Source organism: Rana temporaria, chromosome 3, assembly GCF_905171775.1.
Source record: "Rana temporaria chromosome 3, aRanTem1.1, whole genome shotgun sequence".
Lineage (NCBI taxonomy): Eukaryota > Metazoa > Chordata > Amphibia > Anura > Ranidae > Rana > Rana temporaria.
In genome coordinates this window covers 468,749,348-468,821,436 of record NC_053491.1, presented here as the reverse complement: position 1 = coordinate 468,821,436, position 72,089 = coordinate 468,749,348, and the positions used below count along the sequence as shown (strand labels likewise).

Sequence of the window (72,089 nt, the reverse complement as noted above, 5' to 3'; positions counted from 1 at the left end):
CTTGGCCACTGTGCTGCAACTCAGTTTCAGGGTCTTGGCAATCTTCTTATAGCATCTTTATGTAGAGCAACAATTCTTTTTTTCCGATCCTCAGAGTTCTTTACCTATGACACATCTTCTGCATTAACAGTCTGGTTGTTTTTTTACATGTAAAGTTACTGGCCCAGATTCAAGAAGCACTTGCGCCCGCGCAACCATAGGTTGCGCGGCGCAAGGGCTTACTTGCTCCGGTGTAACGAGTGCTCCTGATTCAGGAACCTCGTTACACCGAATGCAGCCTAGGATGTGACAAACATAAGCCTCCTTATGCCTTCACATCCCAGGCTGCATTCTTGCGTTGGCCGCTAGGGGGCGCGGCCATTGTGATCGGCGTATAGTATGCAAATTGCATACTACCACCGATTCACAAAAGTTGCGCGGGCCCTTCGCACGCAAGGTACGGAGTTTCCGTACGGCGCCTTTAGCATAAGGTTGCTCCTGCTAATAGCAGGCGCAGCCAATGCTAAAGTATAGCTGCGCCTCCCGCTCGCGACGTTCAAATTTCACGTCGTTTACGTAAGTGAACCGTGAATGGCGCTGGACGCCATTCACGTTCACTTACAAGCAAATGACGTCCTTGCGACGTCATTTGCCGCAATGCACGTCGGGAAAGTTTCCCGACGGAGCATGCGCTGTTCGCTCGGCGCGGGAGCGCGCCTAATTTAAATGATTCCCGCCCCCGGCGGGATCATTTACATTAGGCAGCCTTGCGCTCGGCTGCTTAGCATATTGCCCGCGCAATTTACGGAGCAACTGCTCCGTGAATCGCGGGCAAAGCGCAATATTTGCGTGGGCGCAGAGAAAAAAATTTGCTCTTTGCCCACGCAAATATTGCGCGATTCTACTTGAATCTGGGCCACTGAGTGTATATAATAGTAATAATGCACCTCAACGTCCAAAAATCTCAGTCCTGCTGCATTTTTTCAATGTACAGCAATTATGCATACTAAAGAAACTGGTGGCTGGTGGAACCCCCATCTTGGTGTCAGTGACCACAATAATAACCCCTAGTGCGGTAAAAATGAAATGTAAGCCCAAGTTCCCCTTCCCTACTGGCGCTCAGTGCAGTCGCAGTGAGGTGGTGAAATGAACCCTCTCTTAAGCCCCATACACACCATCAGATTTTCTGCAGATTTTTGTCTTCAGATTTACCAAAACCATATAATATGAGGTTAAACCTTAAGAGTTTCAATTTGTATGCAATCAGGCAGGCCCTTGCACTACATGGTTTTGGTAAATCTGAAGAAAAAAATCTGCAGATAATCTCATACTTGCCAACTGTCCCGTTTTTAAAGGGACAGTCCCGTTATTTGGGACCTAGTCCCAGCTAATTTAGCCTGCCGGGACTTGTCCCGGCTATTGGGGAAGGCAGGTGCGGCTTCTGGGTCTCAGCAGGGACCTGAACCTGCGCTGTGTGTTTGGGATGCAAAGCTCCTTTCTGTCCCCTCCCCTCCTTCCAGTCTCGTGCTGTGCGGGGTTCTTGTTATCTCTGACTCAGCCTCCCCCTCCAATCAGCAGCGCGGTGTGCTGTGAGACCTGGGAGGCGGAGCTCACTGTAGCTCCTGTCGGCTGGCCAGAGGAAGGGAGGAGGTGAGTGAGCTGAACTTTTCTGTGGGAAGTTTTCTAGGGTGGATAGTAGTACAAACTTTCAAGGAGATTTTTTCTTAGGAGAAGGATCAAAGGAGATAGTGAGGGGGAGGGGGAGGGGGCTGAGGTCTGCAGCCCAAACACATTTTGACAGATCACTTCTAAGCAGGAACACTCTGTGCAAACATCATCCAATCCAATTGCTCAGACTAGATAATGTGGGGTCATTTATAGCCATTCATGTAACCTGTGTGTGTATGTGGTGAGTTCACACCTCTGATTGTACATGTATACAGGTTCTGAGTCTGTGCAATCAGAAGTGTGAACTCACCACATACACACAGGTTACATGAATGGCTATAAATGACCCCACATTATCTAGTCTGAGCAATTGGATTGGATGCAGAGTGCTATAAACTGGATTACATAGATCTGTACTTACATCTAGTACTGTTGTATGATTCATTGTTTTAAATGTTTTTAGTGGATGAGTTTTTTTTTATTATATACATCGCTATCTGACCACTTCTCAGTCCCCCTCTCCTGTACATACTGCCCCCAGCTTGCATCACCCCCAGATCACATCATACAGACATCACTCCGAGCGAAATACCCCCCCCCCCCCGCTGAGGTCACTTACCTTCCCTTATCTTCCCAACATCACTTCCTGATTACCCCATAGACACCACAAGAAATCCCTCCCCATTATGCCACCGCCATACCCTCCAAACTCCTCTCCCGTACTAACTGTGCCCATCATACCCTCTGCACTCCTCCTCTCCTGTACATACTGCCCCAGCATACCCTCTGCACCCCTCCTCCTCTCCTGTACATACTGCCCCAGCATACCCTCTGCACTCATCCTCCTCTCCTGTACATACTGCCCCAGCATACCCTCTGCACTCCTCCTCTCCTGTACATACTGCCCCAGCATACCCTCTGCACTCCTCCTCTCCTGTACATACTGCCCCAGCATACCCTCTGCACTCCTCCTCTCCTGTACATACTGCCCCAGCATACCCTCTGCACTCCTCCTCTCCTGTACATACTGCCCCAGCATACCCTCTGCACTCCTCCTCCTCTCCTGTACACACTGCCCCATCATACCCTCTGCACTCCTCCTCCTCTCCTGTACATACTGCCCCCATCATACCCTCTGCACTCCTCCTCCTCTCCTGTACACACTGCCCCCATCATACCCTCTGCACTCCTCCTCTCCTGTACATACTGCCCCATCATACCCTCTGCACTCCTCCTCTCCTGTACACACTGCCCCCATCATACCCTCTGCACTCCTCCTCTCCTGTACACACTCCCCCCATCATACCCTCTGCACTCCTCCTCCTCTCCTGTACACACTGCCCCCATCATACCCTCTGCACTCCTCCTCCTCTCCTGTACACACTGCCCCCATCATACCCTCTGCACTCCTCCGCCTCTCCTGTACACACTGCCCCCATCATACCCTCTGCACTCCTCCTCCTCTCCTGTACACACTGCCCCCATCATACCCTCTGCACTCCTCCTCCTCTCCTGTACACACTCCCCCCATCATACCCTCTGCACTCCTCCTCCTCTCCTGTACACACTGCCCCCATCATACCCTCTGCACTCCTCCTCCTCTCCTGTACACACTGCCCCCATCATACCCTCTGCACTCCTCCGCCTCTCCTGTACACACTGCCCCATCATACCCTCTGCACTCCTCCTCCTCTCCTGTACACACTGCCCCCATCATACCCTCTGCACTCCTCCTCCTCTCCTGTACACACTGCCCCCATCATACCCTCTGCACTCCTCCTCCTCTCCTGTACACACTGCCCCCATCATACCCTCTGCACTCCTCCTCCTCTCCTGTACACACTGCCCCCATCATACCCTCTGCACTCCTCCTCCTCTCCTGTACACACTGCCCCCATCATACCCTCTGCACTCCTCCTCCTCTCCTGTACACACTGCCCCCATCATACCCTCTGCACTCCTCCTCCTCTCCTGTACACACTGCCCCCATCATACCCTCTGCACTCCTCCTCCTCTCCTGTACACACTCCCCCCATCATACCCTCTGCACTCCTCCTCTTCTGTACACACTGCCCCCATCATACCCTCTGCACTCCTCCTCCTCTCCTGTACACACTCCCCCCATCATACCCTCTGCACTCCTCCTCCTCTCCTGTACACACTCCCCCCATCATACCCTCTGCACTCCTCCTCCTCTCCTGTACACACTCCCCCCATCATACCCTCTGCACTCCTCCTCTTCTGTACATACTGCGGAGTGGGTGGAGCTTCGGGGAAGTGAGTGTGGTAATTAATTAATAGCTGTGCTGCAAAGTGTCCCTGGAATTTTTTTTCAAATGTTGGCAACTATGTAATCTGATGGTGTGTATGGGGCTTAACCCTCTGGTTAAAGAATCTAAAAGGAGATTTACAATTTCCGAAAGATTTTATGTATGAGCAGTTTAAGCAAAAATGTTTTGTAGTGTGAGAGATCAGCAAGGTGCGGGTCTGGAGCTGTGTTGCTCTTTATTGACGACAATTAAAGAATTGGCTACTGTGTTGCATTCTTTAATTCTAACACTAGATGGCCTCAGGATTTCATTTTTGCCTTTTCTTTGCACATGAGAAAGGTTAAAGCGGAGGTCCACATGTTTTTCTTTTTTTTGTGTATTAAAAGTCAGCAGCTACAAAAAGTGTAGCTGCTGACTATTTAAAGTGGAGGTTCACCCGGAAATCTTAATTTATAACATTAGATTGAGGCTCATTTTGTCAAGGGGAATCGGCTATTTTTTTTAAAATCGAAGCAGTACTTACCGTTTTAGAGATACATCTTCTCCGCCGCTTCCGGGTATTGGCTGCGGCACTGGGTGTTCCTATTTGATCGTCAGGCTTCTGACGGTCGCATCCATCGCGTCATGATTTTCTGAAAGTAGCCGAACGTCGTTGCGCATGCGCCGTATAGAGCCGCACCGACGTTCTGCTTCTTTCGGCTACTCGTGACGCGATGGATGCGACCGTCGGAAGCCTGTCGGAAGACTGTCAATCAAAATAGGAACGCCCAGTCCCGAAAAACCATACGCGGAAGCGGCGGAGAAGATCGCTCTCTAAAACGGTAAGTACTGCTTCGTTTTTAAAAAAACTACCCGATTCCCCTAGACAAAATGAACATCAATCTAAGGTTAAAAAATGTTTTTAGGGTGAACTCCCGCTTTAAGGCCTCATGCACACTGGACGTTTTTACAGCAGCTGTTTATGACAGTAGATGTTTTTTTCTACAGTTATTAACCACTAGTGTTGCTCACGAATATTCGTATTGCGAATATTCGGCTCGAATATGGCATATTCGAGTATTCGCGATATATTTCGAATTTCGCGGTGAATATTCGCAATTCCGAATATTCGCATTTTTTCAATTTTATTTTTAAAACAGATCACATCCTATCGACGTCTAAAAGCATTGCTGGTATGATTAGAGACCCTGGGCCGAGTAGCTAAGCTGAGGCGATCCTTTTATGTTGCCGAATATAAAAAAAAAAATGCGAATTTTCGCTAATGCGAATGCGAAAATGATTGCGAATTTTCGATAACTGTGGTAGGAGAACTCTGATTGTCTCTGATGCAAAAGGGGGGGGCTTTGTGTATGTGTATGTTATGAATATTTGTATGTTTGATATTATTATTTTTTGTAAGAAGGAAAAAATTGCGCATACCTTAAAAAAAGGGGAGAATACAGCAGCAACTCAAAAATGTTATACAACATAAATTAATGCAAGACAGAAAATGGAGTCGCTCTACAAGAATAAAAAATATGTCTAGTGACAAGACATGTGGGCAAATTATAAAATAAGCAAGCGCAAATAACTTGTGAAATACACAGTGAAACAAATATATAAAGAAATATAGTCCCAATAATAGAAAAATAATCTTTCATAAAAATGTCTTTGATATGTGAAGTGAAAAAAAGTCCAAAGCATGCTGCATGAACGTGTTCAATCTTCAAGGTGTTTGATTGACAAATGGCTGTGACAGATGGATAGAGTAAAGAATCACCACCAATGCAAAACACTTTTTATTTTCTATTGTAAAATATCAAGAATATTCTGAGCCAATCAGAGTGCTCCTTCCGCATTTGCCGAATATTCGCAATTATTTTCTATTGTAAAATATCAAGAATATTCTGAGCCAATCAGAGTGCTCCATCCGCATTTGCCGAATATTCGCAATTATTTTGTATTGTAAAATATCAAGAATATTCTGAGCCAATCAGAGTGCTCCTTCCGCATTTGCCGAATATTCGCAATTATTTTGTATTGTAAAATATCACGAATATTCTGAGCCAATCAGAGTGCTCCTTCCGCATTTGCCGAATATTCGCAATTATTTTGTATTGCAAAATATCACGAATATTCTGAGCCAATCAGAGTGCTCCTAGCGCTGTTGTCGAAATTTCGCCATCAATATCGCATTTGCATTTTGCGAAATTTCGATAAAATATCACGAATATTCTGAGCCAATCAGAGTGCTCCTTCCGCATTTGCCGAATATTCGCAATTATTTTGTATTGTAAAATATCAAGAATATTCTGAGCCAATCAGAGTGCTCCTACAGCATTTGTCGAAATTGCGCAGTAAATATCGCATTCGCATTTTGCGAAATTTCGAAAAAATATCAAGAATATTCTGAGCCAATCAGAGTGCTCCTACCGCAGTTATCGAAATTTCGCAATTATTTTCGCATTCGCAATAGCGAAAATTCGCAATCATTTCATTTCGATAAAATATCACGAATATTCGAATTTGGCGAATATATCTCGAATATTCGACTATATATTCGAGATATATCGCGAAATCGAATATGGCGTATTCTGCTCAACACTATTAACCACTTCAATACCGGGCATTTTCACCCCCTTCCTGCCAATTTTCAACTTCTAGCACTGTCACGCTTTGAATGACAATTGTGCGGTCATACAACATTGTACCCAAATAACATATTGATCATTTTTTCCCCCCACAAATAGAGATTTCTTTTTTTGGTATTTAATCATCTCTGCAGTTTTTTTTTTTTTTTTTTTTTGCGCTATAAACAAAAAAAAAAAGACTGTAAATTTTGAAAAAAAAATACACAATATTTTTTACTTTTTGCTATAATAAATATACAAAGGACAAAAAAATGTAGCGCTAATATTACGTGAAAAAAATAAATGAATAAGACCCTTATGAAAGGGACATAAATGTGATGTGATTCACAAAAAAACAATCTAGGTGAATAGAATGGGTAAAATGTTCAATATAAAAGTTCAATAATTGTTTCAACAAAAAAGTGACTTCATGCTGAGAAGAAGGTGCAGAAAGTTTTCGTAGAGAGTCCACCACCAAGGAAGATCAAAGGCTTACCAGATGTCGTTGACCTAAGTAGGTATACACTAGGGTTGTCCCGATACCGATACCAGTATCGGTATCGGGACCGATACCGAGTATTTGCGGCAGTACTTGTACTCCCGCAAATACCCCCGATGCCTAAATAGAATACTTGCCAATCTGTCCAATCCCGAGCAAGGGGGAGTGTCTATACGCGGCGCAGCGGGGGAACACTACAGCTATTCAAATGAAAGCTGTGATGTTCCCCGCACGCTGTTTAACCATGCGGCGGCATCTAGGTATAGGGGGACATGGCTGGATATAGGGGGGACATGGCTGCATATAGGGGGGACATGGCTGCATATAGGGGGGACATGGAATATGTGGGGGGACATTGCTGCATATGTGGGGGGACATGGCTGCATATGTGGGGGGACATGGCTGCATATGTGGGGGGACATGGCTGCATTTGTGGGGGGACATTGCTGCATATGTGGGGGGACATTGCTGCATATGTGGGGGGACATGGCTGCATATGTTTGGGGACGTGGCTGCATATGTGGGGGGACGTGGCTGCATATGTGGGGGGACGTGGCTGCATATGTGGGGGGACATTGCTGCATATGTGGGGGGACATGGCTGCATATGTTTGGGGACGTGGCTGCATATGTGGGGGGACGTGGCTGCATATGTGGGGGGACGTGGCTGCATATGTGGGGGGACGTGGCTGCATATGTGGGGGGACATTGCTGCATATGTGGGGGGACATGGCTGCATATGTGGGGGGACATGGCTGCATATGTGGGGGGACATGGCTGCATATGTGGGGGACATGGCTGCATATGTTTGGGGACGTGGCTGCATATGTTTGGGGACATGGCTGCATTTGTGGGGGGACATGGCTGCATATGTGGGGGACATGGCTGCATTTGTGGGGGGACATGGCTGCATATGGGGGGGACATGGCTGCATATATGGGGGGGACATGGCTGCATTTGTGGGGGGACATGGCTGCATTTGGGGACACATTTAAAAAAAAGTATCGGTATTTGGTATCGGCGAGTACTTGAAAAAAAGTATCGGTACTTGTACTCGGTCCTAAAAAAGTGGTATCGGGACAACCCTAGTATACACCTAATAGGTCACAAAGGCTTAAATGGTAGCAATGTGATGGATACAGGGTGACTGGAACGTCACACAGGAGGAAGATTCCCACAATGGATGTGATGAATGATGAATCATAAGGATAAAGACCAGTACTTGATGATAGTCAGCAACAATGAGCAAAACAATTCACACTCAATGATTCCAGAGTTTCAAAGCATTGCAGACCCAGGGAGGAAAAGATAAGATGGACATAGCGTAATACTGTTTAAAAGTTTTACTTGATTGAAAGAAGTAAAAATTACACTCACATATCGACAGATGTAACAAACATAAAAATCATAAGCCAGGGGTCGACAAATCCCGGGCGCCAGGTCGCCATGGCGACTAGAAATAGGGTCGTGGCGACTTGGCTTGGAAGGGGGGGCAAAAAAAAAAAACATTTTTTTTTTTTTTGTGAGCTGGCGCCATCTGGTGGTGAGCCGTTGGTATTACAAGTTAAGCATTACAAGTTAAACAGCAATTCTAATGTAATTTTTCACTATTTTCACTGCCATCTTCTTCCCTCTAATTAGAACCCCCAAACATGATATATATTTTTTATCCTAACACCCTAGAGAATAAAATGGCTATCGTTGCAATACTTTCTGTCATGCCGTATTTGCGCAGCGGTCTTGCAAGCGCACTTTTTTGGGGAAAAAATTACACTTTTTTTAATTAAAAAATAAGACAACAGTAAAATTATCCCCATTTTTTTTTAATACTATGAAAGATAATGTTACGCCGAGTAAATTGATACCCAACATGTCACGCTTCAAAATTACGTCCGCTCGTGGAATGGCGTCAAACTTTTACCCTTTAAAATCTCCTTAGGCGACGTTTAAAAAACTCTACAGGTTGCATGTTTTGAGTTACAGAGGAGGTCTAGGGCTAGAATTATTGCTCTCGCTTTACCAATCGCGGCGATACCTCACATGTGTGGTTTGAACACCGTTTACATGTGCGGGCGCTGCTCACGTATGTGCTCGCTTCTGCGCGCAAGCCCGTCGGGACGGAGCGCGTTTTCTGGCTCCTAACTTTTTTAGCTGGCTCCTAGATTCCAAGCAAATTTGTCAACCCCTGTCGTAAGCAGTGGGGTCAGCGGGTCCCGACGCGTTTCGATCAATCGATCGCCATCTGGGGTACTGACCCACTGCTACAATAGACCCAAATAAATAGAAGAAGGCCCCCATACAGGAAGGAACAGTATTGCTCTCAATGTGGTTGATCCCCCTGGTTGCTCTTCATTCTTTCAGGATATGAAGGGCTACCGTGTTTCCCCGAAAATAAGCCCGGGTCTTATATTAATTTTGGCAACAAAAGACACAGTAGGGCTTATTTTTGGGGTAGGTCTTGCCATGCAATGTGCTGTCTTCTCTTCCCCTCTCTCGACCTGCGGGTTAGGAATCCCCAGTGTGAACTTAGTTAAAATGCTTGTACAATCCTATAATCCACTCTATTACTGTAGTATATAATATACAATGTGTGTATTTCTGTAATATAATTGTGCCAAATACCTTCATTATAGCACCGCTCTGCGCTTTTGTGACCTGCCGGAGCTCTCTTCCCTGCATTTATGTTACAGAAACACACACATTGTACATTGTGTACTACTATAATAGAGTGGGTTATAGGATTTTAAACTAGGGCTTATTTTCGGGGGTAGGGCTTATATTGAAGTCCTCCTGGAAAATTACGCTAGGTCTTATTTTAGGGGTAGGTTTTATTTTCGGGGAAACAGGGTACTACCCATGCAAGAAATGCAGTGTTTGTCTCTACAACACTAATGGGAGGTTTAAAACTTTGGAATTTGGATCTCGCAGCACTGGTCGTCAATACCCGATTAAATCCGATCGGACCCCCGACCCACGTCTAGGCAGGGACGTACAGGTACGCCAATGTGCCTGTACGTGCCATTCTGCCGACGTATATCTACATGCGGCGGTCGGGAAGTGGTTAATTTGCAATGATTTCCACTTCCTGTTTGTCTATGGGGCAGGAAGTGAAGGGAAATCTCTGCAATGGGACAGGTATGGTGAAAAAATTAACTGACAGGGGCTATAACCCTCCCTTACTCTATCCAAAATGAAAGAAATAAATGTTGCCTATAGTTCTACTTTAACCACTTCCATACCGGGCACTTACGCACCTTCCTGCCCAAGCCAATTTTCAGCTTTCAGCACTGTCGCACTTTGAATGATAATTGCGCGGTCGTGCTACACTGTACCCAAACAATTTTTTTATCATTTTGTTCCCACAAATAGAGCTTTCTTTTGGTGGTATTTGATCACCTCTGCGGTTTTTATTTTTTGCGCTATAAACAAAAGAAGAGTGGCAATTTTAAAAAAAAAACACAATTTTTTTACTTTTTTATTTAATAAATATCACAATTTTTTTTAAAAAAACTTTTTTTTTCCTCAGTTTAGGCCGATACGTATTCTTCTACATATTTTTGGTAAAAAAAAATCGCAATGATCATATATTGATTGGTTTGCGCAAAAGTTAGAGCGTTTACAAAACAGGTGATAGATTTATGGCATTTTTATTTTATTAATTTTTTTACTAGTATTGGCGGCGATTTGCGATTTTTTTACTGTCACCGTGACATTGCGGCGAACACATCGGACACTTTTGACACGTTTTTGGCGCCATTCACATTTATACAGCGATTAATGCGATAAATATGCACTAATTACTGTATAAATGTGACTGGCATTCAAGGGGTTAACACTAGGGGGTGAGGGAGGGGTTAATATGTATACCTGTATTGTGTTCTAACTGTGGGGGAAGGGGGGTGACTGGGGGAGGTGACCGATCTGTGTCCCTATGTACAAGGGACACAGATCGATCTCCTCTGTCCCTGACAGGACGTGGAGCTCTGTGTTTACACACAGAGCTCCACGTCACTGCTCTTTCGTTACCGATAACTGGTACCTGGCGGACATCGCGACCGCCAGGCACGCGCATCGGCATCTCAGGGACGCCGGCCCCCAGTGGCCGGAGGAATCCAGGACATCATATGACGTCCTGTTGAGTTTTCAGAGTCACCGTGGAGCCGTCATTTGACGATGGCCCGGGGCTCTAGTGGTTAAGCACAAATTTCTGATAATGTTATGGAGAGGACTAGGAAGATATAACCATGACAATGGTGCAGGAGAAAACCTACCCTGTTTCCCCGAAAATAAAACCTACCCCTAAAATAAGACCTAGCGTAATTTTCCAGGAGGACTGCACTATAAGCCCTACCCCGAAAATAAGCCCTAGTTTAAAATCCTATAACCCACTCTATTACAGTAGTACACAATGTACAATGTGTGTGTTTCTGTAACATAAATGCAGGGAAGAGAGCTCCGGCAGGTCACAAAAGCGCAGAGCGGTGCTATAATGAAGGTATTTGGCACAATTATATTACAGAAATACACACATTGTACATTATATACTACAGTAATAGTTCACACTGGGGATTCCTAACAGGCAGGTCGAGAGAGGGGAAGAGAAGACAGCACATTACATGGTAAGACCTACCCCAAAAATAAGCCCTACTGTGTCTTTTGTTGCCAAAATTAATATAAGACCCAGGCTTATTTTTGGGGAAACACGGTATAGCACAGTGAGGAAGTTTTGTGGTCCGGGATGATAGGACAATAACAATTTAGAAGCAGCGCCCCCCCTCCCCACAGTTGTGGAATACTGGCCGCCCGCATACCGGAAGCAGTGTGGCCGCTTTATGGAGAGGCGCTAGACTAATTTGCCTCACAGCCCAGTCCACCCCAAAACAGTGAAGCGCAAGCCAGCGGGGACTCTTTCCATGCTGCCCCCCTGCAAAGTGCTGCCCTAGGCCTGGGCCTTGTTGGTCTAGACCGGGATACAGCGATGCCCCTTGCAGTCATGCCCCCTCTATTTCCTCTGTAATCACAGTGGCCCCTTTTACTCTCTGCCTCCCCTGCACAGTCCTACCTTTTGGCAGGGCAGAGGCAGGATTCAGCCTGTGTGTCCTCTACCAGCTCTCCCACCCTTCCATCTATGTCATCCTATCAGCAGTGTAGGGGGCGGGAGGAGCTGTAGATCTGGATCCTATTAACAAATGGGTGATTACGGGAGACTCCCGCTCTCTGTGCAGATCTCCAGCTCCTCCCACCCCCTACTCTGCTGATAAGAGAACATCGTTGGAGGGGTGGGAGAGCCGGTAGAGGACACACAGTCATGGCGCCATAGTATCCCCCTCTCTCAAGCACTCTGTATATCAGATCTATGTAGATCACTCTCTCAAATAATGATGGGGTTGGCTTTAAATGCTGTGATCATTCTAATTTTACCTTCCCCTGTATATATACACAGTGGCCCGGATTCAGAAAGGAGATACCACGGCGTATCTCCGGATACGCCGTCGTAACTCTGAGTTGTGTTGTCGTATCTATGCGACTGATTCATAGAATCAGTTACGCATAGATTTCCCTAAGATCCGACCGGCGTAAGTGTCTTACACCGTCGTATCTTAGGCTGCATCTTTACGCTGGCCCCTAGGTGGCGCTTCCGTATATTTACGCGATGAATATGCTAATTAGGTAGATACGCCGATTCCGAAACGTACGTCCGCCCGGCGAATTTTTTTACGTCGTTTACGTTCGGCTTTTTCCGGCATAAAGTTGCCCCTGCTATATGAGGGGTATCCTATGTTAAGTATGGCCGTCGTTACCGCGTCGAGTTTTGAAAATTTTACGTTGTTTGCGTAAGTCGTTCGCGAATAGGGCTGTACGTAAGTTACGTTCACGTCTAAAGCAATGACGATTTGCGGCGTAATTTCGAGCATGCGCACTGGGATTCTTTCACGAACGGCGCATGCGCCGTTCGTAAAATACGCGGTGTCACCATTCATTTAAATAAAACACGCCCACATCATCCCCATTTGAATTAGGCGGGCTTACGCCGGACCACAGACGTTACGCCGCCGTAACTTAGGGCGCAAGTTCTTTCTGAATACGGAACTTACGCCATATTTTCCGGCGGCGTAACGTATATGAGATACGTTACGCCTGCCAAAAGATACACCAATGTATCTGAATCCGGGCCCCTATATATTGAACCTGTATTACCATTGATTAGGTCCTTCTGCGCCCAGGCTTTGTTCTCTTCTATTTTCACCTATAATATTTTAGATTTTTCTTTTTTCCCTCTTTCCGTTTTTTTATTCTTCGTGTTCTTTCATTTTTATGCTTTATTTATTATTAGTTTTTATTTCTCTTTTTTTCCCCCTTTTCTTCTATTTTTATAATTATTTATATTTATTTTTATATATTTTTTTACACTTTATTTTTTCTTTCTTAAGTATTTTTTTTTAACTTGTTTTTTTAAGCTTATTTTCCAACATATTTCTCAGTTGCACCTTATCCTCTTAATTTGTCTCCTTTATTACACTAATTTCTTCCTTTTTTCCTATTCTCATTTCTCTATCTTTATAATTTCTTTTATTTTTCTCTTATTTTCCTCTCCTTTGTCTCATTTTTTTCTTTCTTTTTTCCCTTTAAAAATTCCCCCCTTTTTTTTATCCATTCTTCCTTCCTTCCCTCTTCTTCCCCCTTTCTTATCTCCTTTTTGCCGCCATTCATCTTTATCTATTTACACTTTCCTGTGTCCTCCATTGCTCTGTTACTTGCCTTTTCTCGTTTACCCATTTCTCTTCTGTCTCCTTTCCTTGTATTCACTCCCGATCTGATGGCTTCACTTAGTTTACTGTCTCCTTCATTCCCCTTGGTTTTTTGAAAGGAAGTAATCTGCCTAGGTGGGCGGGGGCTCCTGACGTCATACTTTTCCACGACATCAGCGGCCCCAGCCCTAGCAGCGTTCCTGTTGCCTAGCTATCGTCGGCCACAACGCGCGTGTGTGGACAGCGAACGCTCTTTTAATTGGATCCGACCTGCTGCCTAGCAACCATGGATCCCGGCACACACGCTTTTCAGTGTATGGATCTCTGGCTCCTCCCGCCCCTGGTCTGCTGATAGATACAGGCACAGCGTAAGGTGAGCGGTGTTAACCCTCTCCAGGCCGCGATCACCGCTTACCTCCCGCTGTGCGGCCCGGTCATCAACAGGCATCAGACCGCGGCACCGAGGTTGAGCCCAGTCCGGGCCTGGCTACAGATACTGTAGTTGTGGACTTGCCTCATGCTCACTGGATGTTAAAATAACGTTATAAAAACGCCAGTAGCTTTGCAGTACCGTATTTATCGGGGTATTGCGCGCACCCGCGTATAGCGCGCACCCCCAACCTAGTAGGGAAATTTCAGAAAAAAAAATACTTAGTTTGAATGCCCCTCGTCGGTGTCTTGCCCCACGTCCATCGGTGGCCTTGTCCAGTCCGGCGTCCGTCTGTGGCCTCGGTGGTGTCCTCCCGCGCTGTCTCTAAATCGAATTCCCGCACTGTGTTTGAACGCCGCCGCCGACATATACCAAGCGCAGTACACTCGGGCACGCTCGGCTTCTCACGCATAAAGGCTAGGAGGCGTCACAGAGCGTGACCGCGAGCGAAGCCGAGCCTGGCCGAATGTACCCGAGTGTACTGCGCTCGGTATATGTCGGCGGCACAGTTCAAACTCAGCGTGGGTATCGGTGTATATCGCGCACCCACGCACCCTTTCGGCAACTCGTGACGCTTAGTATGCGACGGTCGGAAGCCTGTCAATCAATTAGGAACGCCCAGTCCCGCAGAAGACATACCCGGAAGCGGCGGTGAAAATACGGTATGTACAGGGATAAAATAAAAAAAAAACAGCCGATTGTCATTCTGACAACTCGGCTGAATGTAATGTTAATTTTTTTTTTTTTGGGTGAACCCCCGCTTTAATGACGTGCGCACATGATCGGATTTTCCGTCGTAAAAACCTTGGATGGTTTTTCCGCCGTAATTCCGCTCAAGCTTGACTTGCATACATACACACGGTCACACAAAAGTTCTCTAATTTTCGACCATCAAGAACGCCGGTGACGTACAGCACTACAACAAACCGAGAAAATTAAGTGAATGAATTCTGCGCCTCAGAAGTACAGCACTACAACAAACCGAGAAAATTAAGTGAATGAATTCTGCGCCTCAGAAGTACAGCACTACAACAAACCGAGAAAATTAAGTGAATGAATTTTGCGCCCTCAGAAGTACAGCGCTACAACAAACCGAGAAAATTAAGTGAATGAATTCTGCGCCTCAGAAGTACAGCACTACAACAAACCGAGAAAATTACGTGAATGAATTCTGCGCCTCAGAAGTACAGCACTACAACAAACCGAGAAAATTAAGTGAATGAATTCTGCGCCTCAGAAGTACAGCACTACAACAAACCGAGAAAATTAAGTGAATGAATTCTGCGCCTCAGAAGTACAGCACTACAACAAACCGAGAAAATTAAGTGAATGAATTCTGCGCCTCAGAAGTACAGCACTACAACAAACCGAGAAAATTTAAGTGAATGAATTCTGCGCCTCAGAAGTACAGCACTACAACAAACCGAGAAAATTAAGTGAATGAATTCTGCGCCTCAGAAGTACAGCGCTACAACAAACCGAGAAAATTAAGTGAATGAATTCTGCGCCTCAGAAGTACAGCGCTACAACAAACCGAGAAAATTAAGTGAATGAATTTTGCGCCCTCAGAAGTACAGCACTACAACAAACCGAGAAAATTAAGTGAATGAATTCTGCGCCTCAGAAGTACAGCGCTACAACAAACCGAGAAAATTAAGTGAATGAATTTTGCGCCCTCAGAAGTACAGCACTACAACAAACCGAGAAAATTAAGTGAATGAATTTTGCGCCCTCAGAAGTACAGCACTACAACAAACCGAGAAAATTAAGTGAATGAATTCTGCGCCTCAGAAGTACAGCGCTACAACAAACCGAGAAAATTAAGTGAATGAATTTTGCGCCCTCAGAAGTACAGCACTACAACAAACCGAGAAAACTAAGTGAATGAATTTTGCGCCCTCAGAAGTACAGCACTACAACAAACCAAGAAAATTAAGTGAATGAATTTTGCGCTTCGGAATTGCTACAGACGATCGGAATTTCCGATCTGCATTTTTTCCGTCTGAAAATTTGAGAACCAGCTCTCAAATTTTTGTTGGTGGGAAATTCCAACAGGAAAAGTCAGATGGAGCCTACGCACGGTCGTAATTTCCGACCAAAAGCTCACATCGGACTTTTCTTGTCGGAAATTGCGACCGTGTGTACGGGGCACAGATGCATCCTATCACTGTACATTGTGTATCACCTATCCCTGGCTATAAGGTGTGCAGACAGATCGCTGCAGGGTAAGGAGGAGAGGGAGGAGGAGAATGACTTCACACCTTCACAATGTTCCCTGTATACCTAAAGTGAAGCAGCGCAAACATAACACACATCTCTCTGTCTACCTGGATGCCAGCAGGTAAGAGAAATCTCTAAGAAGACAATAGCACAAGTTACCAAAAGGAGATCAAAAAAGGCATTCAAGTATAGGGAATTCGGATCCACCAAAGACACGGGGGACCTGTACAGATCAACAGACCACCGGTTCTGTGGTCATCAAAAGCCCAAGAAGACTCAACAAGAAAAAAAAAAAAATCACGTTTAGAAAAGCTGGTGGAGATGATACCGTGACAGTAGACAGTAGGGTCAACGTTGCAGTACAGGGGTCATTGTCAGAAAGGTCACAGTGAACCACACTAGATAACCTCTCAGTAGAGGAGGTCGGCAGCACAATCCCGGAAATACAGTGGGAAAAACGCAACAGGAAGACCCAAAAGGACAAATGGATTGCCAACGGTGAAAAGTTGAAAGAAATACCCAACAGGACAAAAATAAAAAAAATAAACATTTTTGTTGGAGTACTGAAGAAGTAAGAAAAGTTTAAGTTGTGGGTTGTTCTTTCAACCACCCTTAAAAATGTCAATGATCGTGGAGGCGACGGGATTCTTCTTTGGGGTCATAGGCTCCATCATGTTGGGCATCGCGCTCTTCGACGCAAACTGGAGGGTGTCTTCGGATGACGGAAGCGTGATCATCACCTCCGTCCTGTTTGAGAACCTGTGGATGAGCTGTGCCACCGATTCCACCGGAGTGTACAACTGCCGAGAATTCCCGTCCTTGCTGGCTCTTTCAGGTAAGAAGGGTCTTCTACGCAGAGGTGGCAGGACAAGTCCATTATGAATCTACAGCAGGGATCTCCAAACCATAGCCCACGGAATGCTTGGGTAGGGCCATTCTCTTACGTCGTCGCTAGTCGGTTTTGCCCGTCGCAAACTTAAGCCTGCTATTTCATGGCTTAGATTTAGACCAGCCATGTTAAGGTATGGCCATCGTTCCCGCGTCGAATTTCAAATTTTTTTTTTTTTTGCGTAAGACGTCCGGGAATACGAAAGGGTGTAACGCGCGTCGCTGTTCAAAAAACACGTCGGGGCGCCGTAATTTTGCGCAAAGCACGGCGGGAAATTTCCTAATGGAGCATGCGCAGAACGTTCGCCGCGGGTACGCGCCTAATTTAAATGGTACACGCCCCATTTGAATTAGGCGGGCTTGCGCCGGACGGCTTTACGCTACGCCGCCGCAAGTTTACACGCAAGTGCTTTGTGAATCAAGCACTTGCGGCGGAGTAACGTAAAGGGGATACGTTACGCCGCCGTAATTGTTCGTGAATCTGCCCCTATAACTTCAATAAATAAACGCGTATTGCGATTTTTTTTTTTACCAAAAATATCTAGAAGAATACGTATCGGCCTAAACTGAGAAAGAAATTTCGTTTTTTTTTTTTTATATTTTTGGATATTATTTATTATAGCAAAATGTAAAAAATATATTTTTTTTTTCAAAATTGTCGCTCTTTTTTTTTTGTTTATTGCGCAAAAAATAAACGCAGAGGTGATCAAATACCACCAAAATAAATCTCTATTTGTGGGGAAAAAAGGACGTCAATTTTGTTTGGGTGCAACGTCGCACAACCGGGCAATTGTCAGTTACAGCGACTCAGTGCAAAAATGTCCCGGTCATTGGGCAGCCAATTCTTCCAGGGATGAAGTGGATAGAGCAGCAACTGTCAGGGCTAGATTCAGAAAGACTTACGACGGGCGTATCAGTAGATACGCCGTCGTAAGTCCGAATCCACGCCGTTGTATCTTTAAGCGGTATGCTCAAATTGAGATACGCTTAAATGTTGCTACGTCATTTACATATTCTCGGCGTAAATCGACGTACACGCCCCTAGCGGCCAGCGTAAATATGCAACTAAGATACGACGGCGTAGGAGAGTTACGCCGGTCGTATCTTAGTTGCATATTTACGCTGGCCGCTAGGGGCGTGTACGTCGATTTACGCCGAGAATATGTAAATGACGTAGATACGCCTATTCACGAACGTACGCTCGCCCGTCGCATGTAAGATACGCCGTTTACGTAAGGCGTTTTCAGGTGTAAAAATAAACCACCAAAAAGATGGCGCAGCCAATGTTAAGTATGGACGTCGGATCAGTGTCGAACATTCCACGTTTTACGTTGTTTGCGTAAGTCGTCCGTGAATGGGACTGGGCGTAAGTTACGTTCACGTCGAAAGCATTGAGTATTTGCGACGTAAGTTTGAGCAAGCGCACTGGGATACGTCCACGGACGGCGCATGCGGCGTTCGTTAGGCGCGTCATTTACGCGAGGTCACAATTCATTAGCATACAACATGCCCACTACCGCCTACTTTCAATTATGCGCGCTTACGCTGGCCCATTTACGCTACGCCGCCGTAACTTAGGACGCGAGTTCTTTGTGAATACTGTACTTGCCTCTCTAACTTACGGTGGCGTAGCACATATGAGATGCGCTACGCCGACCTAAAGAAGCGCCGTCGTACGTGAATCTACCTCTCAGTGTTTAGGTGCAAGTATGAGGAGGAAAATGTAGAAAACTGATCTTAAGTAACCCTACACAGTTATACCAATTCATTGAAGACCTGTACTGATGAAATACGCGGGCTGCCAACTGAAATTACTGGTTGCCCATCATTCTGATCCACTAACTTCAGCACTTTACGAGTCATTGATCCAGAGCAGGAATTCAGTTCAAGAGTTCTGGCTTCAGTCTGACTTTGATCGCTGCATGCTTGTTCTGGCATGTAACCCAGAGGGTATGGAAGTCTGGTGACCAGCCAAGGTCGGCAATGCCAGCTCCTTTGTGCTCCTCTCAGTCCAGGTTCCATTTCTTGCATAAATCCAGGTGTAACTGGTACTTTATAAGCAAGCTGTCCACTGAGCTAATGGCAGGTGGATACTTGGGTGTGCAATTCACTGAAAATGAGGTGCTACCAGGGCTGTCTTAATGAGAGGGCACACCTGGGCACTGCCCAGGGGCCCCAGCTGCATGGGGTGGGGGGCCCCTGCACTTCCCCAAAGCAGCTGGTCCTTGAGCCCACGCTGCCCCGGAATTGGGGACCTCATGATGGCACCGAGAGTAATGTATGCACAGGGGAGGCAGACTGGCAGTGCTGTGCAGAATGATACTAATTATTTCACAGCCAGCAGGGAGGGGCAGAGTCGGTGCGCCAGTGATGCTCTGACCCCGCCCCATGCAGCTTGAATGCTCAGGACTTGAAGGAATGGATGTAGAGAGGCCACAGTGTAGAGGGTATCAGGGATGTAGTGGGGTCACAATACAAGGGGTATCTTATGGTATATGGTTGCAGTTCTGGGGAGAATATCTAGGTTGTAGAGGGGTCAGAGTGCTGGGAGGGGGGGATATCTGGGGTGTAGAGGGGTCAGAGTGCTGGGAGGGGGGGATATCTAGGGTGTAGAGGGGTCAGAGTGCTGAGGGGGTTATCTGGGGTGTAGAGGGGTCAGAGTGCTGCAGGGATATCTGGGGTGTAGAGGGGTCAGAGTGCTGGGGGGATATCTGGGGTGTAGAGGGGTCAGAGTGCTGGCGGGATATCTGGGGTGTAGAGGGGGTCAGAGTGCTGGGGGGATATTTGGGGTGTAGAGAGGTCAGAGTGCTGGGGGGATATCTGGGGTGTAGAGGGGTCAGAGTGCTGGGGGGATATCTGGGGTGTAGAGGGGTCAGAGTGCTGGGGGGATATCTGGGGTGTAGAGGGGTCAGAGTGCTGGGGGGATATTTGGGGTGTAGAGAGGTCAGAGTGCTGGGGGGATATCTGGGGTGTAGAGGGGTCAGAGTGCTGGGGGATATCTGGGGTGTAGAGGGGTCAGAGTGCTGGGGGGGTATCTGGGGTGTAGCGGGGTCAGAGTACTGGGGGGGATATCTGGGGTGTAGAGGGGTCAGAGTGCTGGGGGGACATCTGGGGTGTAGAGGGGTCAGAGTGCTGGGGGGATATCTGGGGTGTAGAGGGGTCAGAGTGCTGGGGGGATATCTGGGGTGTAGAGAGGTCAGAGTGCTGGGGGGATATCTGCGGTGTAGAGGGGGTCAGAGTGCTGGGGGGATATCTGGGGTGTAGAGGGGTCAGAGTGCTGGGGTGTAGAGGGGTCGGAGTGCTGGGGGGATATCTGGGGTGTAGAGGGTCAGAGTGCTGGGGGGATATCTAGGGTGTAGAGGGTCAGAGTGCTGGGGGGATATCTGGGGTGTAGAGGGTCAGAGTTCTGGGGGGATATCTGGGGTGTAGAGGGGTCAGAGTGCTGGGGGGATATCTGGGGTGTAGAGGGGTCAGAGTGCTGGGGGATATCTGGGGTGTAGAGGGGTCAGAGTGCTGGGGGGATATCTGGGGTGTAGAGGGGTCAGAGTGCTGGGGGATATCTGGGGTGTAGAGGGGTCAGAGTGCTGGGGGGATATCTGGGGTGTAGAGGGGTCAGAGTGCTGGGGGGATATCTGGGGTGTAGAGGGGTCAGAGTGCTGGGGGGGGATATCTGGGGTGTAGAGGGGTCAGAGTGCTGGGGGGATATCTGGGGTGTAGAGGGGTCAGAGTGCTGGGGGGATATCTGGGGTGTAGAGGGGTCAGAGTGCTGGGGGGATATCTGGGGTCTAGAGGGGTCAGAGTGCTGGGGGGATATCTGGGGTGTAGAGTGGTCAGAGTGCTGGGGGGATATCTGGGGTGTAGAGGGGTCAGAGTGCTGGGAGGGATATATGGGGCGTAGAGGGGTCAGAGTGCTGGGGGGATATCTGGGGTGTAGAGGGGTCAGAGTTCTGGGGGGAAATCTAGGGTGTAGAGGGGTCAGACTGATGGGGGGATATCTGGGATGTAGAGGGGTCAGAGTGCTGGGGGGATATCTGGGGTGTAGAGTGGTCAGAGTGCTGGGGGGATATCTGGGGTTTAGAGGGGTCAGAGTGCTGGGGGGATATCTGGGGTGTAGAGGGGTCAGAGTGCTGGGGGGGATATCTGGGGTGTAGAGGGGTCAGAGTGCTGGGGGGATATCTGGGGTGTAGAGGGATCAGAGTGCTGGGGGGATATCTGGGGTGTAGAGGGGTCGGAGTGTTGGGGGGATATCTGGGGTGTAGAGGGGTCAGAGTGTTGGGGGGGATATCTGGGGTGTAGAGGGGTCAGAGTGTTGGGGGGGATATCTGGGGTGTAGAGGGGTCAGAGTGCTGGGGGGGATATCTGTGGCGTAGAGGGGTCAGAGTGCTGGGGGGATATCTGGGGTGTAGAGGGGTCAGAGTGCTGGGGGGGATATCTGTGGCGTAGAGGGGTCAGAGTGCTGGGGGGATATCTGGGGTGTAGAGGGGTCAGAGTGCTGGGAGGGATATATGGGACGTAGAGGGGGTCAGAGTGCTGGGGGGATATCTGTGGTGTAGAGGGGTCAGAGTGCTGGGGGGATATCTGGGGTGTAGAGGGGTCAGAGTGCTGGGGGGATATCTGGGGTGTAGAAAGGTCAGAGTGCTGGGGGGATATCTGGGCTGTAGAGGGGTCAGAGTACTGGGGGGATATCTGGGGTGTAGAGGGGTCAGAGTGCTGAGAGAGATATATGGAGCGTAGAGGGGGGTCAGAGTGCTGGGGGGATATCTGGGGTGTAGAGGGGTCAGAGTGCTGGGGGGATATCTGGGGTGTAGAGGGATCAGAGTGCTGGGGGGATATCTGGGGTGTAGAGGGGGTCAGAGTGCAGGGGGGATATCTGGGGTGTAGAGTGGTCAGAATGCTGGGGGGATATCTGGGGTGTAGAGGGATCAGAGTGCTGGGGGGATATCTGGGGTGTAGAGGGGGTCAGAGTGCAGGGGGGATATCTGGGGTGTAGAGGGGTCAGAGTGCTGGGGGGATATATGGGGCGTAGAGGGGTCAGAGTGCTGGGAGGGATATCTGGGGTGTAGAGGGGTCAGAGTGTTGGGGGGGATATCTGGGGTGTAGAGGGGTCTGAGTGCTGGGGGGATATCTGGGGTGTAGAGGGGTCAGAATGCTGGGGGGATATCTGGGATGTAGAGGGTCAGAGTCCTGGGAGGGATATATGGGGCGTAGAGGGGGTCAGAGTGCTGTGAGGGACATCTGTGATGTAGAGGGGTCAAAGTGCTGGGGGGATATCTGGGGCGTAGAGGGGGTCAGAGTGCTGGGAGGGATAAATGGGGTGTAGAGGAGGTCAGAGTGCTGGGGGATATCTGGGGTGTAGAGGGGTCAGAGTGCTGGGGGGATATCTGGGGTGTAGAGGGATCAGAGTGCTGGGGGGATATCTGGGGTGTAGAGGGGGTCAGAGTGCTGGGGGGATATCTGGGGCATAGAGGGGTCAGAGTTCTGGGGGGATATTTGGGGTGTAGAGGGGTCAGAGTGATGGGGGGATATCTGGGGTGTAGAGGGGTCAGAGTGCTGGGGGGATATCTGGGGTGTAGAGGGGTCAGAGTTCTGGGGGGATATCTGGGGTGTAGAGGGGTCAGAGTTCTGGGGGATATCTGGGGTGTAGAGGGGTCAGAGTTCTGGGGGGGATATCTGGGGCGTAGAGGGGTCAGAGAGCTGGGGGGATATCTGGGGTGTAGAGTGGTCAGAGTGCTGGGGGGATATCTGGGACGTAGAGGAGGTCAGAGTGCTGGGAGGAATATCTGGGATGTAGAGGGGTCAGAGTGCTGGTGGGATATCTGGGGCGTAGAGGGGGTCAGAGTGCTGGGGGGATATCTGGGGCGTAGAGGGGGTCAGAGTGCTGGGGGGATATCTGGGGTGTAGAGGGGGTCAGAGTGCTGGGTGGGATATATGGGGCATAGAGGGGTCAGAGTGCTGGGAGGAATATCTGGGATGTAGAGGGGTCAGAGTGCTGGGGGGATATCTGGGGCGTAGAGGGGTCAGAGTGCTGGGGGGATATCTGGGGTGTATAGGGGTCAGAGTGCTGGGGGGATATCTGGGGTGTAGAGGGGGTCAGAGTGCTTGGTGGATATCTGGGGTGTAGAGGGGTCAGAGTGCTGGGGGGATATCTGGGGTGTAGAGGGGTCAGAGTGCTGGGGGGATATCTGGGGTGTAGAGGGGTCAGAGTGCTGGGGGATATCTGGGGTGTAGAGGGGTCAGAGTGCTGGGGGGATATCTGGGGTGTAGAGGGGTCAGAGTGCTGGGGGGATATCTGGGGTGTAGAGGGGTCAGAGTGCTGGGGGGATATCTGGGGTGTAGAGGGGTCAGAGTGCTGGGGAGATATCTGGGGTGTAGAGGGGTCAGAGTGCTGGGGGGATATCTGGGGTGTAGAGGGGTCAGAGTGCTGGGGGGATATATGGGGTGTAGAGGGGGTCAGAGTGCTGGGGAGATATCTGGGGTGTAGAGGGGTCAGAGTGCTGGAGGGATATCTGGGGTGTAGAGGGGTCAGAGTGCTGGAGGGATATCTGGGGTGTAGAGGGGTCAGAGTGCTGGAGGGATATCTGGGGCGTAGAGAGGGTCAGAGTGCTGGGGGGATATCTGGGGTGTAGAGGGATCAGAGTGCTGGGGGGATATCTGGGGTGTAGAGGGGGTCAGAGTGCTGGGGGGATATCTGGGGTGTAGAGGGGTCAGAGTGCTGGGGAGATATCTGGGGTGTAGAGGGGTCAGAGTGCTGGGGGGATATCTGGGGTTTAGAGGGGTCAGAGTGCTGGGGGGATATCTGGGGTGTAGAGGGGTCAGAGTGCTGGGGGGGATATCTGGGGTGTAGAGGGGTCAGAGTGCTGGGGGGATATCTGGGGTGTAGAGGGATCAGAGTGCTGGGGGGATATCTGGGGTGTAGAGGGGTCGGAGTGTTGGGGGGATATCTGGGGTGTAGAGGGGTCAGAGTGTTGGGGGGGATATCTGGGGTGTAGAGGGGTCAGAGTGTTGGGGGGGATATCTGGGGTGTAGAGGGGTCAGAGTGCTGGGGGGGATATCTGTGGCGTAGAGGGGTCAGAGTGCTGGGGGGATATCTGGGGTGTAGAGGGGTCAGAGTGCTGGGGGGGATATCTGTGGCGTAGAGGGGTCAGAGTGCTGGGGGGATATCTGGGGTGTAGAGGGGTCAGAGTGCTGGGAGGGATATATGGGACGTAGAGGGGGTCAGAGTGCTGGGGGGATATCTGTGGTGTAGAGGGGTCAGAGTGCTGGGGGGATATCTGGGGTGTAGAGGGGTCAGAGTGCTGGGGGGATATCTGGGGTGTAGAAAGGTCAGAGTGCTGGGGGGATATCTGGGCTGTAGAGGGGTCAGAGTACTGGGGGGATATCTGGGGTGTAGAGGGGTCAGAGTGCTGAGAGAGATATATGGAGCGTAGAGGGGGGTCAGAGTGCTGGGGGGATATCTGGGGTGTAGAGGGGTCAGAGTGCTGGGGGGATATCTGGGGTGTAGAGGGGTCAGAGTGCTGGGGGGATATCTGGGGTGTAGAGGGGGTCAGAGTGCAGGGGGGATATCTGGGGTGTAGAGTGGTCAGAATGCTGGGGGGATATCTGGGGTGTAGAGGGATCAGAGTGCTGGGGGGATATCTGGGGTGTAGAGGGGGTCAGAGTGCAGGGGGGATATCTGGGGTGTAGAGGGGTCAGAGTGCTGGGGGGATATATGGGGCGTAGAGGGGTCAGAGTGCTGGGAGGGATATCTGGGGTGTAGAGGGGTCAGAGTGTTGGGGGGGATATCTGGGGTGTAGAGGGGTCTGAGTGCTGGGGGGATATCTGGGGTGTAGAGGGGTCAGAATGCTGGGGGGAAAGCTGGGATGTAGAGGGTCAGAGTCCTGGGAGGGATATATGGGGCGTAGAGGGGGTCAGAGTGCTGTGAGGGACATCTGTGATGTAGAGGGGTCAAAGTGCTGGGGGGATATCTGGGGCGTAGAGGGGGTCAGAGTGCTGGGAGGGATAAATGGGGTGTAGAGGAGGTCAGAGTGCTGGGGGATATCTGGGGTGTAGAGGGGTCAGAGTGCTGGGGGGATATCTGGGGTGTAGAGGGATCAGAGTGCTGGGGGGATATCTGGGGTGTAGAGGGGGTCAGAGTGCTGGGGGGATATCTGGGGCATAGAGGGGTCAGAGTTCTGGGGGGATATTTGGGGTGTAGAGGGGTCAGAGTGATGGGGGGATATCTGGGGTGTAGAGGGGTCAGAGTGCTGGGGGGATATCTGGGGTGTAGAGGGGTCAGAGTTCTGGGGGGATATCTGGGGTGTAGAGGGGTCAGAGTTCTGGGGGATATCTGGGGTGTAGAGGGGTCAGAGTTCTGGGGGGGATATCTGGGGCGTAGAGGGGTCAGAGAGCTGGGGGGATATCTGGGGTGTAGAGTGGTCAGAGTGCTGGGGGGATATCTGGGACGTAGAGGAGGTCAGAGTGCTGGGAGGAATATCTGGGATGTAGAGGGGTCAGAGTGCTGGTGGGATATCTGGGGCGTAGAGGGGGTCAGAGTGCTGGGGGGATATCTGGGGCGTAGAGGGGGTCAGAGTGCTGGGGGGATATCTGGGGTGTAGAGGGGGTCAGAGTGCTGGGTGGGATATATGGGGCATAGAGGGGTCAGAGTGCTGGGAGGAATATCTGGGATGTAGAGGGGTCAGAGTGCTGGGGGGATATCTGGGGCGTAGAGGGGTCAGAGTGCTGGGGGGATATCTGGGGTGTATAGGGGTCAGAGTGCTGGGGGGATATCTGGGGTGTAGAGGGGGTCAGAGTGCTTGGTGGATATCTGGGGTGTAGAGGGGTCAGAGTGCTGGGGGGATATCTGGGGTGTAGAGGGGTCAGAGTGCTGGGGGGATATCTGGGGTGTAGAGGGGTCAGAGTGCTGGGGGATATCTGGGGTGTAGAGGGGTCAGAGTGCTGGGGGGATATCTGGGGTGTAGAGGGGTCAGAGTGCTGGGGGGATATCTGGGGTGTAGAGGGGTCAGAGTGCTGGGGAGATATCTGGGGTGTAGAGGGGTCAGAGTGCTGGGGGGATATCTGGGGTGTAGAGGGGTCAGAGTGCTGGGGGGATATATGGGGTGTAGAGGGGGTCAGAGTGCTGGGGAGATATCTGGGGTGTAGAGGGGTCAGAGTGCTGGGGGGATATCTGGGGCGTAGAGAGGGTCAGAGTGCTGGGGGGATATCTGGGGTGTAGAGGGATCAGAGTGCTGGGGGGATATCTGGGGTGTAGAGGGGGTCAGAGTGCTGGGGGGATATCTGGGGTGTAGAGGGGTCAGAGTGCTGGGGGGATATCTGGGGTGTAGAGGGGTCAGAGTGCTGGGGGGATATCTGGGGCGTTTCAAAAAAGGGGAAGCTCTGCTTGTCTGCCTCCTACCTACTTGATGTCTGTTTACCTGCACTGTCTCTTGTAGGGGCCCCAGAGCATTACTTTGCCCATGATGCTATTAAGATGGCCCTGGGTGCTACTGGTCTTCCTTTAAAATGGATTTATCCAGACCCACCTCAAACAGTATGACATCTCTTGTAATAGAAAAAAGCATGACAGGTCCTCTTAAATATGAGATCTGGGGTCAAAAGGACCTCACATCTCATATTTACACTAAAATGCAATAAAAAAAATATGTTGTTTGAAAAAAAAAAATTGCTTTAACCACTTAAGGACCACCGCACGACGATATACGTCGACAAAATGGCACGGCTGGGCACAAGGGCGTACATGTACGTCCCATTTGATAACCCAGCCGTGGGTCGCGAGCGCGGCAGCGTGCTCGCGACGCGGTCCGAAGCTCCGTGACCGAGCCTGCGGACCCGATCGCCGCCGGTCTCCCGTGAATGGTCACAGGAGCAGAAGAACGGGGAGAGGTGAGTGTAAACAAGCCTCCCCGTTCTTCTCTGTGGCTTGTCACTGATCGTCTGTTCCCTGTCATAGGGAACGACGATCAGTGACGTCACATGTCCAGCCACGCCCCCCTATAGTAAATCACTCCCTTAGGGCACACTTAACCCCTCCAGTGCCCCCTAGTGGTTAACCCCTTCACTGCCAGTGTCATTTTCACAGTAATCAGTGCATTTTTATAGCACTTTTCGCTATATAAATGACAATAGTCCCAAAAATGTGTCAAAATTGTCCGATGTGTCCGCCATAATGTCGCAGTCACGAAAAAAATCACTGATCGCCGACATTAGTAGTAAAAAAAAAAAAATATATTAATAAAAATGCCATAAAACTATCCCCTATTTTGTAGACGCTATAACTTTTGCGCAAACCAATCGATAAACGCTTATTGTGATTTATTTTTTTCAAAAAATATGTAGAAGAATATGTATCGGCCTAAACTGAGGAAAAAAAATGTTTTTTTTTTATATCTTTTTTGGGGGATATTTATTATAGCAAAAAGTAAAAAATATTGTTTTTTTTTTTTTTCAAAATTGTCACTCTTTTTTTGTTTGTAGCGCAAAAAATGAAAACCGCAGAGGTGATCAAATACCACAAAAAGAAATCTCTATGGGAAAAAAAGGACGCCAATTTTTTTGGGGGGCCACGTCGCACGACCGCGCAATTGTCAGTTAAAGCGACGCAGTGCCGAATCGCAAAAAGGGGCCAGGTCCTTTACCTGCATAATGGTCCGGGTCTTAAGCGGTTAAAGTGGTTGTACACCCTTTTACCTACAGGTAAGCCTAGATTACGGCTTACCTGTAGGTGCTGGAAATATCTCCTAAACCTCCACGGTTTAGGAGATATTTACAATAGATCCGTGCACCCATGTCTAAAGGTGGTCATGCCATGACTGGCGGCTCCCACGCGCACTCCGACCAGTCAGAGAGCCGAAGTTCGCGGCCTCGGAAGGAAGAGGGGTGAAGCTGAACACTCGCTGCTTCCACTGCGCTCTGGTGCCCTACCGGTGGAGGGCACCAGAGCGTTGTGGGAGGGGGGCCCCCTCACTCGCCACCGATAAAAATCTTGATCTCGTGGGGAATCCGCCGCAGAGACCACTTTTATCTGAAAGCCAACAGCCTGCTAGGGTGATCACTAGGGTTGTCCCGATACCGATACCAGTATCGGTGTCGGGACCGATACAGAGTATTTGCGGGAGTACTTGTACTCCCGCAAATACCCCCGATGCCTAAATAGAATACTTGCCCGCAGCCGCATATCGCAAATCCGCCGCTGCCGCGTTAATCACCGTGCGGCGAACATTACAGGCACCTTTAGTTTGAATAGCTGTTTTGCCCGCCGCGCCGTGTATAGACACTCCCCCTTGGATGGATCTGTCCAATCCCGAGCAAGGGGGAGTGTCCTTTACACGGCGTGGCAGGGGAAACAGCTATTCATTTCAAACGAAAGCTGCCTGTAATGTTCGCCGCACGGTGATTAACGCGGCGGCGGCATCATCATTAGGTATGGGGGACATGGCTGGATATATGTGGGGGGGACATGGCTGCAATATGTGGGGGGGACATGGCTGCATATATGTGGGGGGACATGGCTGCATATATGTGGGGGGACATGGCTGCATATATGTGGGGGGACATGGCTGCATATATGTGGGGGGACATGGCTGCATTTATGTGGGGGGACATGGCTGCAATATGTTTGCGGACATGGCTGGATTTATGTGGGGGGACATGGCTGCATATATGGGGGACATGGCTGCATATATGGGGGATATGGCTGCAATATGTGGGGGGACATGGCTGGATATATGTGGGGGGACATGGCTGCATATATGGGGGACATGGCTGCATATATGTGGGGGACATGGCTGCATTTATGTGGGGGGACATGGCTGCATTTATGTGAGGGGACATGGCTGGATATATGTGGGGGTACATGGCTGGATATATGTGGGGGTACATGGCTGGATATATGTGGGACATGGCTGCATATATTGGGGACATGGCTGCAATATGTGGGGGGACATGGCTGGATATATGTGGGGGGACATGGCTGCATATATGGGGGACATGGCTGCATATATGTGGGGGACATGGCTGCATATATGTGGGGGACATGGCTGCATATATGTTTGGGGACATGGCTGGCTATATGTGGGGGGACATGGCTGGCTATATGTGGGGGACATGGCTGCATATATGGGGGACATGGCTGCATATATGTGGGGGACATGGCTGCATATATGTGGGGGACATGGCTGCATATATGTGGGGGACATGGCTACATATATGTGGGGGACATGGCTGCATATATGTGGGGACATGGCTGCATATATGTGGGGGACATGGCTGCATATGTTTGGGGACATGGCTGCATATGTTTGGGGACATGACTGCACATGTTTGGGGACATGGCTGCATATGTTTGGGGACATGACTGCACATGTTTGGGGACATGGCTGCATATGTGGGGGGACATGGCTGCATATATGGGGGACATGGCTGCATATGTGGGGGACATGGCTGCATATATGTGGGGGACATGGCTGCATATATGTGGGGGACATGGCTGCATATATGTTTGGGGACATGGCTGCATATATGTGGGGGGACATGGCTGCATATATGTTTGGGGACATGGCTGCATATGTTTGGGGACATGGCTGCATATATGTGGGGGACATGGCTGCATATATGTTTGGGGACATGGCTGCATATATGTGGGGGGACATGGCTGCATATGTTTGGGGACATGGCTGCATATGTGGGGGACATGGCTGCATATATGTTTGGGGACATGGCTGCATATGTTTGGGGACATGGCTGCATATGTTTGGGGACATGGCTGCATATGTTTGGGGACATGGCTGCATATGTTTGGGGACATGGCTGCATATGTGGGGGACATGGCTGCATATGGGGGGGACATGGCTGCATATGGGGGGGACATGGCTGCATCTGTGGGGGGACATGGCTGCATTTGGGGACACATTTAAAAAAAGTATCGGTATCGGCGAGTACATAAAAAAAAGTATCGGTACTTGTACTCGGTCCTAAAAAAGTGGTATCGGGACAACCCTAGTGATCACATTTCCAAACTACCATTCAGGGACACCCCCCCTTCCCAAAAATCAGTTTGTGCTGTAACGAATCACAGCACAGTGATTGGACACAAGAGGCGGGATTTATGATTTTTCCAATCACAAGCAGGGGGCGGGATTGTGCTGCTCCAGGCATTCCTGGTCAGGACAAGTACTGTCAGTGAGTAAAGCGGTGATGTGGCGGCTTTTTGTGGTGGGCATCAGATTGGCCCAGGGGGTGGCTGTGTCAGTTTCATTCCGGGACACTGTATTTTGCTGGAATGAAGGTTCCCGGGACAGACCTGCAAAATGCGGGACTGTCCCGGGCAATCCGGGACACGTGGTCACCCTACCACCCGCTGAAGAAGAGGATACCGGGGATATGGTAGCTAGCTGCTGTCATAACAACGATATTCCTCTTCAAAGTGCCGACTTTTAACAACGGCGGGCGGTCCGGAAGTGGTTAAACCTCATCTGCCATTTAGCTGCCCACTTGTGTATTTGTCGCTCTTTTTTTTGCTTGTAGTGCAAAACAAAAAAACCGCTGAGGTGATCAAATACCACCAAAATAAATCTCTATTTGTGGTAAAAAAGGACGTATATTTTATTTGGGTACATCGTCGAGTGACTGCGCAATTTTCAGTTAAAGCGACGCAGTGCCAAATTGTAAAAAGTGCTCTGGTCAGGAAGCGGTTAAAGTAACGCAGTGCCGTATTGCAAAAAATGGCCTGGTCATGGGGGGGTAAATCTTCCAGAGGTCACGTGGTTAACAAATTAACAAATGGTGTATTTCGGCCTGTAATTGCTCAATTTTTCAGAAAAATTGTTTGGGAAGAATCGTTTGTACTTCCAATGTTTGGCACATTGTACTGAAGGCCAGCTGATGATAAATAGCCTTCATTGTCGCAGACAGAACTCGGCGAGGAGAACGCGGAAAGCGGAGATTTCATTGGTGTTTTATGATCTTGTGTTTGGCTCGGGGCACATGGAGGATTTCTAGCTGTGCCAGGTGTTGCAGCAACGTGTCCCAGAAGACAGAGGACCATTGTGGAACTGTGAAAGTCATCCGTGCTCAGACCCGTGGGTGACACTCCGCTGGTATTACTGCTGTAGACATGCTATCATTATGGCGATTCAGTGGTTAACCAATCATTTATCACTCTGGGAACTGTCGCCATGTCACGTGGTGAGTCTGATGGATCAACCACTACAACACCGGACACTTTCACCCCCTTCCGGCCCAGGCCAATTTCCATTTTCTAGCGCTGTTGAAGTGTGAATGGCAATTGCGCGGTCATGCAAAACTGTACCCATTTGATATTTTTATCAAATGGGCTGCGCCACCTAGGGAGCAGCTTTATCTTTACGCCGGCCTATTTCTTACGTAAACGGCGTAACTAATTGCGACGGGCGCACGTACGTACGTGAATCGGCGTATCTTGCTCATTTGCATATTCTATGCTTAAATTGACCGAAGCGCCACCTAGCGGCCAGCGTAAATATGCACCCTAAGATATGACGGCGTAGGAGACTTACGCCGCTCGTATCTTAGCCTAATTTAAGCGTATTTGGTTTCCAGAATACGCTTAAATTTACGACGGCGCAGATTCAGAGTTACGATGGCGTATCTACTGATACGCTGGCGTAACTCTTTATGAATCTGGCTATCTGCCTCAGCTTGGCGGTGCTGTGAGCCCATTCTGTTGTACTGGGGTGTTCTTCCAGCCCTGGTGCTGCAGGTGGCAGCAGTAGAGTCAAGGTTTGGGTGCTCTTCCCAGCAGCCAATCACGGGTTTTGTCCTCGCTGTGCATGCTGGGAGGGGTATTTATGGGGCAGACACCATTGGTTCTGGGTTCATCTTTGTCCAGTGTGGCACCCACCTTTAGAGTGGTCACATCACGGCACCCAGGCGTTATGGCCTACCTGGCCGGGGCATGCGTGCCACGGGGTGTTCCTGGTTCCCGGGGCCATGCTGACCCGGAGCATCTGAACAGCGACAGGGACCCAGTGAGTGACTGGGTTCCCATTCTTGAGGATCCCAAGCTGTACTGCTGTTCGGTGGGGAGTCGGTCTGAGGAGCGCCATTGAGAGGCTGGCGGTCCAAAAGGGCCTGGATAAACCACCGGGGATCAAGGTAGCCGGACACCGAGGGATTGATCACCTGTCGGTCGGTACCTGGGCGAGAAGCTGAAGGAGATCCAGACGTAACTAAATCAAGGAGGCATATCTCCAATAATCCAACCCAGAGGGGACCTGTGGCAGAGGTATCTTCTGAGGCTCATAGAGAGGGGTCTGTGGCAGAGACTTCCTCCCAAGTTCAAGTTCACCAAGGAGGGTCTGTGGCAGAGACTTCATCCTATAATTGTCCGAGTGATATTCTGGCTGCCAGGTCAGTGAGAGAGGCCTGTCCGGGTACACTAAACCCACTCTGGCGGGAGTGGTGAAGAGAAGTGTTACGTTTGGGAGCAGGACTGTTTCCTATCATTACGCCTGAATCCGCTATTCTCCATTCTTCTTCAACTTTACTTTCCTCACCACAAGTTTACTGTTTTTACCCGGCTGGGTAATAAAGAGCACAGCAAAGAGCACCTGTCTGGACATTCCTTTACTTCTACTACATGCAATACGCATCATTCACCCCTAGGAATTTCAGAGGAGCCACGAGGTAACACGCCGCCCAAAAAAATCCAGCAGCTCCACTGGAGGTAATGCTACACTAAATAAACACAAAAAGGCCAACATTTTTGAATTTTTTTTTTAATAATTATTTGTTTCTGTTATAAAACTGAAAATAACACATTTTTTCTCTTCACTGATGTGCGCTGATGAGGCTGCACTGATGAAGCGGAACTGATGAGGCGGTACTGCAGGGCACTAATGAGGTGCCACTGTTGAGGCTGCACTGATGTGCACTGTTAAGGCTACACTGATGAAGCGCCACTGATGAGGCGGTACTGATGGGCACTGATGAAGCAGCACTGATGAGGCGGTACTGATGGGCACTAATGAGGCAGTACTGATAGGCACTGATAAGGCGGTACTGATGTCCACTGATAAGGCTACACTGATGAAGCGACACTGATGAGCCGGTACTGATGGGCACTGATGAAGCAGCACTGATGAGGCGGTACTGATGGGCACTGATGAGTTTGCTCTGATGGGCACTGATGAGGTTTCACTGATGAGGCTGCACTGATGAGGCAGCACTGATGGGCACTAATGAGGCTGCACTGATGAGGCGGTACTGATGGGCACTGATGAGGTGGTACTGATAGGCACTGAAGAGGCTGCACTGATGAGAATAAATTTGGGGCCAATCACACACACCCCCCGATGATATGGCATGATGGATAAGTATCTGCCTGTATTTCTCAGCATTGAGGACACCATTGATCCTGACCAAATCTCCAACTCCATTTGCAAAAATGCAGCTCCAAACTTGCAAGGAACCTCCACCATGCTTCACAGTGGCCTCATCAGCCCAGAGCACCTGCTTTCTTCTTTCCGGACCTTCTGGCGCTTGGTTCAAAATCCTGTGTCTCTGATGGTATGGAATGGGCAACTTGCACATCTGTAAAGGCACCACCAATGCTGAAAGATATACCCAGGTCTTGCATATTTCAGCATCTATGACAACAGCATGGCTTCATAGTACAAGAGTCCAGGTGCTTAACTGGCCTGCCTTTAGTCCAGACCTTTCCCCAATTGTAAATATTTTGCGCATCTTGAAACAAGAAGACCCAGGACTGTTGAGCATTTAGGATCCCATATCAGGCAAAAATGGGACAACCTTCCTCTCCCAAAACTCTAGCAACTGGACAACTCCGTTCCCAGACCTTTGAGTGTTGCTGCACTGTGCTAAACATGGCCCCACCCCAACTTTTTTGAGGCATGTTGCTGTCATCAATTTCAAAATTACCTTCTTTTTTTTCTTATAATGGTCCATTTTCTCAGTTCCGAGTTCCGAGCGGGACTTTCGTTGTTCCGGGTGGAAATCATATGACATCCTCCGGCAAGGAGCCTCGTGCGCGCCCGTGTGTCCATCGTCACAGCTGATGTCTGATCACTGCCCGCTGCTAGTACCCTGTGATCGCTGTGACTGATCACAGCAGATCACATGACAGTTGTAAACAATGGATGGCTTCTTTTCATGCCATGCATTGTTACAATTGTGTTGTTACCAGTGATTGATCACAGTGATCACATGGTACAGACAGAACCAATCACAGCCCATCTGTACCATATGATTAGTTGTGGGCAATCACAGCTAATCACAACAGAACAAACTGAATGGATCAAATTAGTTCAGTTAAATGCTTGCTTGTAGCAATCAGAATGTGTAAAAAAATTCAAATAAATCCTGATCACTTCCCCAGAGTAGTACAATGTTACTATGGTAACATTATGTTGCTCTGGTCGCAGTGTGTTAAAAAAAAATGTAAAAAGAAAGACAAATAATGTAATGAAAAATTGAAAAAAATATATATATATTTTTTTTTTTTACTGTCACCAGTGATTACTGCCACACCAGTTATATGATGACACTGTACTGCACCAGTGACAACATGTAAAAAAAAAATGTGAATTTGTTTTTTTACATTTTATTTTCCAGAAAAGTACAACTTTCAAAAAACTCACCATGCCTCCTACTGAATACCTTGGACTGTCTACTTTCCAAAAAGGGGGTCATTTGGGGGATATTTGTACTGTCCTGACGTTTTTTGGGCCTCAAGAAATGAGAAATCAGTACATCTGGATTGATCGGTTTTCACATATATCCCATAATTTATGGGGCAGATCCACAAAGAAATTACGCCGGCGTATCTCTTGATACGCCGCGTAATTTCAAATTTTGCGCGTCGTATCTTTGTTTTGTATCCACAAAACAAGATACAACGGCATCTCGGCTAGATCCGACAGGCGTACGTCTTAGTACGCCGTCGGATCTAAGCTGCAATTTTTCGGCGGCCGCTAGGTGGAGTTCCCGTCAAAATCCGCGTAGAGTATGAGAATTAGCTAGTTACGGCGATCCACGAACGTATGTCGGCCCGTCGCATTTTTTTACGTCGTTTGCGTTTGGCTTTTTCCGGCGTATAAATAAAGCTGCTGTTATGAGGCGTACTCAATGTTAAGTATGGCCGTCCTTCCCACGTATAAATTTGAAATTTTTACATCGTTTGCGTAAGTCGTTTTCGCGAATAGGGATTTGCGTAGAATGACGTCAACGTCGTAAGCATTGGCTGGTTCCGGTTTAATTTCGAGCATGCGCACTGGGATACCCCCACGGACGGCGCATGCGCAGTTAAAAAAAAACGTAGTTTACGTCGGGTCACAACGTATTTACATAAAACACGCCCCCATTACATCCATTTGAATTAGGCGCCCTTGCGCCGCCAGAGATACACTCCGTCGCTGTAACTTTCGGCGCAAATTTTTTGTGGATTTGAAAAAAAAAAGATAAGTTACGGCGGCGTAGTGTATCTTAGATACGCTGCACCTGGCGCAAAGGTACGTGGATCTGCCCCTATAACTTTCCTACATGCTAAATAATATACACAGATTTTTGTTATATTCAACAAAGAAAAGTAGCTAAATACATTTTGGGCTAAATTTATTAAGAAAATATTTTTATTTGCAAAATTGTATAACACAAACAAAGAAAATCACCTTTTTTTTCTCTGTATGTTTGCAATTATTTAGTAAATACACACGGGCACACAAATGTTGTCGGAAATTCCGATCGCCAAGAACGCGGTGACGTACAACACTATGACGAGCCGAGAAAGATCAAGTTCAATGATTCCGAGCATGCGTAGGATTTCTGTGCGTCGGAATTGGCTACAGAAGATCGGAATTTCCGAGGAGAGATTTTGTTGTCGGAAAAATTGAGAACCAGCTCTCAAACATTTGTTGTCGGAAATTTCGAGCATGCACACGGTGGGATTTTCCAACAACAAGCTGACATCAAACATTTGTTGTCGGAAAGTCCGACCGTGTGTACGCGGCATTAGTGTCAGTGGGTGTAAACAATGCTTCATATTTGGTATCGATAGGAGGAAATGCGACCTAATGTTGGTGTCAGTGGGAGGAATCGTGCCCCATAATTGGTGTCATTGGGAGGAATAGTATGTCATCACTGGTGTCAGTGGGAGGAATAGTGGCTCATTGTTGGTGTCAGTGGGAGGAATAGTGGCTCATTGTTGGTGTCAGTGGGAGGAATGCTGGCTCATTGTTGGTGTCAGTGGGAGGAATAGTGGCTCATTGTTGGTGTCAGTGGGAGGAATAGTGGCTCATTGTTGGTGTCAGTGGGAGGAATAGTGGCTCATTGTTGGTGTCAGTGGGAGGGATAGTGGCCCATTGTTGGTGTCAGTGGGAGGAATAGTGGCTCATTGTTGGTGTCAGTGGGAGGAATAGTGGCTCATTGTTGGTGTCAGTGGGAGGAATAGTGGCTCATTGTTGGTGTCAGTGGGAGGAATAGTGGCTCATTGTTGGTGTCAGTGGGAGGAATAGTATACCATCACTGGTGTCAGTGGGAGGATTAGTGGCTCATTGTTGGTGTCAGTGGGAGGTATAGCACCCCATCATTGGTATAAGTGTGAGGAATTTAATACCTCATCATTGGTAGGAAGAATAGTACACCATCACTGGTTTGAAGACCACTGATCTAGATCAATGAGAACCTTCACCCGTGTACAGTACATGTGGTTGGATACACATAACAACACTCATTAGGGACTCAATCCCAATTTCAAAATATTTATAAATTAAAACGTTCACTTAACCACTTCAGCCCCGGGAAAGGATTTGCCCCCTTCCTGACCAGGCCCTTTTTTGCGATACGGCACTGTACCACTTTAACTAACAATTGCGCGGTCATGCGATGCTGTACCCAAACAGAATTGATGTCCTTTTTTCCCCACAAATAGAGCTTTCTTTTGGTGGTATTTGATCACCTCTGCGGTTTTTATTTTTTGCGCTATAAACAAAAAGAAAGTGACAATTTTGAAAAACACAATATTTTGTACTTTTTGCTATAATAAATATCCCCCAAAAAAGTAAAATGTAATTTTTATTGTTATGTTTTTTACTAGTAATGGCAGCGATCTGCAATTTTTATTGGGACTGCGACATTGCGGCGGACAGATTAGACACCTTTGACACTTTTTTGGGACCATTGACATTTACACAGCGATCAGAGCTAAAAATAGCCACTGATTACTGTGTAAACATCACTGGCAGGGAAGGGGTTAACACTAGGGGGTGATCAAGGGGTTAAATGTGTTACCTATGTGTGTTTCTAACTGTGGGGGGGTGGGAGTGACTGGGGGAGGAGACATTTTTGTTCCTACTTAGTGGGAACACACAATCTGCCTCTACTCCCCTGACAGAACCGGGATCTATGTGTTTACACACACAGGCCCAGATTCTTAAAGGACTTACGACGGAGCAGCGCCATGTACGTCGTCGTAAGTCCTAATCTGGCCCGTCGTATCTATGCGACTGATTCTTAGAATCAGTTACGCATAGATATCCATTAGATCCGACAGGCGTAGATACGCAAATTCCTGAACGTACGCGCGGCCAATGCAGTAAAGTTATGACGTTTACGTTAGGCTTTTCACAGCGTAATGTTGCCCCTGCTATATGGTGGCCTAAGTGGCGCGCAACAATGTTAAGTATGGCCGTCGTTCCCGCGTCAAAATTTTAAAAAGTTACGGCGTTTGCGTAAGTCGTCAGTGAATGGGGCTGGACGTCGTTTACGCCGAAGCCAATGACGTCCTTGCGACGTCATTTGGAGCAATGCACACTGGGTAAATTTCAGGGACGGCGCATGCGCAGCTCCTTCGGCACGGGGACGCGCTTCATTTAAATGATACACGCCCCCTACCTGCCGAATTTGAATTCCGCCGCGTGATTTACGCTACGCCACCGCAACTTTACAGGCAAGTGCTTTGTGAATAAAGCACTTGCCTGAAAAACTTGCGGCGGCGTAATGTAAATCGGATACGTTACGCCGCTGCATAGATACACCAGTCTACGAGAATCTGGCCCACAGATCCCCGTTCTCGTTCTGTCAGGAGCGATTGCTGGTGCCTCGGCGGACATCGCGCCTACTGTAGCGTCTTAAAGAGCCGACATACAACTATGTCGAATTGCACAGCCGTGCCAATCTGCCGGCTGGTCGGCAAGCGGTTAAAGTGTCTGACAGGTTCACTCGAAGGTTCATTTTGCAAACTCAACAGCTGCTGTCATTGGACAAACCACCATGGGCATGACGTCCGTGGGGTCAGCAGTTCTAAGGCTTGAATCATGACAACGGTGGTAATGCCTGGGGTATAATTACAAAACATCTTATTCAAAACAGACTTTGCAAGCATGACATCTCATTTGGAAACAATAGCATTAGCTATACCTGAGGGGGAGTGGTAATCCGATTAATAATGAGTATCAAAGAATCATGAACACCTGCCAGGGGTGTTAAAGGTGTCATTATCATTAGTTGTGTAGACAGAGGATTACAGGAGATGATTACGGGCTGGCCTGGATGCATGGCGCTTCTCCAGCACATTCCACTTTAGGCCACAAGAGAATGGAGAGCTGTTCGTTCATACTTCCTCTACCCGTCCAGTTTGGCTCTTCTTGCCCAGCCCCACCTAACCCCACTCAGATTTTGCCCCTCGGCCCCGATAAGCAGAGCTCTGTATAAACACAGGTAAGTGAGTGAAGGGAGAAAAAGAAATAGAGACAGAGAAGGGGGTCACGGGGAACCAAGGGCACTACCATGTCAGCAGTATGCTTTCTAGAGTTGGAATGTGATAATATGGTGGGCCCAGACACAGCAGATGCTCTAAAGATAGTTTGGATACTGCTGGGATGCTGTGAAGGCTTTGATGGCACCTTGTGCAGGACACTGGCACACAAGGGAACACGGGAACCCACCAGTGCAGAAGCCAAGCCAAAGTTAAGGCAATCCAGAGTCAGCAACAGCAGGGTAGAAGGCAGGAGCAGGGTCAGAAGCTAGGCCAGGGTCCATGTCAGACAGGCAATAAAGGTACCAAATCAGCAGGCAGATGACAAAGTCAGGACACAAGCCAAAGTCTGCAACAGGAGATCTGGATGGATACAGCGAAGTCAGGAGGCAAGCCGAGTCAAACACAGAGTAGCAGATCGCGGGTCAAGTCATGAGTCACAGAAGCTGACGACCACTTAGCAGTTCTCCTTAGTTATTCTGTGCTTTAAATAGGGCTCTGGGCACCAAAAGACAGTGCTGAGCGTGCATGCTAATTAACAATAATGCATGGACACGTGCACATCTCTAACTATGCATGGGAGTACTAGTTGGAGTACGCTCATGGACAGATATCAAGGAAGGCTTGTTTGTAGTACAGATGTTGCTTCAAGGTGCATATGTGTGTGCAGGCCAGCAAGACCCATGTCGATGTGCGCAGGCATGTGCACATGCACATTGACTGGGTGCACGTGCACCTGTCACTGACACAGGCGCCAATTGGACTATTTAGTATTATACTAAGTATTTTCTTCAAGCATCATCCACGCTTCTCTGCTGGGTCCCTGGCTTGGCACTCCCGAATACTTCTCAAGCTTCACCCCACTGGCCTGCTTGGTCCCTGACTTGACACACAAGGCTGTTCTGCAAGCATCACCTCCGCTGGCTGGGTCCCTGGTTTGACACTGGCTGAAGTTTTCCAATTCTTCAGTGTCCCCGGTTGGTGAGAATACTGCTCTGGTGCTTGCTTCAGTTACTCACTGTGGTCCCTGCTAATAAAGTGGTTGGTCCCTTAGTGGCGACTAGGGTGACCACATTTACAAACTACCATTCAGATGGGTAAAAAATACACGTAAAAATATTTAAAATAGCCGGCATAAAAGTTTCCCAAGCGATCCCCTGTGCTTTCGGGGTCACGTGGAGGTGTGGTGACGTCAGTGCGTAGCACCGCCCTAAGTCTAATTCTGCATACACACGACCGTTTTTCGGGTTCTAAAAAATTAAGTTTTTAAGAGTCTAGAAAAGGACGCAGGTGACGTCACAAAGCTCCTCCCCCGTACGCACATTACGTCCGATTGGACTTCGAAGTCCAATCGGACGTAATGTGCGTACGGGGGAGGAGATTTGTGACGTCACCCGCGTCCTTTCCATTGCCGTTTGCGGCTGTACACCACGGCTACATGCCATGCTTTTTTATGGTTTTAATCTCATTCGCTATACCAGACGGTAGTCCTCCAGTGGATTTCCCTGTGCCTATTGTCCAGTCCAGGATTTTTGCTGTATAGTGAACTTTTTTACCCTTGGAATAAAATACAAACAGTCTACACTGAGATCGTGTTTTCTGTTGTTTTTTCATATCTGATCGGATTACTTGCCACTCTGCTGGATCCATCCGCATCTTCTCTCCTATGCTGAGACCAAGCTGTTTTGACCGGTTGATAATGCTAATGACCTTGGGATATATTACCCTTGATTCACTTTAGCGCAACTTAATTTTCTTATACATTTATTTTTGCATGCTATCACATGTTTTATTGTGTCGCAGCTTGGCTACATTATCTATCTTCTTTACATTAGCGCAGTATTTGCCTTTTCAATTCCAGACTAAGGGCTCTTTCACACGGAGCGGACCGTTTCTGGGTCCGCTCCGTGTGTCCGCCAAAGCTCAGCGGGAATCCCCGCTGAGCTGTCGGCGGATAGGGCGGTCCCCGCACACAGTGCAGGGACCGCCCTGTCTCTGCTCCGCTGTCCCCTATGGGGGACCGGATGCAGACGGACCGTCTGTCCGTCTGCATCCGGTCCGTTCCGCCGAACTGAAGAAAAATAGGGTTTCTTCCGTTCGGAAAAGCGGATCCCGACTGACGCGGATGCTAGCGGATGCTCCATCCGCTAACGGACGAGTTCCCATAGGGATTCATTACAAGTCCGTTAACGGACTTGTAATGAACGGACGAACGGTCCGCTGGTGTGAAAGGACCCTTAGGGTGAACTCAATTGATCTCCAACAATGTGCCAAGGTAACTACACCTGGCAGGTAAATTTAGGAGCAACCCTGCCTAAACATCAGGGTGCTACAGCCACATTCTTGGGGCCCACCAGAGTATCTCCAGCGGGCCAGTCCACCCATGGTCAGGGCTGAGTAATGTAGATTTATTTATGCGCTCCTTCTGCTACATTGATTATGTAACCTATCTTAAAGCGGTGGTTCCCCCTAAAACACATTTCTAACAATAGATTCGTAAGACCCGTTACACTGCGGGTAGGCAGGCTTTTTTTTTTTTTTTTTTCGTACATACCGAGATCTCGGCGTCTCGTCCCTTGGCGGTGGGCGTTCCTATTTGATTGACGTTCCTCGGACGGGCGAATACGTGACGTCACGACTTTCCGACAGAAGCCGAACGTCATTGCGCATGCGCCGTATAGAGTCGGCTCTATACGGCACCTGCGCAGCGACGTTCGGCTTCTTTCGGAAAGTCGTGACGTCACGTATGCGCCCGTCCGAGGAACGTCAATCAACTAGGAACGCCCACTGACAAGGACGAAACGCCGAGATGTCGGTATGTACAAAAAAAAAAAAAAAAAAGCCAGCCTACCCGCAGTGTAACGGGTCTTACGAATCTATTGTTAGAAATGTGTTTTAGGGGGAACCACCCCTTTAAGTGTCAGAATTGAGGCTGTTAGTAGTGCTGGAAGATGTAATTTCCTGAACGTATTGAACACCTGACTAATCTTATGTCCTCCAGGGTATAAAGGTCTAAGAATGCCATAATGAGGTGGCAGATTTTATGATGCCAAGACATTGGTATGAAGTGGTACCGGCTTTTAACACGGGCCATTAGCAGCGATGTCAATCACAGTTACAGAAACATTCATTCCGTCCCAATGTATACTTACATCTTATCACATCGGAGGTTTGCCGTTCTGAAAGTGGAGAGGTTTTCAATGAGGCAATTCATCGGAATAAGTGCCGCTTAATCCTTCTTCTTTACAGGACGGCACGTACTGCATGAGCTGTTGAAGTGGCAGCTTCACCTACAGTTCTTTTACCGATGGAGCATGTATACTTTCAGCGTGTTGGCAACCCTGGCACAATTTTCTTGATTGGTCATATGTGGGCGTTGGAGGAATGAATCATCTGCTGGCTTTATCTTTGGCCCCGTACACACCAGCAGATCTGTCCGATGAAAACGGTCCGCGGACCGTTTTCATCGGACATGTCCGCTGCCGGATTTTGGTCTGATGGCTGTACACATAATCAGAAAAAAATCCCAGCGGAAAACAAACGCGGTGACGTGTCGCGATGTGGCCGCGCTGTCGCCGCGCCGATGACGCGGCGACGTGCGCGACCCTGGAAGGTCAATGCTTCGACGCATGCGTCGAATCACTTCGACGCATGCGAGGGATGGCAGCCGATCGGACGTGTCCGGCAGGGCCGGACTGGGAATGAAAACCAGCCCTGGAATAATTTCTACCAGCCCCATAGTGTTATTATACCAGCCCAACAGCATAACGTCATTATTTTCTTGTTCATTAAAGGGAAATCATACATTTTAAAGCACATTTGAAGAGTGTATTATGTATAGATTCGACACATATGAAAGCATATAGGGATATATGTACAATATATATATATATATATATATATATATATAATATATATAGAGAGAGAGATAGAGGAGAGAGAGAGAGAGAGAACGAACAGTTAAAAGAGGTAGCTTAAAGCAAAATTTCACCCAAAAAGTGATGTTCTGCTTGTCTGCCTTCTCCCCCTTTTGGCACTTTAAAAAAAATGTTGTGGGTTGATTGGGGGCAACCCAAGCAGGACAAGCCCCCCCCCCCCCCCCTGCAGCTTTCTGGTTACACGGCACAGGCCCCAGACCAGGAACATTTCAAAAGTGCATCGCAGTTTGCACATGTACAGTGGGAATCTGGCTGTAAAGCACAGCTGGTTTTCCAAGGGTAAGCATTCCAGTGCCGGAGCCAGAGGACCAACAAAGAGCCAGCTTGGGTAAAGAGTGCTGAATCCTTACAGGTAAGTGTCCCATTATTAAAGGTCTGCAGCTACAGGATTTGTAGCTGCTGACTTTTAATTATTTGTTTCATTGCTGATGGGGACACTGCTGATGGGGACACCAATGATGGGGACGCTGCTGATGGGGGCACCGCTGATGGGGACACTGCTGATGGGGACACCAATGATGGGGACGCTGCTGATGGGGGCACCGCTGATGGGGACACCGCTGATGGGGACACCAATGATGGGGACGCTGCTGATGGGGGCACCGCTGATGGGGACACCAATGATGGGGACGCTGCTGATGGGGACACCGCTGATGGGGACACCAATGATGGGGACGCTGCTGATGGGGGACACCGCTGATGGGGACAGCCGCTGATGGGACACCAATGATGGGGACGCTGCTGATGGGGGCACCGCTGATGGGGACACCGCTGATGGGGGACACCAATGATGGGGACGCTGCTGATGGGGGGCACCGCTGATGGGGACACCGCTGATGGGGGACACCAATGATGGGGACGCTGCTGATGGGGACACCGCTGATGGGGACACCAATGATGGGACGCTGCTGATGGGGACACCGCTGATGGGGACACCAATGATGGGGACGCTGCTGATGAGGACACCGCTGATGGGGACACCGCTGATGGGTACACCGGTGTCCCCATTTGTGTTGTTCCCATCAGCAATGTCCCCATGTCCCCATCAACAGCATCCCCATCAGCAGTGTCCCCATCATTGCTAGATGGGGACACTGCTGATGGGTCACCAATGATGAGGACGCCACTGATGGGGACACCGGTGTCCCATCAGTGGTGTCCCCATCAGCAATGTCCCTATCAGCAGTGTCCCCATCATTGCTGAGGGGGACGCTGCTGATGGGGACGCTGCTGATGGGGACACGCTGATGGGGACACCGGTGTCCCATTTGTGGTGTCCCCATCAGCAATGGTCCCCCATCAACAGCATCCCCATCAGCAGTGTCCCCATCAGTGGTGTCCCCATCAACAGCATCCCCATCATTGCTGATGGGGACACTGCTGATGGGTACACCAATGATGAGGACGCCACTGATGGGGTCACCGGTGTCCCCACTCAGCAGCATCCCCATCAACAGCATCCCCATCAGCAGTATCCCATCACTTGCTGAGGGGGACACTGCTGATGGGTACAACCAATGACTGAGGGACGCCGCTGATGGGGTCACTGGTGTCCCCATCAGCCGTGTCCCCATCAGCAGTGACCCCATGTCCCCATCAACAGCATCCCCATCAGCAGTGGTCCCCATCAGCAGTGATCCCCATGTCCCCACTGCTGATGGGCACACCAATGATGGGGACGCCGCTGATGGGGACGCCGCTGATGGGGATGTCGGTGTCCCCATCAGCCATGTCCCCATCAGTGGTGTCCCCATCAACAGCATACCTATCATTGCTGATGGGACACTGCTGATGGGACACCGCTGATGTGTCCCCATTAGCGGTGTCCCCATTAGTGGTGTCCCCATCAGAGGTGTCCCCATCTCCCCTGTAGTGTGCTTCTCAGTGTTGTGCAACACAATAACATGATCAGCATCTTACCTCTGGTACTAGATCATTTCTTGTCTCTGCAGCTTCCGTCTCGAGGCGCGGAAACCTCCCCTCTTCCCGCTCGCTGTTTGAAGTTGCGATCCCAACGAGTGACGTCACAGGCGCGGCACCTTCCCCTCTACGTCCGCCCCTGTTTGAAGGTACGAGCCGAGACTCGAGAGACAACACAGGCGTGGCAACCTCCCCTCTTCCCGCCCACTGTTCGAGCTTCTCCCTCACTGGTGCGGTGCTAACGCGCGGCCCTCACGGGCAGATGGAACGGGGAAAGCAGCACCACCACATCGCGGCGTTCTGACGTTTCTGCTGCTCGGCTCCTCCCCTCGGGCACATGATCACTCTGCATCTCCTCAGGCATGCGCGCGCCAGATCAGATGCAGTACAGCGGCGATGGCGGCCGCGGCTCTCCGGCCTGCCCGCTGCTTTTTGAATGGTGACAGGCAGGCAAACGCGGGCCTCAGGGGAACTGAATAGAAAACGTCCTACCGGGATATTTCCCGGGATCCGGTAGGCCTGTCCGGCCCTCTGGTGTCCGGTGAGTCTGTACAGACGACCGAACACGTCCGACGGACATGGCTTCCAGCGGACATGTTTCTTAGCATGCTAAGAAACATTTGTCCGCTGGAAAAAGTCTGCTCGGCGGGAATCCGGTCCGGTCGGCTGTACACAACGACCAAACAGTCTGCTGAAACTGGTCAGCGGACCAGTTTCAGCAGACATGTTTCGGTCGTGTGTACGAGGCCTTTCAGACTCCAATGGCAACATTCTTCCATCATTATAAATTCATCAGTCCCCCAACACAATTCTGGTTTCCCTTGGTCACAGATTTAAAGGGGTTGTAAAGGTTCATTTTTTTTATTTTCTAAATAGGTTCCTTTAAGCTAGTGCATTGTTGGTTCACTAACCTTTTCCTTCAATTTCCCTTCTAAATGTTTTTTTTCTTTGTCTGAATTTCTCACTTCCTGTTTCTCTCCTCAGTAAGCTTGCCCCCGTCATCGAGCGGTGTTTTTAGTCAGCCAGAACAGCTTACTGAGGGGGAACAGGAAGTGAGAAATTCAGACAAAGAAAAAAAACATTTAGAAGGGAAATGGAAGGAAAAGGTAAGTGAACCAACAATGCACTAGCTTAAAGTAACCTATTTAGAAAATAAAAAACAAACCTTTACAACCCCTTTAAGGCATAACTTGTGTAGCAAGGTCTCCGGCCTCCTTCAGTCTTATGAACAATCTCCAGGGTCAACGATAGCTGACATCCTTCTGTATATGTTGGGTTCTGAGGCATAGTGGGTGCAAGGTGAAATTATTGGGTGCCAGACACTTCAGGAATGCAATAGAGATATTATATTCTCTTACAATCTTTTATGGGGGAAAGGAGGGTTAGGGACAGGACACCCTTGAGTATTTGCAAGTTCAATGGGTAGACTCAAGACATTCAATAGACAGCCGTGCAGGAACGCCCCAATAAGAAGCCACATCTGCACGTGTAGATTGCGTCCCCTATGGCAACAGGTCTTAGTTCCTGAACTCACCTAACTACGGACCTTCAGCTTTACTACACTTCTCCTTGTAGTTCTTCACCACTGAGCTCCCAGTCTCTCACTAGACCCTCTGTTTCGCTAACTCTGAATCCCTTAAGCTCCTCCAATCTTTGCGGTGGTATCTTCCTCAAGCGTCACCCACGCTTCCCTGCCGGGTCCCTAGCTTGGCACTTCAGACACTTTATAAGCTTCACCCCAGCTGACCCGCTAAGTCCCTGGCTTGACACACAAGGCTGCTCTGCAAGTGTCACCTCTGCTGGTTGGGTCCCTGACTTGATCACCACCTGAAGTTTCCAGATTCTCCACCTCGCCCTTTCAGTGAGAATGTGTCTCCAGTACTTGCTTCAGTTACTCACTGTGGTCCCTGGTAATAAGGCGGGTGGTCCCTTTGTTTGGCGACAGCTTTCCTTCTACCTCTGACCACTGACAGGTTCTTCGGTCAACAGAACCATCACTTCTGGTTGGACTGCAAGCCGCAATTCCAACCCTGCGCTGCTCTCTTTACTTCTGGATAGGCCCTTAGACAGCCTAGCAGCCAGACGCCCAATCTCTGGCCTAGCAGTATAGGGCTGTGATGCATTTGCCTATATGTCTCAGTGTAATTCTCCCTGCTTGCCCTGTTTAATTCTGTCCTCGGCTAACAGGTTATTGACGTGCTAATGTCCCCTCACTATTTCTAAAGGTTAATTGATCTATTGTGTTGTGTGAAGGAGATCTGTGTTTAAGTGGCTTGTGTTAATTATTTTGATTGCTCCAGTGTGGTAATTATCTCTCTATATGCGGGGTCGAGCGGTCTAGTTAATGTATTCAGTACAACTAGTAATCAGCGTCCTTGATGTCATTGTCTAAAGAAAATGTGTTTTCAGCATCGGCTCCGCCGTGTCTGCCTAATCATCTGTATGGAAGCCCCAGTGTGAGGGGGGCGGAGATTTGTCATTGTAACAGTTTTGGAAATGACATATAAGCTGTGTGTTATAACATTAAAGTCTGTCTTGTTCTAGCAGTAAGCCTGGACTAATGTGTGGCTTAATGGGCCGGATCTCAGGAAATTCCTCCTAGTGGACTACTTGGGGTGATGTTCTTAGAAGAAGGGAATCTTAGGACGGGGATACATACCGATACCGTCACAATTGGTTGGTAACAGTGGGATTTTCCCTTCTATTCCCCTTCACACCCGGATTCCAAGCAGACACTGGAAGAACTACTGGAAGTTCGTGGAAGGATTGCTAGCAACAAAACCAAGCGGGTCATCATAAGCAGAATCAATGGAGATAGACCAGGAGGACGGGATTGCAGCAACGCCAGCAGTACAAGAGATGGAGACACCAGTGATTCAGGAGAGGAATCGCCAGCCAACAAGGCTAATGAGAGAGAAGCTAACATGGTTCGGCCCGAACCCAACGATGGATGTGGTGCTGAAAGTGATGGACCTGTTGGCAAAGGCAGAACTACAGAAGGCTAAACAAATAAAGAGACGCAGAACTACAGGAGGCTAAACAATAAGAGACGCAGAGCTACAGAAGGATAAACAAATAAGAGACGCAGAACTACAGAAGGATAAACCAAATAAGAGACGCAGATCTACAGTTAAAACTGGCAGCAGTCCAACAAGCCAGCCGCACATTCTCCGAACAGTGAGTACAGCACAGCAGACACAAGGAAGATTCCGTTTAGCGCTTTTAAAGCTTTTGATGAAAAGGACTGTGAAATTGATAACTACCTGGCAGATTTTTGAGCGACAATGTAACCTGCACCGAATAGCTAGAGGAGAGTGGGTTGCAATATTGTCAGGCAAACTGTCAGGCAAAGCTTCTGATGCTTTCCGGACCGTGCCAGATCAGGATATCCACTAGCTACGCCCGGGTTAAGAAGCGCTCCTGGCTCGTTATGCAGTAACCCCAGAGTCCCACCGACAGAAGTTCAGGGACTCACGCAAAACCACGAAAGACTCTTACGCGGAATGGGCATGCCAGTTGTCCCTGTCGGCCTCTAACTGGGTTAACAGCCAGCCAGGCCACCACCGCAGAGGACATTTTGCAACTAATGCTCCTGGAGCAATTTTACAATCAATCCAGACGGATGTCAAAGATTGGGTGAGAGATCGCAGGCCCATGACTCTACCAGAGGCGCGAAGTTGGCAGATGAATATGCGGATACTCGCAGACAAACCAGGTCACACCACGGGTACAACCTCCACGACCAACGGCGCCCTCACACCCACCAGCCGCTAGATACCAACCACCTAACAGACCGATGACATCTAGCCCTCGCTATCCACGCCAGGAGGACAACGAACAAACGCTGCTTCCGGTGCAAACAGCTGGGTCACTTCAAGCAGAATTGCCCCATTGAACGACAACACCAGGTCAAATTGGTCTCAACCTGGGTACCGCCCACCAGCAGCAGCCCATTGTGTAGACTCGGCTTGGGATCTCCAGGAGCTGGGTCCGGAAGAACCATCGGACACCATTTACGAAGTCCTCACGGTACAATCTGGTATTAGGACAACAGGGAACACCATTGTCAGCTGGTCATGGGCGACAGCCCTGAGCGGAGGGGCCTGGAGGGAGCATGGGCAGAAAGAGGCACCGCCGGCTACCCCCCAAGAAGAAGAGGTCCTGGAAGCCGTATAACAAGTAACCTGGGAGGAGAAGAAGCGACTGGAGGAGAGGGAGTCGCAGGCGGGCGTCCCAGATGCGGGTCGAGATGTTCGCCAAGGGTTCCTGATGATGAAGTACCACGTGGAGAGCCTGCAGGACATGAGCAAGCAGGAGCTGATCGTGAGTACATGGAGCTGGAGGAGTGCATAAGCCGCATGGAGGAGGAGAACAACCACCTGAGGTCACAGCAGGCTGACCCCCCCAGGCTCCATGAACTGGAGATGGAGCTGGGAGAAGCTCAAAGAGGAGAACTGGCGGCTGCGGAGGGATGCAGAGGGTGGCTGACCTATGGGGCCCTGATTCCCCCCCCCAAACTCTGAGCACCAGTGCTACAGCATTTCAACAAATATAACTTTTTCTTTTTATGAATCTCCTGTGACTGTCACTTCAGAGCCATAACCTGGCCCTCCCATAGCGGGACACCTAGATGGCGGCGCACAGACCCATTCGCCGTCTTTCACACTGACTTCTGGTGACTTTGCAGATCGCACAAAGACTTTGGGACTGACTGGCGTGTGATCTGACGACCCAGTGGCATACCTGAGTCTGAAGCAGTTGCCAAGGGAGGTCAGTCACGCCAAACGGAGGTTAACCTCGGACTAAAAGCTCTAAACCCGTCAACCCTACTGGACCAGGGAAGGTCCAACCGGGTTTGCCGTAGCAGGGAGAAAAGGGGGCCATTGTGATGCATTTGCCTATATGTCTCAGTGTAATTCTCCCTGCTTGCCCTGTTTTAATTCTGTCCTCGGCTAACAGGTTATTGACGTGCTAAATGTCCCCTCACTATTTCTAAAGGTTAATTGATCTATTGTGTTGTGTGAAGGAGATCTGTGTTTAAGTGGCTTGTGTTAATTATTCTGATTGCTCCAGTGTGGTAATTATCTCTCTATATGCGGGGTCGAGCGGTCTAGCCTAATCATCTGTATGGAAGCCCCAGTGTGAGGGGGGCGGAGATTTGTCATTGTAACAGTTTTGGAAATGACATATAAGCTGTGTGATATAACATTAAAGTCTGTCTTGTTCTAGCAGTAAGCCTGGACTAATGTGTGGCTTAATGGGCGATCTCAGGAATATTCCTCCTAGTGGAATATTGGGGTGATGTTCTTATGGAAGAAGGGAATCTTTGACGGGGATATCATACCGATACCGTCACAAGGGCAAATGACACACGTCCACCCAGACACCAACCATAGATCATCTGACTCCACCCGAATATGTAGATGCTCCCAGCACCCCAAGGATTTCAAGAAAACCCCTGCCCATTGGCTGAGATACCCCATATACCCATAACCTGACCTTGTGTTGCCCTTTTCATATCTAGTACCACCAAGTATCCGGCCACCTAGCGGTAGAAGAGAAAAGTTCAACAAGTCCAAACTTAGGGAGAAATCAATAGATCTCTATCAATCAACCAAGATAACTACTCCTGGAAAGTAAATTTGTGAGGAGCTCCCTGACTAAACTACAGGGTGCTACTACACCAGCATGAGAGCAGGTGGTGCAGCAGCTTCTAGGCCTGATACTATTAGGGGGACCAATCCATACCTGACTCTTCTCCTCATTTCCCATCTGTATGCCCATATTATATTCTATACAGAGTATTTTTTTTTTTTTTTTCATTTACTTTCTCCAAGATAAGTACATTCATTCCATGATAAGAAACTGTATTGGGTAGGATCCATAGTTACAAGTCCTAAGTTTGAAGTCACTGGCCTCCCGAAAGGTATACCGAAAGGCTTTGTTTACTTGGGACACTTTGATGACAGAAGGGTCCCTTTACAGCAGCCTTAACCTATAACAAACACTTTTGCAAGAGTGGGCAAGCCAGTACAAGATGCTGTCTGCAACATTCTGGATAGGGGGTCCCTTCTCTTTTGTGTGCTGGAGATATTAAAAGCCCAACTACAGGATGTTAGAAACCCTGTGAACCCCCAGCCCCACCCCTATCTAACTAATCTGCTAGGGAAAAAAAAAACTATCTAAATGCCAATATTTATTTAAAAACTACACCTGCTTCCTGGATCCCTACCCCCATATTTTTTTTCTGGGGTCTTCTGGCCAGCCATGTGACATCTTTGCGGCTTCTTGCTTCTTGATTGGACCCCTTGCATTCGGCTTTGCCTTGTTTTTGCATCTTGAATATATAATTTTTTTTTGTACTATCATTAAAGTGGAGGTTCCGCGGTCAATCCTTTTTTTTTTTCTTGTGTGCATACAATTTGCTTTTTAGATCACAAGTAGGTACTCACTTGTTCAGTGACAAAGAGCATCCCCCGTCTGTTTTCTTAGAGAAGATAAAGTTATAAAACTCGATGCTGGCATTTCCCATTTTGCTTGTGGGCATTGTGAAGCCCACAAGCACTGACTTCCTGGAAGCGGTGAATGCACGGCTCCCGGCATTCACCGCTCGTTCCTGCGCATGAGCAGTGTTTACGAGGACCTGCGCCGTAAACTTCCTGGTTGCTATCACAACGGGCGAAGTCATTGAAAGTACACGCCCCGTTGTGATGCCATTCGCTGGACGGCGTTCCTCATCGTCTCCTGGGAAGCATGACACCATCCTCCCAGGAGACATCACGGCGCTGGGGAAGAGTGGAGATGCTTACTCCTGTGGGAGAAAACCCCGGAAGTCAAACTTTAACCAGCGAATTCACGGTATTGTAAACACCTAAAAAAAAAATTGGCTTGTGTAGATGTATGTGGTGCGATGATCAGCATGATATAGTGTTGTAATTTAGGGTGAACCTCCGCTTTAACCTATTGTCTTTCTTTATAGACTTTATTATTACACTGAATGTACATTATTCCCCTGAAGAAGCCAATGTTTTGGTGAAACATGTTGGGAGAAACCGTTATAAAACTCAACACAGTGTAATTTATTGATCAATATTCATGTATAATAAATGTTGTCTTCTTTTAAACAAGAAATGTATTGTTTGATCTATTTGAGGCACCACTATAATCCCTTCTTTCCCCCTTCCCCATTTTGCTACCTATTGTTCAGGGATGAGGTGCCGGATCTAACAGAGAATACACCAGACACTTCCATTTTTTTTTAAAATCTTTTTTTGGAATGTAATTCCTACATAAGAAAACAAGTTCAGAAATTGAAAGGCAATAAACTACAGCTTATCTGTCAGTCTGATGTTTTTGTTTTTTTTTCAACAAAATAGTAAAATAAAATCATATTATCATGATGAAAAAAAAAATCAGGGGTAGTAAAATAACTATTTGTTGTGAAGGCTTGGGGGGAAAGATGGGTATCATTATAGGTTCAGTATAACGAGAGCATATATAGAAGTCTTAATATAAATGTTTTATTTTTTATTTTTATTTAAACACATAAATTAAATACAGAACCAAGCAAATGAATGTGTATATATTTATATACTGTATGTATAATTGGTATTATTATTATTATTCAGCATGTATATGTATATATATATATATATATATATATATATATATATAGCAACAACAGTTTTGTGCAGTGTTTCTCAATATAAAGGGAGATAGTATAGATACAATACAATACAAAAAACAAAGAGGGTTGAGAGGGCCCTGCTCATAAAAGCCAACAAGTAGATAGATAGTAAGATAGATAGGACAGGACAGACAGCAACTAGGAAAACACTTTCCTAATTCCATAATAATTAAGACTTCGTATAAATTCGAGGGCCAGATTCACAAAGAGATACGACGGTGTATTTACAATTACACATCGTATCTCTGACTTACACTGGTCCTATCTATGCGCCTGTTCATAGAATCAGTTACGCATAGATAGGGCTAGATCCGACAGTGTTACACTGTGTTACACTGTCGGATCTTTTTTTCAATTTAAAAATGGCGCCGGGGGCGTTCCCGCTGATTTACGATAAATAATATGTAAATCAGCGAGATACGCAAATTCACGAACGTACGCGGACCCGTCGCAGTCTTCTTACGTCGTTTCCGTAGCGGTTTTCCGTCGTATACTTACCCCTTCTTTTATCAGGCGCAGCCAATGTTAAGTATAGCCGACGTTCCCGCGTCGAATTAAAAATTTTTAACGTCGTTTGTGTAAGTCGTTCTCGAATACGAACGACGTCGTTTTACGTAAGCATCGCAACCACTGACGTCCTAGCGACGTCAGTGGGAGCAATGCACGCCGGTAAATTTCGCGACGGCGCCTGCGCATTTTAAATCGGCGCGGGAACGTGCCTGATTTAAATAGTACACTCCCTAGCGCGGAATTTGAATTCCGCCGGGGGATTTAGGATCCGCCGTCGCAAGTTTGGAGGTAAGTGGTTTGTGAATTAGCCACTTGCCTCCTAAACTTGCGGGAGCGGATCTTAATTCACGTAGAACGAGCGGATCTATAGATCCGCTGCGCTACGTGAATCTGGCCCCTAAAATTCTTTCAAGTGTGGGAATTCTATTCTAAGAAAAGAGATTCTAAACTGCATACTGAAAAGTTGCCACAAGATGGCAGCAGACGATAGCTAATTAGTACAGTATATTGTTGTTTTTTAATTTGTATTTTCTACATTGTGGTAAGTGGCAATAGATAAAGCATGACTACATTCATTTAGTTTCAGTTTAATTTGGATCCATTTTAATACATTATCGTACCTGTGTAAATGAAAACGAAAACAAGAATTTGAAAACAGGGACTGAAAATGAAAAAGACAACATATTGAAAAATGTAAAACAGTTTTAAAGGATTAAAAGTAGAAGGGACAAATAAAATACCCTGAAAGCATAGCCCCCCCCCCCCCAATAACCCTCTCTTGTTGAATTGTATTGTAACTGTACTGTTTACCTTTTAATTGTAAAGTGCCGCATAAACTGTTGGCACTATAACAATTCTTTATTGTTTTTTTTTTTTTATTTCCTTAAAGAGGAGTTCCACCCAAAAATGGAACTTCCTCTTAACCCACTCCTCGCCCCCTTACATGTCACATTTGGCATGTAATTTTTTTGGGGGGGGGGGGGGGAGTGGGGGCTTCAGGAGAAGGGGACTTCCTGTCCCACTTCCTCCTTCCACCGAGGGGCTGCAAAGGGATACGTCATATCGGACTTTTGGCAGCCCCTCCTGTAGGCGATCGCCTAGGAACAGTGACAGGTCCTAGGCGATCGCCTGTCCAATCAAACAGCGCAGCGACAGGCCGCTGCGCGCGCATGCGCAAGTGGGTGCCCGGCCGTGAAGCCGAAAGCTGATCACGGCCGGGTGCCCACCACATAGGATGAAGACGCCGCCGGGCGCGTCGCTGGAACGCTGGAGCAGGTAAGTGTCAGTTTATTAAAAGCCAGCAGCTACACTTTTTGTAGCTGCTGACTTTTAATAAACTTAAAAAATGGGTGGAAAACCCCTTTTAAGTTATAAAAAAAAAAAAATCTAGTGACAGCAGGCTACATCTGAGGGAAAAATGGGAGAAAGGATATATGGACAGCCGCACACCCGGAAAAACCTTGTAAGGTAGCCTTTATTTGTGAAAAAGGATAAAAGCACTACAAAACATAGCAAGCAGTGAGATATATTTGACGCGTTTCGCACTAAGGTCTAGTGCTTAGTCATGAGCTATGACTAAGCACTAGACCTCAGTGCTGTGTTTTGTAGTGCTTTTATCCTTTTTCACCATTAAAGGATACCTTACAAGGTTTTTCCGGTGTGCGGTTGTCCATGTATCCTTTCTCCCATTTTTGCTTCGTGCATTGCCAGCACCCACGGTTTCTGAGAGGACGTTGATTGCCTATTGCATGGGTGCTCAACCTGTGGCTCTCCAGCTGTTGCAAAACTACAAGTCCCATCATGCCTCTGCTTTTGGGAGTCATGCTTGTAACTGTCAGCCTTGCAATGCCTCATGGGACTTGTAGTTCTGCAACAGCTGGAGAGCCACAGGTTGAGCACCCATGGCCTATTGCATTCACCTGGAGCGGAGGTCTTCCGTCTTCTACATCTGAGGGAGGCAGTTAATACAACAGGAGATACAGTGGGCCAGATTCACAAAGAGATACAACGGTGTATCTACAGATACACCATCATATCTCTGACGTAAACTGGTCCTATCTATGCGCCTGATTCATAGAATCAGTTACGCATAGATAGGGCTAGATCCGACAGTGTTACAATGTGTTACACTGTCGGATCTTTTTTTCAATTTAAAAATGGCGCTGGGGGCGTTCCCGCTGATTTACGATAAATAATATGTAAATCAGCGAGATACGCAAATTCACGACGTACGCGGACCCGTCGCAGTGTTCTTACGTCGTTTCCGTAGCGGTTTTCCGTCGTATACTTACCCCTTCTTTTATCAGGCGCAGCCAATGTTAAGTATAGCCGACGTTCCCGCGTCAAATTAAAATTTTTTAACGTCGTTTGCGTAAGTCGTTCTCGAATACGGACGGACGTCGTTTACGTAAGCGTCGCAACCACTGACGTCCTAGCGACGTCAGTGGGAGCAATGCACGCCGGGAAATTTCGCGGACGGCGCCTGCGCATTTAAATCGGCGCGGGAACGCGCCTGATTTAAATAGTACACTCCCCTAGCCGTGGAATTTGAATTCCACCGGGGGATTTAGGATCCGCCGTCGCAAGTTTGGAGGTAAGTTGTTTGTGAATTAGCCACTTGCCTCCTAAACTTGCGGGAGCGGATCTTAAATCACGTAGATCGAGCGGATCTATAGATCCCCTGCGCTACGTGAATCTGGCCCCTAAAATTCTTTCAAGTGTGGGAATTCTATTCTAAGAAAAGAGATTCTAAACTGCATACTGAAAAGTTGCCACAAGATGGCAGCAGACGATAGCTAATTAGTACAGTATATTGTTTTTTTTTTTTTTTGTTTGTTTGTTTTTTAACTTGTATTTTCTACATTGTGGTAAGTGGATATAGATAAAAGATGACTACATTCATTTTGTTTCAGTTTAATTTGGATCCATTTTAATACATTATCGTACCTGTGTAAATGAAAAACGAAACAAGAATTTGAAAACAGGGACTGAAAAAGTAAAAAAGACAACATATTGAAAAATTGTAAAACCGTTTTTAAAGGATTAAAAGTAGAAGGGACAAATAAAATACCCTGAAAGCAGAGCCCCCCCCCCCCCCTATAACCCTCTCTTGTTGAATTGTATTGTAACTGTACTGGTTACCTTTTAATTGTAAAGTGCCGCAACAAAACTGTTGGCACTATAACAATTCTTTATTGACTTTTTTTTTATTTCCTTAAGTTATAAAAAAATAATAATAATAATAATACATATAGTGACAGCAGGCTAGTGACATCTGAGGGGGGAAATGGAGAAAGGATATATGGACAGCCGCCACACCGGAAAAACCTTGTAAGGTAGCCTTTAATGGTGAAAAGGATAAAAGCACTACCAAACACAGCAAGCAGTGGGATATATAGATGACGCGTTTTCGCACTAAGGTCTAGTGCTTAGTCATGAGCTATGAGCTTAGTGAATGGCGCAGAGTAAACAGAGCAAAGTGATGAGATGTCACAACACTCATTACAAAACATATGGGCCAGATCCACGTACCTCGCCGCTTATTTAAGTCCGCGTAGCGTATCTCAGATACACTACGCCGCCGTAACTTACGGGTATTTTCCGTATCCACAAAGAATTTTGCGCCGTAAGTTACGACGGCGTAGTGTAAATGTTTCGGCGTAAGGGGCGCGCAATTCAAATGACTAAGTTGTGGGCGTGTTTTATGTTAATACGTCTTGACCCCACGTAAATGACGTTTTTTCTGAACGGCGCAAGCGCCGTCCGTGGGTGTATCCCAGTGCGCATGCTCCAAATTAACCCGCAACACGCCAATGCTTTCGACGTGAACGTAATATACGCAAAGCCCTATTCGCGAACGTTTTACACAAATGACGTAAACGATGGAAAATTCGACGCTGGCCGACGTTCCATACTTAAAATTGCGTACGCCTCATAGAGCAGGGGTAACGTTACGCCGAAAAAGCCTTACGTAAACGACGTAAAAAAATGCGCAGGCCGGATGTACGTTTGTGGATTGGCGTATCTAGCTAATTTGCATACTCGACGTGGAAATCAACGGAAGCGCTCCTAGCGGCCAGCGTAAATATGCACCTTAGATCCGACGGAGTACTAAGACGTACGCCAGTCGGATCTAGCCCAGCTTCAGGCGTATCTTGTTTTGTGGATACAAAACAAAGATACGCCGGAGCAAACTAGAAGTTACGCGGCGTATCAATAGATACGCGAAGTAACTTCTTTGTGGATCTGGCCAATAAACTTATTAGAGTAATGGCACAATAGTCAACCAAGCCAACATTTCAGGAGCCACCGGGGGTCCCTTCCTCAAAGTGACATAGTGACCTTGGGGTGGACTGATGACACTGCTGTAAATAGGGGGCTGTGATGTAAAGGGGGCCTGGGATGTAAAGAGGGGTATTGTGATGTAAAGGGGGGCTGTAAGTTAAAGGGGGTCTGTGATGTAAAATGTAAAGGGGGGCTGTTGCATAAAGGGGAACTGTGATGCAAAGAGCGTCTGTGATGTTAAAGGGTGATGGGATGTGAAGGGGGGGGGGATTCTGTGATGTAAAGGGGGATGTGATGTAAGGAAGGGTTGATATGAAGGGGGGGACTGTAATGTGAAGTGTGTCTGTCATGTAAAAGGTAAAGGGGGGCTGTGATATAAAGGGGGTCTGTAAAGTAAAGGGTATCTGTGATGCAAAGGGGGTTGTAAAATAAAGGAGGGGTTGTGATTTAAAGGGGGGGGGGCTGTAAAGTTAGGGGGAGATTGTGATGTAAAGAGGAGCTGTAAATTGAAGTTCATCTGTGATGTAAAGGGGGGTCAGTGCTGTAAAGGGGACTGTAAAGTAAGGGGTGATTGTGATTGTAAGGGGGGGGGGGGTTGATGTAAAGGTGATCTGTGATATAACGGGGTTGTGATGTAAAGGCGGTCCATAATGTAAATCGGGATCTGTGATTTAAAGGGGGATTGTGATGTAAAGGGAGGCTGTGGTGTAAAGTGAGGCTGTGATGTAAAGGGTGGTTGGGATGTAAAGTGAGGCTGTGATGTAAAGGGGGGCTGTGATGTAAAGGGAGGGATTGTGATGTAAAGTGAGGCTGTGATGTTAAGGGAGGCTGTGATGTAAAGGGAGGCTGTGATGTAAAGGGAGGCTGTGATGTAAAGGGGGATTGTGATATAAAGGGGGATTGTGATGTAAAGGGGTGCTGTGAGGTAAAGGGGGATTGTGATGTAAAAGGGGGGGATTGTGATGTAAAGTGAGGCTGTGATGTAAAGTGAGGCTGTGATGTAAAGTGAGGGATTGTGATGTAAAAGGGAAGGATTGTGATGTGAAGGGAGGACTAAGGACACAGATGTAAAAGGGGGCTGCCTGTAATGCAAAGGGGAGGGGATTGTGATGTAAAGAGAAGGGGGGGTGATGTAAAGGGGGGATTGTGATGTAAAGAGAAGGGGGGGTGATGTAAAGGGGGGGATTGTGATGTAAAAGGGGTGATGTGATGTAAAGGGGGATTGTGATGTAAAGGGGGGGGTGTGATGTAAAGGGGGTGCTGTGATGTAAAGGGGGTGCTGTGATGTAAAGGGGGATTGTGATGTAAAGGGGGGGGTGTGATGTAAAGGGGGGATTGTGATGTAAAGGGGGTGCTGTGATGTAAAGGGGGTGCTGTGATGTAAAGGGGGTGATGTGATATAAAGGGGGATTGTGATGTAAAGGGGGGGTGTGATGTAAAGGGGGTGATGTGATGTAAAGGGGGTGCTGTGATGTAAAGGGGGATTGTGATGTAAAGGGGTGGGGGGTGATGTAAAGGGGGTGCTGTGATGTAAAGGGGGTGCTGTGATGTAAAGGGGGGCTGTGATGTAAAGGGGGATTGTGATGTAAAGGGGGTGCTGTGATGTAAAGGGGGATTGTGATGTAAAGGGGGTGATGTGATGTAAAGGGGGTGATGTGATGTAAAGGGGGTGCTGTGATGTAAAGGGGGTGATGTAAAGGGGGTGCTGTGATGTAAAGGGGGGCTGTGATGTAAAGGGAGGTTGTGATGTAAAGGGGGGGGTGCTGTGATGTAAAGGGGGGATTGTGATGTAACGGGGGGGGGGGGGGTGATGTAAAGGGGGTGCTGTGATGTGGAGGATTAAGCCTTCGCACAAAACAAGAATCTGACTTCTGCTGCAATAATATTTTAGTATTTCGGAGAATCACATCATTGTGTATTGTACATTATTGCACAATTTTTCATACATTGGTTGGTCCCCCATCACAGGTCACCTGCAGGCTTTCCGGGCCCTGATCATATCATCGTTGATTTTCGGCTTGTTCTCGTGTCTGTGTGGGATGATTGGACTGCAGTGTACGAAGGTCGCCGAGGGGAATTCTGTACTGAAGGGCAAGTTTATCACAGCAGCTGGAGCTATATCCATATTTTGCCGGTGAGTAGAATAGAATTTGGTTGGATGGTCCCTCACCCCGTGTCCTGGGAACAATGAGTCCGTTATAATGTCACAATATATGATTGATAAGTACAAAGCACAATAGAGAGACGTCTGGCGATGTCCCTGGTGAACCAGATTGGGGCGGCGCACACCATCCCCAAACTGAACAAGGAATTTTATAGCATGCCAATAAACTCAACGTTTTGGGGCCTAAGCCAACAATACCGCCAAAACACAGCGACCTTAATCTGCTTTCAATTATAATGTCCTTGTGGAGCATCTGGATCCTAGACCCAGGCTGTCCCCCCACACAAGTCCCCCACACACGTGTCCCCCACACAATGTCCCCCACACAATGTTCCCCACACAATGTTCCCCACACACAAGTCCCCCACACACGTGTCCCCCACACAATGTCCCCCCACACACAAGTCCCCCACACACAAGTCCCCACACAATGTTCCCCACACACATGTCCCCACACACAAGTCCCCCACACACGTGTCCCCCCACACAATGTCCCCCACACACAAGTCCCCCACACAATGTTCCCCACACACATGTCCCCACACACAAGTCCCCCACACACAAGTCCCCCACACACAAGTCCCCACACACATGTCCCCACACACAAGTCCCTACACACAAGTCCCCACACAATGTTCCCCACACAATGTTCCCCACACACAAGTCCCCACACAATGTTCCCCACACACAAGTCCCCACACAATGTTCCCCACACACATGTCCCCACACACAAGTCCCCACACAATATTCCCCACACACACGTCCCCACACACGTCCCCACACACAAGTCCCCACACAATGTTCCCCACACAATGTTCCCCACACACATGTCCCCACACACATGTCCCCACACACAAGTCCCCACACACAAGTCCCCACACACACGTCCCCACACACGTCCCCACACACGTCCCCACACAATGTTCCCCACACAATGTTCCCCACACACAAGTCCCCACACAATGTTCCCCACACACATGTCCCCACACAATGTTCCCCACACAATGTTCCCCACACACATGTCCCCACACACAAGTCCCCACACACAAGTCCCCACACAATGTTCCCCACACACATATCCCCACACACATGTCCCCACACACATATCCCCACACACAAGTCCCCACACAATGTTCCCCACACACATATCCCCACACACAAGTCCCCACACACAAGTCCCCACACAATGTTCCCCACACACATGTCCCCACACACAAGTCCCCACACAATGTTCCCCACACAATGTTCCCCACACACACGTCCCCACACACAAGTCCCCACACAATGTTCCCCACACACATGTCCCCACACACATGTCCCCACACACATGTCCCCACACACAAGTCCCCACACACAAGTCCCCACACACAAGTCCCCACACACAAGTCCCCACACACACGTCCCCACACACGTCCCCACACACGTCCCCCACACAATGTTCCCCCACACACATGTCCCCCACACAATGTTCCCCACACACAAGTCCCCACACACAAGTCCCCACACACAAGTCCCCACACACAAGTCCCCACACAATGTTCCCCACACACAAGTCCCCACACAATATTCCCCACACAATATTCCCCACACACACGTCCCCACACACGCCCCCACACACAAGTCCCCACACACAAGTCCCCACACACAAGTCCCCACACAATGTTCCCCACACACAAGTCCCCACACAATGTTCCCCACACACATGTCCCCACACAATGTTCCCCACACAATGTTCCCCACACACATGTCCCCACACACAAGTCCCCACACACAAGTCCCCACACAATGTTCCCCACACACATATCCCCACACACATGTCCCCACACACATATCCCCACACACAAGTCCCCACACAATGTTCCCCACACACATATCCCCACACACAAGTCCCCACACACAAGTCCCCACACAATGTTCCCCACACACATATCCCCACACACAAGTCCCCACACAATGTTCCACACACAAGTCCCCACACACACGTCCCCACACACAAGTCCCCACACATGTCCCCACACACATGTCCCCACACACATGTCCCCACACAGTAAAAACACCTGTCCCCCACATATGTAACAGTAAAATCACATGTCCCAATGATCATCTGCACACATATGTCCGTGATCTCCTGCGCACATCTGTACATGATCATCTGCACACATCTGTCCGTGATCACACAAAGCAATTATTATACACTTAACAGGATTTTTCTTTTTACCAAAGACGTGTAGCAGAATACATTTGGCTTAAATTTATGACAAAATTCGATTTGATTGAATTTCTTTTAAAATAGAAAGAAGAAAATGTAGTTCTTTTTTTTCCAAATTTCCGCTTTTTTTCGCTTATATCTAAAAAAAAAAAAGACAGGTGTCGTGAATAAATGCCACCAAAGAAAGCTCTATTTGTGCGAACAAAATGATAAAAATTTCATTTGGGTACAGTGTAGCATGACCGCGCAATCGTCATTGAAAGTGCGAGAGCCGCTGAAAGCTGAAAATTGGTCTGGGATGGAAGAGGGAGAAAGTGCCCGGTATTGATGTGGTTAAATAAAAACTCTTGCCCTGTATCTGCCCACTCCCATGCCCCAGGTATGTAATACAGCCACACATCCTCATCACCTCCCCTCTGCTTTGTCTCTGCCTTTCTGAGCTCCGCAATTGCCTGGTGTTGGATTTAGACAGGGAGTAGACATCATGGCACCCATCACCACCAAGTATTCTGTCCTGGGTATTGGTCACTCGGGCCTGGCACTATTACATACATGAGGTCAGGAGTTCCTTCTTCCCTGGGAGACTTGCTCCTTCAGCAAGAGAACATGGCTTGGTAAATAATTACCAGGGAGGAAGGACTTCATGTAGATGTTAGTTGAGGCTCTTGCTGATTATATGATGTTCTCATTCCTCAGGTATCTGTGCTGGGGTTTCCGTCTCTTGGTACGCGTTCAATATTACCAAGGACTTCTTCAACCCACTGTTCCCAGGAACCAAGTATGTACAGATACCCACAGCTAAGTGTGACTAATGCCAACCAACTATATAAAACATCAATCGCAGTGACTGATACGACTTCTCGATTCTTTCCCCACTAGGTATGAAATTGGTCCGGCTCTTTACCTGGGCTGGTCCGGGTCTCTTCTAGATGTGGTTGGTGGGTCACTAATGTGCTGCTCATATAAATCTCAGGTGGCCAAAGCCAAAAAAGTAAGTATCAGCCATAAAGAAGAATCCTAGGTATTGATATTTTTACATAGTCACATAGATCCAGCCTGGATCCATGTAACCAGGGCCCTTTCCAAGTCCCCCTTGTCTCAACTCCCTACCCATCTCTGAGCACCGTCCCTCGATTCCATGAATCTATCTATGGTCGGTGCTGACACCCCCTATTCAGGTGTCCGGCCCCTTTTCGGTCACCTGGCACCTGAATTACAGCGGTGGGGGTGATTTATGGAAGCACCTGGTTAGAGCCTTTGGGCAAATGCTCCAATGCTTCACCCGATACCTGTACAGTCAGGGATGATCGATGCGGCCGGGGGAGTTACAAACACCGATCTCACTGTAAAGATTTCTATAAAGCCTGACAGCTTCTCCCCGGACCCCCCTCCCCCTTTTCAGCGGTGATCAGTGCTTGTTACTCCCTCCAAAGCTGCACCGATCCCCGCTGACTGTATCCCTCCTCCAGTCCCCCCTCTGTACTGCTGCTGTACTCCCCTGTGTCCCCCTCCGTTGTGCTTCTCTCCCCCTCCGCACTCCGTGTTCCCCTCCGTTGTGCTGCTCTCCCCCCTCTGCGCTCCGTGTCTCCCTCCGTTGTGCTGCTCTCCCCCTCCTGCGCTCCGTGTCTCCCTCCGTTGTGCTGCTCTCCCCCTCCGTTGTGCTGCTCTCCCCCTCCGTGCTCCGTGTCCCCCTCCGTTGTGCTGCTCTCCCCCTCCGTTGTGCTGCTCTCCCCTCCGTGCTCCATGTCCCCCCTCCGTTGTGCTGCTCTCCCCCTCCGTTGTGCTGCTCTCCCCCTCCGCACTCCGTGTCTCCCTCCATTGTGCTGCTCTCCCCCTCCGTTGTGCTGCTCTCCCCCTCCGTTGTGCTGCTCTCCCCCTCCGTGCTCCGTGTCTCCCTCCGTTGTGCTGCTCTCCCCCCTCCGTGCTCCGTGTCTCCCTCCGTTGTGCTGCTCTCCCCCTTCCGCGCTCCGTGTCTCCCTCCATTGTGCTGCTCTCCCCCTCCGTGCTCCGTGTCCCCCTCCGTTGTGCTGCTCTCCCCCTCTGCGTCCCCCTCAGTTGTGCTGCTCTTCCCCTCCGCGCTCCGTGTCCCTCTTCTTTGTGCTGCTCTCCCCCTCCACGCTCCGTGTCCCCCTCTGTTGTACTGCTCTTCCCCACCACGCTCCGTGTCCCTCTCCTTTGTGCTGCTCTCCCCCTCCTCGCTCCGTGTCCCCCTCCATTGTGCTGCTCTCCCCCTCCGCGCTCCGTGTCTCCCTCCGTTGTGCTGCTCTCCCCCTCCGTTGTGCTGCTCTCCCCCTCTGCGCTCCGTGTCTCCCTCTGTTGTGCTGCTCTACCCCTCCGCATCCCCCTCCGTTGTCCTGCTCTCCCTCTCCGCCTTCCGTGTCCCCCTCCGTTGTGCTGCTCTTCCACTCTGTTGTGCTGCTCTCCCCCTCCGCGCTCCGTGTCTCCCTCCATTGTGCTGCTTTCCCCCTCCGTGCTCCGTGTCCCCCTCCGTTGTGCTGCTCTCCCCCTCCGTGCTCCGTGTCCCCCTCCATTGTTCTGCTCTCCCCCCCTCCGTGCTTGTGTCCCCCCTCCATTGTGCTGCTCTCCCCCCTCCGTGCTCCGTGTCCCCCTCCGTTGTGCTGCTCTCCCCCTCCGTTGTGCTGCTCTCCCCCTCCGTGCTCGTGTATACAAATTTAAATAAAAAAACACAATGACACCATCCAACCCCCCCCCCCCCCCCCAAAAAAAAAGAAAGCATTGTAAAAAAAACATAAAAAAACGGTGGTTGTGGGGGTCTGCGGGCAGGGGGCTTATCGGAATCTGGAAGCTCCCTTTAACAAGATGGCCCCCAGATCCTGCTCTTTAAAACCTAAGGGGCGGGGCCACCCGGAGATGTTACCTGCTGAACTCGTGCCCTTGTGACATCATTGACTGAGGGCATGCTGGGTCATTGACGTCACAAGGGGTGGTGTCACCGATATTCACTGGTTGTTAGGGATGCTGGCTGCTGAGCACAGCAACGTTAAGGTTCCCTGTCCCTCAAAACTGGGGTAATGCATTGGGTAAGTTAGGCGGCCGCGAGGCCCCTGTGAGTGTGAGGCCTTAGGCGACCACCTAATTTGCCTATTTAAAGAGCTGCCTCTGTATTATTCATCCTACTGAAACAAAGACGGCAGTCATAAAATCATAATCCTTACCCAGCCATCAGAACCTTACTGCCCAAAGTTTTTTTTCCCCCCCTGCATTTTCTCTTTTTTTTATTTCATAGCAAATAGCCAAATCTCTGTATGTTTTTGTTCTTTCTTGTATTTTTGTCATTTTTACTATTCTTCTCTTGTTATAAAAAAATAAAAATAAAAAAACCTCTGAATTCCTAGTTGCATTGTATTACCAGTGTCTGTATTCTTGGTTTTACTTTCTTTGTTACTTTATGTGGCCTTGCAATCACGCTTTATTTTGTGTGTGTTTATCTCTAGGTCCTAGCGTGGCAATGTACATACTCTATACATGCACACATCATTAGTAGTGCACGCTGTTATATGTATGGTATATACACATCATTAGTAGTACACGCTGTTATATGTATGGTATATACACATCATTAGTAGTGCACGCTGTTATATGTATGGTATATACACATCATTAGTAGTACACGCTGTTATATGTATGGTATATACACATCATTAGTAGTACACGCTGTTATATGTAAGGTATATACACATCATTAGTAGTACACGCTGTTATATGTATGGTATATACACATCATTAGTAGTGCACGCTGTTATATGTATGGTATATACACATCATTAGTAGTGCACGCTGTTATATGTATGGTATATACACATCATTAGTAGTACACGCTGTTATATGTATGGTATATACACATCATTAGTAGTGCACGCTGTTATATGTATGGTATATACACATCATTAGTAGTGCACGCTGTTATATGTATGGTATATACACATCATTAGTAGTACACGCTGTTATATGTAAGGTATATACACATCATTAGTAGTGCACGCTGTTATATGTAAGGTATATACACATCATTAGTAGTGCACGCTGTTATATGTAAGGTATATACACAGCATTAGTAGTACACGCTGTTATATGTATGCTATATACACATCATTAGTAGTGCACGCTGTTATATGTATGGTATATACACATCATTAGTAGTACACGCTGTTATATGTATGGTATATACACATCATTAGTAGTACACGCTGTTATATGTATGGTATATACACATCATTAGTAGTGCACGCTGTTATATGTAGGGTATATACACATCATTAGTAGTGCACGCTGTTATATGTATGGTATATACACATCATTAGTAGTGCACGCTGTTATATGTATGGTATATACACATCATTAGTAGTACACGCTGTTATATGTATGGTATATACACATCATTAGTAGTGCACGCTGTTATATGTATGGTATATACACATCATTAGTAGTGCACGCTGTTATATGTATGGTATATACACATCATTAGTAGTACACGCTGTTATATGTATGGTATATACACATCATTAGTAGTACACGCTGTTATATGTATGGTATATACACATCATTAGTAGTGCACGCTGTTATATGTATGGTATATACACATCATTAGTAGTGCACGCTGTTATATGTATGGAATATACACATCATTAGTAGTGCACGCTGTTATATGTATGGTCTATACACATCATTAGTAGTGCACGCTGTTATATGTATGGTATTATATACACATCATTAGTAGTGCACGCTGTTATATGTATGGTATATACACATCATTAGTAGTGCACACTGTTATATGTATGGTATATACACATCATTAGTAGTACAAACTGTTATATGTATGGTATATACACATCATTAGTAGTGCACGCTGTTATATGTATGCTATATACACATCATTAGTAGTGCACGCTGTTATATGTATGGTCTATACACATCATTAGTAGTGCACGCTGTTATATGTATGGTCTATACACATCATTAGTAGTGCACGCTGTTATATGTATGGTATTATATACACATCATTAGTAGTGCACGCTGTTATATGTATGGTATATACACATCATTAGTAGTACACGCTGTTATATGTATGGTATATACACATCATTAGTAGTACACGCTGTTATATGTATGGTATATACACATCATTAGTAGTACACGCTGTTATATGTATGGTATTATATACACATCATTAGTAGTGCACGCTGTTATATGTATGGTATATACACATCATTAGTAGTGCACGCTGTTATATGTATGGTATATACACATCATTAGTAGTACACGCTGTTATATGTATGGTATATACACATCATTAGTAGTGCACGCTGTTATATGTATGGTATATACACATCATTAGTAGTGCACGCTGTTATATGTATGGTATTATATACACATCATTAGTAGTGCACGCTGTTATATGTATGGTATTATATACACATCATTAGTAGTACACGCTGTTATATGTATGGTATTATATACACATCATTAGTAGTAGACGCTGGTATATGTATGGTATATACACATCATTAGTAGTACACGCTGTTATATGTAAGGTATATACACATCATTAGTAGTACACGCTGTTATATGTATGGTATATACACATCATTAGTAGTACACGCTGTTATATGTAAGGTATATACACATCATTAGTAGTACACGCTGTTATATGTAAGGTATATACACATCATTAGTAGTACACGCTGTTATATGTATGGTATATACACATCATTAGTAGTACACGCTGTTATATGTATGGTATATACACATCATTAGTAGTGCACGCTGTTATATGTATGGTATATACACATCATTAGTAGTACACGCTGTTATATGTAAGGTATATACACATCATTAGTAGTACACGCTGTTATATGTATGGTATATACACATCATTAGTAGTACACGCTGTTATATGTATGGTATATACACATCATTAGTAGTACACGCTGTTATATGTATGGTATATACACATCATTAGTAGTACACGCTGTTATATGTATGGTATATACACATCATTAGTAGTGCACGCTGTTATATGTATAGTATATACAATCTGCAGGATGTCAAACAAATGAATGTTTATTCTTGATTATTTTTCAGAGGTTACACCTATTATTTTGGATTTCCAAACACATTGTCATCCGCGATGCCGGCACCCCAAGCTGCTTTCACGCGATATCAGTCAAGTAGCAGCATTTCCAAATATGGCAAGAACTCCTACGTTTAGCGCTAGCGTTCAGCACTAAGACTTTACTGTACAGCAGTGGTCTCCAAACTGTGGCCCGGGGGCCTGATGCAGCCCTTTGCTTGCCTTGATCTGGCCCTGGAGGTATTATTCTTGCCACTGGCACTAATAATGGGGCATAATTCCTGACACTGGCACTAATAATGGGGCATAATTCCTGCAACTGGCACTAACAATGGGGCATTATTTCTCCTGCTGACACTAACAATCGGGTATAATTCCTGCGACTGACTCCAACACTGGGGCCTAATTCCTCCCACATGCCTGACGAAGGGGTCCTGCGTGACTCTGAAACGTTGCACTCTCCTTGTGTTGTGACCATGCAATAAATAAACTGTTTAAACGCTACTTTGTGTTGCTCCATAGTGTGCTGGCAAATATCTACTTTTTAATTCCTGCCACTGACCCCAATGATAGGGCATAATTCCTCCCACTGATATAAATGATAGGGCATAATTCCTGCCACTGACACCAACAATGGGGATAATTCCTGCCACTGACACCAATGATGGGGCATAATTCCTCCCACTGACACTAATGATAGGGCATAATTTTTCCCACTGCACCAATCATGTGGCATAATTCCTTCCACTTACACCAATATTTAGGCATAATTCCTCCCACTGACACCAATAATAAGGGTATAATGCCTGCCAATGACACCAACAATGGGGCATTATTCCTGCCACCAACACCAATAATAGTGCATAATTCCTGTCACTGACACCAACAATGGAGGGTAAATCCTGCCACTGACAACAATGATGGGGCATAATTCCTCCCACTAATACCAATGATGTGCCAATGACACCAACAATAGGGCATGATTTCTGCCACCAACACCAATAATAGGGTATAATTCCTTCCACTGACACCAACAATGGGGGATAATTCCTGCCGCTAACCACAATGATGGGGCATAATTCCTCCCACTGATACCAATGATGGGGCATTATTCATCCCACTGATAATAATGACTGGGCTCTATTTCTCCTACTAATACCAAACATGGGGCATGGGGCTTGATCTGGGCCTGGAGGTATTATTCTTGCCACTGACACAAATAATGTGGCATAATTCCTGCGACTGACTCCAACACTGGGGCCTAATTCCTCCCACTGACATCAACTATGGGGCATGATTCCTGCCACTGACACCAATGATAGGGCATAATTCCTCCCACTGACACCAATAATAAGGGTATAATGCCTGCCAATGACACCAACAATGGAGGGTAAATCCTGCCACTGACAACGATGATGGGGCATAATTCCTCCCACTAATACCAATGATGTGGCTATTTCTCCCCCTAATACCAAACATGGGGCACAGTCTGACCTCCCTAAGGCCTGAAGGACAGTCATCTGGCCCTTTGTTTAGAAAGTTTGGAGACCCCTGCTGTAGTGAATGTACATTTCTGCCATTGTGTCATCCCCAACCAATCTCAAGGTTCTCTCTTCATCACTGGATCACCTTAATCAATCAACATTTTTATGTACGGATTTGGCCGTTTGCTCAGGGACGCCATCCAGAGTCCTTCACAGTAATTCTGCTGGTCCTGGAATGTTGGTGGCAAAACATGACGACAGATGGCGAGCATCCAACAAGAAACGCGTGGGGAGGAGGTCACACCCTTTACACCCATGTCTTCTCCATATTGAACGTGCCTGCCAAAAGGATTACTTGTGTCATATATCCATCAAATGTATAGTTTGTTATAGTTTGCATTGTCTCTTTTCTCTTATTTGTATATAATGACCAGGGACGTACGTCTAGGGTCACAATTGCGACACGGCCCCACGCTCCAGGGGCCCATGTGGCCCTTTGTACACCTGGAGTGGAGGCGGGGTGGATAGGAGGGGGCAGCATATAGAGGAACCGATCCCCTCCATTTTCCTCCTGCAGCCTTTCAGTGGCTGTAGGGGGCGGGGGGGCGGTGGAGGGGATCGGTTTCTCTCCATGCTGCCCCTGCCTCCCCTCCTATCCACCATCTTCTGTGATGGGGCCCCTGTGTGCTCCCCAGATCCCTCTCCCGCTGCTGGGCTCCCCCCTCCACTCTTGTCAACTGCTGTGGGTCAGTGATCCCTACCGATCACCGACTCTGTTCATTCATAACTGAGGCGCAGTAAACTATGTTTACCATGCTTCAGTTTGTTAATGAACAGGAAGCCTCTGGACAAAGCCCTTCCTGTTCATTCATTTTGTGCAGCTAAGGCTGAAGAGAAGGAGATTGAGGGCTGTGTCCTCAATCTCCTTTCTCTGCCTCAAAGGTGAAACATCAGAAGTCTGTTTAGACTCCCGATATCTCACCAAAGCCCTTTAATGGGTTTCCTAAAAAAAAAAAAATAATAAATAAAATGAAATGGTAATTTTTTAACAAAAAAGTAAATAAAATGTCCACAATCCTCTTTTCTCCATCTCAAAGGTGAAACATCAGAGGTCTGTTTTGATTCCTGATATCTCACCAAAGCCCTCCAACGGGTTTCCTAAAAAAAATTATAAAAAATAATAATCAAAATTAAATGGTAAAAATATTATAATAAAATAACAAAACAGTTGCCCCCAATGGCGGAACTACCAAGGTCACAAAGCACGTTTCTTGCACCAAGGGCTCTGGAGGTTCTAGTTACGCCTCTGATAATGACTGTTGATGATTAACCACTTAAGCCCCGGACCTTTAGGCAGCTAAATGCCCAGGCCAGGTTTTGCGATTCGGCACTGCGTCGCTTTAAACAGACAATTGTGCGGTCGTTGCGACGTGGCTCCCAAACAAATTTGGTGTCCTTTTTTCCCCACAAATAGAGCTTTCTTTTGGTGGTATTTGATCACCTCTGTGGTTTTTATTTTTTGCGCTATAAACAAAAATAGAGCGACAATTTTGAAAAAAAATGCAATATTTTTTACTTTTTGCTATAATAAATATCCCCCAAAAACATATATAATTTTTTTTTTCCTCAGTTTAGGCCGATACGTATTCTTCTACCTATTTTTGGTTAAAAAAATCGCAATAGGCGTTTATCGATTGGTTTGCGCAAAATGTATAGCGTTTACAAAATAGGGGATAGTTTTATTGCATTTTTATTTATTTTTATTTTTTTACTATTAATGGCGGCGATCAGCGATTTTTTTCCGTGACTGCGACATTATGGCGGACACTTTCGGACAATTTTGACACATTTTTGGGACCATTGTCATTTTCACAGCAAAAAATGCATTTAAATTGCATTGTTTATTGTGAAAATGACAGTTGCAGTTTGGGAGTTAACCACAGGGGGCGCTGTAGGAGTTAGGGTTCACTTAGTGTGTGTTTACAACTGTAGGGGGGGTGTGGCTGTAGGTCTGACGTCATCGATCGTGTCTCCCTAAAAAAGGGATCACTCGATCGATACGCCGCCACAGTGAAGCATGGGGAAGCCGTGTTTACATACGGCTCTCCCCGTTCTTCAGCTCCGGGGAGCGATCGCGACGGATCGGCTATAAACGAATAGCCGCGCCATCGTCCCGAATCGCTCCCCGCGGGAATCTGACCTCCGCATGTAGCGGGGGGGGGGTTATCCCGATCGGACCCCCCACCCGCTAGAAGGCAAGGGCGTACATGTACGCCCATTTGCCTGTACGTGCCATTCTGTAGACGTACATGTACATGCGGCGGTCGGGAAGTGGTTAAAGTGGTTGTAAAGGCACAAGGTTTTTACCTTCATTCATTCTATGCATAAAGGTAAAAAAAACTTTTCTGTGCAGCAGCTCCCCCCTAACACTTATCTGAGCCCCCTCTTGATCAAGAGCCTTGGCTCTCTGGGGACTTGCACTCCTGATTGGCTTTTGGCAGCAGCGGGAGCCATTGTCAGCCAGTGAGCCAATCAGGAGATGGAGGGGTAGGAGCCGAGCCGTGGCTCTGTGTGTGAATGGACGCACAGAACCGCGGCTTGGAAGCAGGCTGGTCATACCCAAGTTGATCGATCGATTCAGCCTGCCCACACACGGTTCGAATTTTAACTGGTTCCTGCTGAACCGGCTGAGATTCGAACCGCCTATTGTTATCCCATTATGGAGCCCTACTGTCAGCTTATGTGGCTG

General features: G+C 48.0%; 1 protein-coding gene across 1 annotated transcript; it reads left to right on the top strand.

The window, feature by feature from the left end:
• Window positions 1-16,371: 16,371 nt before the first annotated feature.
• Window positions 16,372-62,751, top strand: LOC120933619 (claudin-15-like). Its single transcript, XM_040346922.1, has 4 exons — window positions 16,372-17,258; window positions 59,361-59,526; window positions 62,462-62,543; window positions 62,645-62,751. The coding sequence occupies exons 1-4, from the start codon at window positions 17,042-17,044 to the stop codon at window positions 62,648-62,650; spliced, it is 471 nt and encodes a 156-aa protein (XP_040202856.1). The 5' UTR covers window positions 16,372-17,041; the 3' UTR covers window positions 62,651-62,751.
• The last annotated feature ends 9,338 nt before the right edge of the window (window positions 62,752-72,089 follow it).

Coding starts and splice junctions, on each gene's coding strand:
- LOC120933619 (XM_040346922.1), top strand. CDS start 17,042: ATGTCAATGATCGTGGAGGCGACGGGATTCTTCTTTGGGGTCATAGGC. Junction 17,259..59,360: donor GTCCTTGCTGGCTCTTTCAG/GTAAGAAGGGTC, acceptor CCCCCATCACAG/GTCACCTGCAGGCTTTCCGG. Junction 59,527..62,461: donor GCTATATCCATATTTTGCCG/GTGAGTAGAATA, acceptor CTCATTCCTCAG/GTATCTGTGCTGGGGTTTCC.